We start from the raw sequence: 72089 nt of genomic DNA on the forward strand, positions 1-72089 counted from the left end.
CATTCCTCAACGACTCTACACATACGCCTCCCCAATACACTGGTTCCCCTCTGGTTCAGGTGCAACCCATCCGGCTTGAACAGGTCCCACCTGTTCCAGAAGGTCCTCCAATGCCCCATAAACCTAAACCCCTCTTTCCTACACCATCCTTTTAGCCACGCATTTAATTTCCTTATCTCAGCTAACTTAGCCTGACTTGCACGTGGCACGGGGAGTATTTCAGAGAATACCACCGTGGACGTTCTGCTTCTAAGCTTATTGGCGACTTCTATAAATTTATCCTGCAGAACAGCCCTTCTACCCTTGCCTATGTCGTTGGTGCCAACATGCACCACGACAACTGGATCCACCCCAGCTGGGGCCAAAAGCTTATCCACACGATCTGGAAGGTCTCCTACCTGGGCACCAGGCAGGCAAGACACCGTACGGGACCCTCTATCATGCGTGCACACATAACTGTCTACTCCCCTAATAATGGAATCCCCCACTACCACAACCTCCCTCTTCCTGGGGGGAGGGGGCTCCTCAGTGCCCAAGGGCCCACCTGCCTCCCCAGTCCGTTCCGGCTCTAAAGCTGGAAGAACCTGAAACCTGTTCGACACAGTCACCTCAGGTGATGCCGCCTCTGCAACGTGTGTACGCCCTTTCCTGCGTCTACGACCTACGGTCACCCAGCTCTCTCGACCTCTCTGCTCTTCATTCTCCCCCCTCCCGGCTAGTGGCGTACACACCTTCTCCCTAAAAGGCGTATTAACTTGCTCCTCTAACTCACTGTTGCATTGGATGAGAGCCAGTTGCTCCTCAAGGTCGCGAACCTTGACCATGAGCGAGTCCACTAGCTTACATCGCTCGCAGATGAAGTCCGACTGGACACTAACGTCCAGAAGGGCAAACATGTTGCAAACGCCACACTGAGCCGGCCCCATAATTAACTAACTCACTATGACCCCGTACTCCCAGCCCAGTAAATTTATATAGCGTATTTAACTTTAAAGATTAATTAGCGTACCGTTAAATGCAATAAAGTGCCGAGTACACTAAAATAAGTTACTTGGGTTGAAACGGAACTTAATTATTATTTTTATTTAAAATTTTAAATCCGATAAATTTACTACTACTTACCAAAAGAACTTCTGCCTGAACCAAGTATGAACTAAAAACAAAACGAAATCGAAATTGCTCTTTGGGAGGTCGAAAAACCACAAAAACCCCCTCACAGCAGGCTACTGCCGGAGCGGGGAAAAAAGTGGAAAATGTCCTCCCGGCCCCGACTGGCGACCGAGCAAAGCTCAGGAGCAACTGTCCTTTTCTGGCGCTGAGTAACGTTACCGACGTTAGATATTATTAGCTATTTCGCCCCGCCGGTGTTTTTTATGGAGTTAAACGCGAACAGAAAACGCAGCTCACTGCCCGTAACAATCGCGCTGTTAATAAACAGACAGGACAGACAAGCACTCACGCCGGCCAAAATAAGAACAATAAATAGAAATAACACAGCCACCCACTAAACAATTAAAGCACACAAACACTCAGAAAATACGTTCCAAACACCCCAAAAACAATCACAAACAATCCCAAAACAATCGCCGCAGCTCAACACCACTCTCTCGCAGTATCCCAGCAATCTCTTGCAGCAATCCCAGGATGCCTCCTGCAATCCCCTGCAATGAATAGTGATTTAAAGGTATTGCCCTGGCCATTGTTTGTGCTGCAGGTTCTTGGATTAGTGCGAGTCGGAGACATCGCCCTAAGAGAGGGGGGTCTCCTTGTTCTGATAAAGTAAAGGTTGGGTTGCCCTAAGGGAGGGGCCCATGTGTTTTAAGTTGTGGGGAAAAGTTCTGTTATGTCGTGATGCAAAGATATTGTTGAGTTGAAAAGGATTTGTGTTAAGCAAAGGTTATGTTGTGCTGCAAATAAAAATATTGGTCAAGTAATACAGATTTTAAAGGTCTGCTGGATCAAACTGGTTTTGTTATGTAGAAGTAAGGAAAATGGTCATGTATGCAATTTCATGTTGAACCTGAGGAAAAGCACATATATTCTTGACGGATAAGTTGAGTGTTAAGGTGCATAAAGCAGAAATAAGTACCCCAGAGGTAAAAATGCCTAGGAGACTAAAATTAAAAAGGGATCAATCTAGCAGAGGGACTGGATAGAGCATTTGTGCATTTCTATAGAAAGTCATTTATAGTAGTGGAAGTGCGGGTAGGTGACTTTAGAATTTTGACAAATCTTAAAATAATGGTTTTGAATAAAATGTGATTAGAAGATTCTATGGACTATAGAGACTAAGTTTAGAGATAAAGGGTATTAAAGCACATCTTAGTGAGAGAACAACAGGTCATAGACAAGAGGTTTTGCAAATTCCCCTGGAATTAGGGAGTTTAGCAGAGAAAGCGTGAGGAGGCTTGTGTGCACGGTGGACAGACAAACGTAAATCAGGCTGATCAAAAAGAGAGAAGAGAAGTTTTTGAGGATCTAGCAGAAGGGAAGCTTTGGTATATGTGTGCCCATAGATACTGTAATTGGGTGCAACGTTAGGAGTAAGTTGAAAATAATTTAGAGGCAATGACACTTCAAGCTGAAGTAGGTTCAGTCAGGGAGAGAATTCTTATTAAGAAAAAGAAAGGAAAAGAATAGAACACAAGTTGGCTGTGAGGAAATTTGTTAATTTTTATACCAGACAGGAAAACAGCCCAAGTGACAGTAGAGTGGAGGAAAGCAGTAAAATGCAGGCCCCAGTAAAGGCGGCAGAAACACCAGATCAGCAATTGGGGGGGGAGCACCCCCTGCTTAAAAGAAGGATAGAAAAGATGTCTAAAAAGTGGGAGAATAGAACATAGGCCCTGGTATCTAAGTGGCCTAAAGGGGGAACATGGGATGTGGCAGTGTGTGAGGAGATGGAGACTCTGATAAAGTATCATAAGGCTAATAAGAACACAGAAAGAAGTAAAAAGAAGAGGCATAAGGAACTGGAGGTTTTGAGGTTGTTTAAAGTAAACGGAGAGACCTGGAGAAGGGACCAGAAAGCAATGAGAAAGGCACTAAGTGAGAAAGAAGAGATGAGGCAGGAAGAAATATGTCCACCATCTTATCAAAGTCAGTACTCGTTAGTGGAAGCCCCACCTCCTTCATACAAGGGTCAGTTTCCAGTAATAGAGGGGAAGGTAGAATTCAAAGGTGAGGTGACACAGAAGGATGAAGCAGGAAGGCTGCAGAAAGGAACGGCAAGTTGTTTAGATGGATACAGGGAAGTGAGTGCATTGCTGCGGCAGGCCGTGGAGGAAGGACTGCGAGGGAGTGAACTAATAACAGAAGGCCAGGTATGTGGATCTGAGAAAATAGTGCTAAAAAGGTGGGGTACGGAGTAAGTGTTAATGATGCAGAAGGGCTGATGCACCTGCTGGACACCCCTAACCCTCCATCTAAAGGATGGAGTCAGTTTCAGGAGAAGGAGACAGAAATGGAAAGTGAGGAAGGAGTAGAGGAGGACAAGGTAGGTCATAGAATAGTGAGAAGCAGGAGGGCTGTAAGGCCCCCCATCAGGTACACTCCGATGGTTCCGTTGATGTGAAAGGAGCACAGACACAGTATGTGCTGTGGGCAGGACAGGATCTGGAGGGCCTGCTTCTCAGACTCCCAGTTCTGGCAGAAGGGGCCGGAAAGTGGATAAAAGCATTAAAGGAGGAAACTATGGGTTGGCTCCTGGCGATAGGGGACATAAAGGCAGTTATGGCTCGCGCTTTGGGGAGAGACGCAATGGAGAGACTGCGGCGAAGCAGTGGCCTGGCAGCGGCGACCGGGACTCCTGTGAATGATGCATGTCCCTTTGATGGTTACCATGCTAATCTCTGGCACCAGCTGTGATTAATGTTTCCTCCACGGCTGAGTGTGGTTGAAATGAAGGTGGAGCCCTTAAAGGAGGGGGAGAGCCCAGCTGCCTATCTGCAAGCCCAAGAAAAGCGGTGGCGCACTGAGACAGAGCAGGGCCTGCAGAATCCGGCATTCAGAGGTCTGTACCGGAGGGCACTGCAGGACGCGCTCCCTAAGCCAGTGAGAAGCAGACTAAGGCAAGTTGTGGGACTTACAGTATTACTATGCCTGAGGAGCAGTACCATGAGCAGCTGATTCACGCTATTGACTTGTACAGAGAGGAGAAGGACGCTGCTAAAGAGTGTGAAAGGGAGCTGACGAAGAAACTGAATCAGATGCAGCTGGAGGAGCTGACCGCTAAAAAGAATAAAGTCCAGGCACCAGTGGTCTCTCCGGACCCCAGCCCCCGGGAGCAGCCTGTGGATAGCCGACAGTCTCCTGTCGCTGGGGCCCCTCAGAACACTAATTCGGTCCCTGATTGGAATAGAGAGAATAGATATGATAGGTGGGGGGGGGGGGGTGACCAGAGAGCACCTGATTTCCCACAAATTAGGCGATCCCAGTCTTTGGGAAGACTGGGGAACAGGCCACTTCAGCTGGTGTGCTGGAACCGTAACCAGCCCAGACACACCTGTAGAGTCTGCCCAAATCCACCCTTTCAGGGGTGAGCCCGAGACGCCCGGTTAATCCAGGAGGCTCTGTAGGTCCAATGCCAAATAGAGGCAGGGGTGGCAATCCGCAGTTGCAGAATAACAGACCATGGAGTCCGATCAACCTGTGGGCCCAGGGACGTTTATTCTAGGGGTGCCCAGAGAATCCTAAAGGCAATATAAAGCCAATGTTGAGTAAGGGGTCTGAGGCTGAGTCGATGCTGCAGGTTCAAATAAATGGCAAAGTAATACCAATGATGATAGACACTGGAGCCACCTACACTTGTGTAGGACTAAAAGATGCCAGTCATATCCCCCGGTCCGCTGAGAAGGTCAGGACCATAGGATTCTCGGGACAAGTACAGTATATTCCTAAATCTGCTCCAGTGGAGATTAAGATAGGGGACAAAAATGTAAATATGCCCATACTAATATCAGAGCACACCTCAGTGAATTTGTTAGGCAGAGATGCTTTGTGTCAGCTGCAGATAGACATAAAATGTACAGAGGGGGTGTAGAGGTGCTCAGTGGACAGTACTGCCTTATGCGACGAAATTTGTTGTTCAATAGGGGGCAGTATAGATTATATGGGATTGAAGATGTTACTGGAAAAGTTTGGGAAATTCTAGAACAGTGGAGCCCATGTACAGTATACAGGAACATACAGCAATAGGTTAAACATATTACCAACATATTTGTTTGTTGCGATGGGGAAAATTCAGTGATCCTGAAGTAAAGGACGAATGGGATCAGCTGATAGAGTCTCTGCCTGGCCGGGAGTAAGAAAGGATGTGCATGATAACAGACGGGATAATATTAGGCCCTGAGGGAGTAGCCATTTCGATACGGAAAACAGTAATAGTGGGAGAATGGTACAACATACCAGACACAGAGCCGCACATAGCAGTGGCTTTTAATCAGTCCATGCTGGATCTGGGAGAAATGATGCAGCGAGCAAAGCAGGTGGTTTGGGTGCCAACGGTGTGTGAAGGCGTGCAGGCAGTGGCAGGAGAAAAGATGTTAAGGATTCAGTGGAGTGCAAAGGTTGTAGGTGATTTGAAGTTAGACAACAGAGATCGTGGCTGTGGAGCATGATAGGAGTACAGTGTGATGCAAAAGAAAGTACAGAGGAATGTTGGCAGGAAATGGAAAGAGAAGTGCCTGAGGAGGTGTGGACTGCTCATGATGTAGGCCTAGTAAACTGAGCTAGCCCAGTGGAAATTTATCTTAAACCAGGATGCACACCACCCTGGAAAAACCAGTACCCCTTGAAACCTGAGGCCGAGGAACATATGAGGGAAACGATAGAGGGATTACTGAATGCAGGGGTGTTGGTGCCTACCATTAGCTGCTGCAACACCCCCCTCTTCCCTGTGCCAAAGGCAGGAGGTGAAAAGTGGAGGCTGGTTCATGATTGGCGTGCAGTAAATGAGGTAGTGGAGGATCAGACAGCAGAAGTTCCCAATCCACACACTCTGTTGACAAATGTGCCCCCCATTCCAAAATGGTTTACAGTTGTGGATTTCTGTTCAGTGTTTTTCAGTGTGCCCCTTGCAGAACAGTCACAGTTTCTGTTTGCTTTCACCTACAGGGGTCAGCAGTATACCTACACGAGGACGCCACAGGGATACAAGCATTCGCCGCATATTTTTAATCAGGTGTTTAAGGCAGATTTAGATAGACTGAATTTAAAAAGTACAGTGATACAGTATGTGAATGATCTAATGCTGTCTGCGAAAGGCTGGCAGACTGCCACCAAGACTTAGTGCAGGTGCTGAAGGTCTTGGCGAAAGGGTGTCCAAAGCCAAGCTGCAGTACTGCCAAGAGCAGGTTACAACAACAACAACAACAAATTTATTTTTATATAGCACATTATCACAACATTACATTGTCTCAAAGCGCTTTACAGCATCCTCACCCAAAACCCCTAGTAGGTAAGCCATAGGCGACAGTGGCAAGGAAAAACTCCCAAGAAGGTAGAAACCTTGGGAGGGACCAGACTCAAAGGGGGAGCCCATCCTCCAGGGGCCGGCAGGGATAGTCAAATAGAGAGATGGTTTAGTGCCAGAGATGGGCCAAGTCACATTGTCCCAATCATAAGATTTGGGAAATAACTGGAGAGCAAGGAAGATGACAAGCCAATGCCGATACCGAGTCTTCTTCCAATCGGCAGGCAACCAGAGGTAAGGCAGCGGGTCATACATGGAAGATCAGAACGGCGAGCTGGACGCAGGGACGTCACTGGTGGTGGCGACGTCACATGTGGCCGGGTGTGCTGGATATCTTGATAGATTGAGGTCTCCAGGCATCACCCCCAGGAGGAGTAGGGAAATAAAATGTACAATTAGACAAGTAGAGGAGGCTATTGGCAGTGCTAAAAGCTAGGCGAGTGCAATATGAAGTGCAATGTGCAAGCTCCGGCAGATATGGCTATGGCAGCATCAGTAGGAGGGAGAGGCAAGTGGGAATGCAGGCATGGGGAGTCCCTGAAATGTCAGCACTCCAGTTCCACAAGAGATTGCGAAGCTATAGTGACAGCACTGACAGTCCAGTTTATCCAAAGTCAATGGCACCGATCCCCACCCGGCTCTACACCTCACACTACAGGTCTGACTGGGAGTGAAGAGTTAGCTAGGGCTAGAACTAGTGTCCCTATACGCTAAACTAAACAGGTGTGTTTTTAGTCTGGACTTGAATATTGAGAGTGAACCTGAAACCCACACATCCGGTGGAAGACCATTCCACAGCTGAGGAGCTCTGTAGGAGAAAGCTCTGCAGCCTGCCGTAGCTCTTTCTACCCTAGGCACTAACAGATATTCCATGGCTTGAGAGCGAAGCAAACGTGGAGGGTTGTATGTGGTCAGCAGATCACTAAGGTATTCTGGTGCAAGGCCATTTAGTGCTTTATAAGTTAACAGCAGTATTTTATAATCAATTCGAGACTTAACTGGCAGCCAATGAAGAGGATAAAACCGGTGTAATATGATCAAATTTTTTAGTGTTTGTTAGAACTCTGGCTGCAGCATTCTGTACCATCTGAAGTTTATGCAAGGATCCAGACGGGCAACCCGATAGGAGGGCATTACAGTAATCCAGTCTGGAACTTTCGAAGGCATGTATTAGTTTTTCTGCATCATTAAGTGAGAGCATCTTACGAAGCTTGGCTATGTTCCGTAGATGATAAAACGCAGTTCTAGTAATACTTCTTATGTGAGCATCAAAGCATAGATCTGAATCGACAAGAACGCCAAGATTTCTAACCACCATGTTAGGTTGTGTAGGAAGGCTACCAACGTTGAGGTGGTGAAACTTATTTCTAGCAGCCTTGGGACCAATTACGAGAACTTCTGTTTTTTCTGTGTGTAACATAATGAATTTTTTTGCCATCCAGCACCGGATATCTAATAGACCATCTTCTAACCGAGATAGCAGTGATATATCATCAGGATTAACAGATATGTACAACTGTGTATCATCTGCATAACAATGAAACCCAATACCATGATTTCTAATAATGTTACCAAGAGGTAGCATGTATAGGGTAAACAGTAGCGGGCCCAGGATCATTATCCTTTAAACCTTAGTTGACCTTAGTAATTTACCAGTTATTACCTATCCAGCATTGTCTATAGCTAATATATATATATAATTGAAGCAGATGTTTTGCAAAGCCTAGCTAAGCTCAAAATAAATAAATCACAGGGCCCTGATGGCATCTTACCTATAGTGTTAAAAGAGATGAGGGATATTATTTGCCGACCCTTAACTTTACTGTTTCAAAAATCCTTATCTGAAGGTGTGGTACCTTCTGATTGGAAGCACGCCTTCATAACGCCTATTTTCAAAAAAGGGGATAGAAGTAATTTGTCTAACTATAGGCCAATCAGTCTAACTTGTATAACTGGTAAAGTTATGGAGGCTTTAATCAAAGAGAAAATGATAGATTACCTGGACTCCAATAACATTTTGCGGGATAGCCAGCATGGATTTAGGAGAGGTAGATCCTGTTTAACAAATCTGTTGGAGTTTTTTGAGGAAGCTACTCAGGAAGTTGATGATAAGAAGGCCTATGATGTCATCTACTTAATTTCCAAAAGGCTTTTGATGTTGTCCCCCACAAGAGGCTCCTACTTAAACTCAAAGCGACTGGTATTTTAGGTACCGTAGCGACCTGGATTGATAACTGGTTAACAGATAGGAAACAGCGAGTAGTTATAAGAGGCACAATGTCACAGTGGGCTTGCGTTCATAGTGGGGTACCGCAGGGTTCGATTTTAGGACCACTATTGTTCCTAATTTACATAAATGATATGGATACCAATATATACAGTAAACTGGTGAAATTTGCAGATGACACCAAGGTGGGTGGTGTAGCAGATACTGAATTAGTGGCTCAGCAGCTACAGCGGGATCTTGATTTAATTAGTGACTGGGCCGATACCTGGCAGATGAAATTTAACGTCGATAAATGTAAGGTACTCCATCTAGGGAGCAGAAATATAAAGTACAGGTATTTCATGGGTGTCACTGAAATAAAGGTAGCTGATCAGGAGAAAGACCTTGGTGTGTATGTTGATGCTTCCATGTCCCATTCTCGCCAGTGTGGGGAAGCAATAAAAAAGGCCAATAGGATGTTGGGGTATATCTCCAGGTGTGTGGAGTTTAAGTCAAGGGAGGTAATGCTAAGATTATACAATTCCTTGGTGAGACCTCACCTAGAATATTGTGTGCAGGTTTGGTCACCATATCTTAAAAAGGACATTGTGGCCTTAGAAAAGGTGCAGCGTAGGGCCACAAAAATGATTCCTGGTCTTAGAGGAATGTCATACGAGGAACGGTTACTTGAGCTAAATCTGTTCAGTCTCAAGCAAAGGAGATTGAGGGGGGACATGATCCAGGTATATAAGATTCTAACAGGTTTGGATGCTGTTCAAGCAAATAGTTACTTCAGCATTAGTTTAAATACACGAACTCGTGGCCATAGGTGGAAATTAGCGGGAGAACATTTCAAGCTGGATTTAAGGAAGCACTTCTTTACGCAGCGTGTAGTCAGAGTATGGAATAGCCTTCCTGATAATGTAGTGCAAGCTGAATCCTTGGGTTCCTTTAAATCAGAGCTAGATAAGATTTTAACGACTCTGAGCTATTAGTTTAGTTCTCCCCAAGCGAGCTTGATGGGCCGAATGGCCTCCTCTCGTTTGTATAGTTCTCATGTTCTTATGTTCTTATGTTCTCCATATGAATGTTAAAATCACCCACAATAACGGCTTTGTCAGTACTGACCACCAGGTTTGTTAAAAAAAAAAAATCAGCAAATTCCTTAAGAAAATCACTGTACGGCCCAGGCGGTCTATACACAATAACAGTGGTGATTTGGGGTGACGAACTAGAAAGAGATGAGCCAGCAAAGCTAAGAACAAGAGTTTCAAATGTGCTGAAACTCACAATACATTTCTCAGACACTCCTAAGTTGGACTGAAAAATTGCAGCAACACCACCACCTTTGCGATTTGGTCGAGGGTTATGCTTATAACTGTATGCCGCTGGAGTAGATTCATTTAGTGCCATGAATTCATCCGGTTTAAGCCAGGTCTCAGTAAGGCACAGGGCACCAAGACTAAAATCAGTAATTATTTCATTTATTAATAGTGCTTTAGGAGCCAGTGATCTTATATTCAGAAGTCCAAGTTTAAGTTTAAATATTGCATCACAACTGTTTTCTAGTGATGGATTCATTGTGATTTTTATTAAGTTATTATGGCACACTCCACGGTGGAATAGTCCTCCACGATTAAAACATTTTGGTGCTTTTAAAATACACCGTGGCGCTTGTGCCGCCTACTAACACTACATGGCTGCGGCCGGACGGGTCCCCGCTGGACGTGTATCTTACATTCGTCCCGTTTGTTTTATTCGTTAAACGTAATTAAAAATACAATATGAATACATGTAATGTATTTTCATTCTATTAAAGTTTAAAGGCAAGGGGCCATACTTTATTACGTACGCACGAAAGGGGAAGGGGTCTAAAAATTTGACCGAATTTTGCGTACGTGTGCGTATGCTGGTGGGGGGGGGGGTGAATCAATTTGAGAAATTTCAAATTTAAGCGTTTCGTTCACGATACCTGACCTGCTGGATTGCATTCCATACGTGCATATAGCTCAAAATGCAACATGAGTTTTTTAAGACGATCGGACTGTTTAAACAATATCATAAATTATCTAAAAAAAAAACAGGTTGGCAATGCACCACGGACCTCCGAAATATCTGGTTTAAAAGGCGCTATAACATTATGGAAATGGCGACCCATTTCGTTTTATTTGAAAGTGATTTCATTACGGTAAATCTCATGACATCATTCTTTTGTTATCCCTAAAGTTAACAGGAACGTTTGTAGTTCCAAAAAGCAGTGCATAAGTCGACTGACGATCGCCCGTGCGTGCGTACGTACGCGCAGGGGGGGGGTTACAAAAATCGGTAAAATGTGCGTACGTACTAAAAGTATGGCCCCAACACTTATCACCCAAACCATATGCCCCCCTATCGGCAACACGTGTAATAGACTTTTGAAATATTCCTGACACCTACTCAAATTCAAATGAAATCACCTGTCTCTTCTTCGTTTTTAATGCTTTATTTACAAGAATTTACATATTTAAATAGTACTGATAGTCAAAGTTCTATGTTCTCATCCACTATTGGCGTATTCATCTTGCATCATCTCCTCCATTGCCTTGCCTTGTACTCCTCCTCCATTGCCTTTCTCTCCTCCTCCTCCCTTGCCTTGTACGCCTCCTCCATTGCCTTGTTCTCCTCCTCCATTGCCTTGTTCTCCTCCTCCATTGCCTTGTTCTCCTTCACCATTGCCTTGCACTCCTCCATTGCCTTGCTGTCCTCCTCCTCCCTTGCCTTGTACTCCTTCACCATTGCCTTGTACTCTTTCACTGTTGCCTTGTACTCCTCCTCCATTGCCTTGCACTCCTCCTCCATTGCCTTGCACTCCTCCTCCATTGCCTTGCACTCCTCCTCCTCCCTTGCTTTGTACTCCTTAACCATTGCCTTGTTCTCCTCCTCCACTGCCTTGCTCTCCTCCTCCACCACCACTGCTTGGCTGTCCACCACCACTGCCTGGCTCTCCTCCTCCACCACCACTGCCTGGCCCTCCACCACCACTGCCTGGCTATCCTCCTCCACCACTGCCTGGCTCTCCTCCTCCACCACCACTGCCTGGCTCTCCACCACCATTGCCTTTTTTCCTTTCCCTTTTTTTGAAAAAAAAACTTCTTTATCCAGGATATCTTTTTTTTCCTTCCATATTCCTTCCTTTCTTTAGCTTCCCCAGCGTCGTTTGGTACCGCTGGCAGCCTAAAGCAGTTCAGAGAAAAGCACTTCATTTTTAGATGCGTCACGTTCGATGTCTGATTTGTTTTGAAGTGGTATTAGTGCCTACAGCTCAGTTTATACCTTCAGAATGATGACATCAGAGTTGTCACAGTAACATTCTGTTCTAGAATTCTATTTGAAAAACAACTATAGGTGCCATATTTGTGGTTCATTTTTTTTTTATTATTTGCATTTTTAATATGCTTTATTCAGCTCATATTCTACAGCATATATTGTATGAATTTCCATATTTATCTTAATTAGGTTACGCGCAGATAATATTCTGTACTTGCAAACAATGCAGAAACCTACCAAACATTGCCGGGCCGTTCCTGTGCTCACAGAGCGTAGTGAACTTTACTTTACTCAGGAGGAGGACAGGCTCACATTTTCTGACCGTGGCCATGCTGTGCTGTATCGTGAAAGCTGCTGAACTTAGTGATGAGACAGTTAATACCCAGATTCTGATCCTCAAAGTGTGGCCCAGCGACTTCAAGCTGGGAATCAGGGCTTGCTAAGTTTATGCAATATCACGTGACCGATGACTTCCGATTCATCCTGAGGTGTAAGAGGCTTCGAATCCTGTTGGCTCTTCAAAACTTTTATTTGAGTGAGATGATTCTGATTAGCAATGGTAGTGGAGGCCAGTTTAACCAAGGAACCAGCCGTCAGGTGATGGGTCACAGCAAGGAGGGGTATGAAGTTGGGTATCAGTGTTTGGGTACATTTAATGGAGGTGAGATAAAACATTTGGTAAGGTTTAGCAGCGTCTGTAATGTCCCTGCATTGTAGACAGAGCTTTCTGGATAGATTCTGGACACACACACACCTGTATTGGACAAATGAATTCAGAAAATGGATGGATGGATGGATTGCAGTGTTTTTCATATGTTTTCATGAGTGGAAGTGAACTTTTACAGAACTGAGTATTTGAGTAAAATCCATTTTTGATTAATCTCATTGCCTGTATTTTTGCCCCTTATTTTGAGTTGTTTTAAATGCTGCAATGTTCAGTTGCAAATGGTAGGTCCCTCTGAATCCCATCTTCGCTTTTCTCCACCTCATGTCATTCACAGGTATCTGACTCTTGAATCTGGCTGAAATGATCCCAGTCGATTTTCCAATCTCAGCCTTTGCAGAATGGCAGAATGCACAGCCTGGATCCAAACTGCCTTCCTTCCCAGTTGGACTAACAGTTGGCTCCACCTGACACTTTATACCATTTAAACCCCAGCTGATCACAGAGCTTATTGCAGGATGTGCGTTTATTCCTCTCCATGTGTTGTGGGGCTGCCTTGCCTAACCCCTATAGTAAGGAGAAGGTCATAAACTTGTGGTCTTATGTTTTATTAATTCTGAAATGGGTAAGAAATGAGCAGCTGGATGATATAGAGCTAAAAGGTGCGATTTTTCTAGCACTACGATGTAATCCAAGGAGAAAGGCAGCACTGCCTTGCTGAATGTGATTTCTGTGGCAAAAAGATGGTGATATTGCTGGCAAGCGGTCTTTTTATGAAACTCAAATGTAACTCTGTCAAAGTACAATTTTACCAGGGTCCCTGAATTCGCTTGAGACGCTCTGTTAAATTAACCCCCCAGAAGACAGAATGAAGCTGTAATTCATACAGGTGGCAAAACTAAAATGTCTCTTGGTAATTTCATAAGGGCGGTAATGGAATTACAAATGTGCATGTTTTCGGCGAGTGATGGATGAGGTGATATGAAACATGCAGTTGTCTGTAATTGCTGCAGCTTCGGGGAAAAGACTAGCATCCCTTTAAAATTCATTACATTAGGATGGCAGGCAGAGGTCACTGCAGTTTGGACGTGCCAGGAACAGAGGAATAAAGCCAAGTAGAATGTATGGAACTTCCAGTCTGTAATATGTCACAGAGTAAGGCATAACTAAACGCACTGCTGAGCGTAGAGGATTACAGTAATATAATGCTAAGCCCTACTATATACACTCCATATACGATACACATTTTATATACATTTTATTATGTATACATATTTTATATACAGCTCTGGAAACAAGAGACCGCATGTTAGAAAGGCTCTTGTAGCTTTAAGGAACACCGGTAAGTGCAAAGGACTGTGGGCGCATGCGTGACGAGAGCGCGCGGGAGAGCCTGAAGGAATAGGCAGCACGTCGGCGAGCTGCAGTTTATGTGTAGTTAGTTTAGTTGTTCCTGGCAGTAAATACAGTCCCTGGTTTTTATGTATGCGACACTGACGAATGTAAGTACTAAGTTTATTGATTACAAGTCATAAGTGACGCTGTACTAATTTAGTTTACTTAATTGCGTGGCTAGGTTAACGTGACCTAGCTGGTGTACTGTTATAATTATCGCTGATGAGTGTTCCGTTGTATACATCGGAAAGATATTTGCGTTTATTTGCCGTCCAATCATTCCCTCTAATACAAATTGCTGCTAATGTAATGTATTGTTGTTGGTATAGCCCAACTGTTAAGGCGATATGGTACAATTATGCATTATGTTAGTGTATTATGGTAATAACCATTGTAAGCACTGTGATAATTTGGGCTAACCCTAACCCCCCCCCCCTGAATCTTGTCTATCCTGAATCGTGACTGATATCCCACAGCGAGTACTACCCTCCTGCAGCAACCCCTTACAGTTTCCCAGGGGAGTGTGGCCCCCCTTTCCCTCACCGCATCAAATTTTTCAGTTTCACTCATTTCTCAGTTTATGGATTATGGGTATGAGCCTGTGTAAAATACACATTTTTTTGCAAACTCCAGCCTGGCTCTTCCCTGCTTCTCATTGATGAAGGGCTTCTTCCTTGCTTAATGGGTCTTCACCGCTGCTTCTAGGAGCCTGTCCTACCAGTACACTTCACACTTAATGTTTTCTATTCCTTTTGAAGGTCACTTGAGGTCATCCTCCGATTTGTTAGACACTGACGGATAAGTTGATGGTCATCTCTGGCATTAGAAGGTTGCTTCTGCCCTCTACCTGGCTGGTTTTTGATTTTTCCCAGTGTCTCCTGCTTCTTCACCCTGTTCTTGTGTACTGTGGTCTTAGAAACTCACAAGCATGGAAGCAGCCTGCCTCACAGTGTAGCCTTCTGCCAGCAGAACCAGGATTAAACCAGAATTTAACAATGCAGATTTTTAAAAAGTATATAGAGTGGTCTCAATTTTTACAGAGCTCTGTATTGTTTATATGTATTTATTTAATGTTATGGCTGCATGTTTGAACCTGAGACCAGTTTTCAAATGGAGTCTATTTCAGAATACTGCATTCACACCCCCAAAGCCTTCATATCCCAAATACTGCATCATGAAAGGTGAAAATTGGTAGGTTTATTCTGGTGAAATAATGAAGATAGATGCTGCTGCTTTTAAATCATTCACAAGGTTGTTTATTGAAATGGTTTATTGAAAGGCATCTAACAATTTCAAACACGTATGGAGATATAATAGACATTCGCCTCAGAATTAAATTTCTGTTATGTAATTTTATCTTTAAAGTGACCTTATTACATTTGTTCCCCGAAGTAATAATTTCATCCCACACCCTGAGGGCTTTTGCACACTGGTTATATGTGCTGTTAGTGTGCTAACAGCATTTTCTACCCAGGGAGTCTGATCGAAGCCCAAAATCAAGCTGCTGCTGTGAGCTCCTGCTGAGCACCCTGCTCGGAGGCATGTAGACTCAACGGACGCTACGAAGTGTTCCAGTGACCGCCCACTAGTACATATCTGCTAGTCTCGACACTCGCCGTACCGTACACCAGACAAAGCAAAAAAGCATAACACAGTGAGGTGAACAGTGATTTCTATCATCTATATTCTTATCCTCAGTAGGCATTATGATGCTGATGTGTCACTGAACATGTCAGCCAATGTAGTCCATATCTGGTTTGATATCTTACTCCTGGGGATACCTGCATTTGTAGGGACACATTGAACTGCTTATAGACTTTTCACATTTCCCTTCGTCTTAATCAAATAGTTTCTCAATTGGATTTCTACAGAAGTTCAGAAGAGCAGGCCTTGATTTCTTTGGACAACCTGTGCTTAAAGCATGTGACTGGACATTATTATTCTTAGAGACGGAGAAATATGCATCTTCTCTGTTCATTCCCAGAATAAGGAGTGAAATACAGGCAATCTACAGCCCAAGAAAGGCAGACAACCGCCTCTATCTGATTACATGGTCGGTAAGATCAGTTTCCTGGGGAACTCGGTGACTGGAGATTGCAGGAGGAGGTGCGTCCAAGCAACTAGACAAGGCAGGACCAATCAGATGTCTTGGTCCTGCCTCTACTAGTTGCTTGGACCCACCCCCTCTACAATCAGATTGGTAATCTCTCTGAGCCAATCACATTTTGTTCTGCCCTCAGAGCAATTTTGTGTAAAATATAAGCATACCATGAGTATACTTTGCTTTTTTATTCCTTATTTGTTGTGTTTAGTTTGTTTTTATTTTATATGATTTGTGTGTCTAGACTGTGCCGACATCTTCCATGTATGAAAATATTGTACAGGACTTCTGCTGATTGCACTTTGTACATTTTCACAGCTGTGCAAATATTGGTTTGATTGGCCTGTTGGCGCATAAGCGTGCATGCTGTTGAGGTATATTTTACAGGACAGTTAAAGCATTTCTTTTGTACCCAGTTGTTAATTCTTCATTGTGCATCTGCAGTTTTGTAAATAAGTGTCAGTGTTTGACAATTTTACCTGTGCAATCAAAAACTACTGAGAAAGTCTTCTGAGAAAAACTTACTTTGGACTATTGTCTATATGGCTTAAAAGTACAAGGTCATGCATCTGTCTCATCAGTGCGAATTAGCAAAGGCACAGTGCGGGAAGTGTAACTCATTGCTGTCAGTGCTTTGAGCAGAAATTTATCAGGCTGGTTGAGGAATACAGCATTTTAATGTCTTTCACTGTTAACTTAAAGAGGTTCTATGCCATTTTGTTTTTCAGACACTATGTGAACTATATACAAGGTCTCACTTAGATGCAGTTCTCCTTGATGTAGCTAGGTTTGATTTGTGGCTGGTGTGTAGCTGGCCTCTGAGATGTCGCTCATGACCCTGTTTAGCGCAGGAAACATCCATCAGTGAGCAGGAAGGTGTTCCTTGCTGTGTCACGCAAGAAGGTGAGGCCGGGACATAAATACCCTATGTCATGTGGGGCCTCGGGACGCTCCAGTGGGCCAATCTAATTAAGAACTGAGTCCATGAGCCTCCATATTCCCGTCTCTTTAGCCCAACAGAACTTTTCTCAGCATGACACTGACATCAGGTATACGAGTTCAGCCCCCATATCTATGGCCCACGGGAAGCAGGGGGAGGGGCAATATTCCCTGCCCAGTTTGGTTCCTTCACTCTGAAAGTTTTCCCTTGATGCTTTCCGCCTCTTCTCTTTGAGCAGGTCTGTGATATATAATGTTATAGGTGGTTTATCGCATCAAGCCTTATTCCTACCCAGTGGTGCTGTAAATTCATTTGTGTGGAAATGGCGTAGTGTGAACCGGTGTATTTGTCCACTTGTGTTTGGATTTGCTTGCAAAATGTCTTTTTGTGTATTTGGTTTTGAACACAGTACTATATTGAACAGACTTTCCTGAAGCTTTAGTGAAATAGTGGGCTTATTTTGCATATGAACTTCAAAGCTGGAGATTTTAGGTCCAGAGAGTACAAATCCAGACCAAGATTTTATTTTAACCAACCAGTTGAGTGCTCTGTGAATGTGACTTCTTATACTACTGGTTGGTTGAAACAAAATCTTGGTCTGGATTTGTACCCTGTGGACTGGAAGTCTCCACCTCTGATGAACTTACAGTTTTGAGAGCAGTCTCAGCAGATTTGCTCTTATTGTCACTCTGGATAAGAAAGATTTCACCGTGTTTAAATGTTGGTGCCTTTAAATGAAACTACAAAATATTCAGTGTTTATTCTGTTATTTTCAAACTAGCAAAGAAGTGTTCATTTTGTAGAAAGGTTACATATTTGTTAAATCAATATTTGTCAGTGCCTATAAATTAAATACTTAATTTGCACAGCCCAATGGAATACTCAAAATTAAACATCAAACAAACTGTCACGGGAAACGTCGGACGTGCCGGACGGAAGATCGCTCGGGCAGCGCGAGCGCTCAAGAACAGGCAGGCAGACGGATAACGGGGCGAAACGAGGGTTTAATCGAGAAATCCGGGGCAGGGAACACAGGATGGCAACAGACATCAATGACAGACAAGGCAAACAGGTAAGACCAGGACTTAAATAAGACAGGACCAAGCAAAGTAAATGGACAAAGCTGGAGACGATCAGGGAAGCACACGTGGGTAATCAGGAGGCGTGGCACACACGAGGAGCGGACGGAGCGGGCGTCACAGAACCCTCCCCCCAAAGGCGCGCTACACCGGGCGCGCCCGGGAGGAGGCGAAGGACGGGACGAGACCGGGAAACCAGGACCTGAAAGACAAAAGCAAAACCAAATCAATGGGGAACAGGGAACAAGACAGACAGGCAAAACTGACAAAGAGGCAGGAGCCAGGACAGGACACCACAGAGGACAGGAAAGGCCGACAGACAGACCAGAAACGGGGATACGGAGGGAACAGGCGGGACAAAAGGACCGGGAGTGACGGGAGGGAACACCGGGAAACCAGGAGCGGAGCGGGGCAGAACAAAGGAACGAGGAACAGAGAAAGGAGGAAAGACGGGAGGAGGAGCAAACAAAGGAGGTACCAGGGCAGGAGAGCAGGGAGAGAAGGAGGGGGAACGAAGGGGAGCCCGAGGGAGACCCAGCGGGCGACGGGCGGCAGCCGGAGGGGCCGCAGACGGCCGGGAGGCCGGAGTCGGAGGGGACCGAGAAGGGGCCGAGGAGACAGGGCGAGGGACCCGCGGAGGGGCCAGGGAGGGAGCAGGAGGGAGCACCGGGGAAGGGGACGAGGGAGCTGAAAGGGGCCAGGGCGAAGGCAAGGCGAGGGGGGGAGCCGCCGCAGGCGGCGACGTCCTCCGACGGGCCGAAGGTGGGGGCCCCGCAGGCGACCGAGGAGCCGCCGTCGGGGAGCCCTCCCGGCGACCGACCAGACACAGGAGGGGGGAGTGAGGCAGGGCGACGAGGCACTGGAGGGGGACCCGCAGGCGACAGCCGACCCGGAGGGCCAGGACCCGCGGGCGCCAACTGAGCCCCAGCGCAGGCGAGGCAGGGCGAGCCAGGGGGCAGGGCGGGCGGGACCCCAGCTCTGCGTTTGTGCCCCCTCCCCTGCGTCTGTGCCCCCTCCCCTTGCAGGACACAGACATGCCGACCCCAGGTCGGGGTCGACGTCGCCGGGGTGAGGGACAAGGAGTCACAGGGGGAGAAGGGACTGGAGGCAGCTGTGGAGGGGGCGCCTCTGGAGCTGCTGCAGGCGGAGGGGGCGCCTCTGGAGCTGCTGCAGGCGGAGGGGGCGCCTCTGGAGCTGCTGCAGGCGGAGGGGGCGCCTCTGGAGCTGCTGCAGGCGGAGGGGGCGCCGGCCCGGGAGCTGCAGGCAGTGGGGGCGCCGGCCCGGGAGCTGCAGGCAGGGGGAGCTGCGCAGGCGGCCGCACGGGAGCGGGATCCGCGGGCAGCGGCGGCCGCACGGGAGCGGGATCCGCGGGCAGCGGCGGCCGCACGGGAGCGGGATCCGCGGGCAGCGGCGGCCGCACGGGAGCGGGATCCGCGGGCAGCGGCTGTTCCGACGGCGTAGCTGGGACCGGTGCTCTCCGGAAGGAGGGAGCAGCCCGTGCAGACAGTTTGATGGCGGCGGTGATCCCCGAACTGCCCGGAGAGTCCTCCTGATCACCGGCAGGGAGATAAGCAGGGACGAGGGTGCCCGCCCCCAAGACGATCGTGGAAGCGATCGCCGGCTTGCTCCTCCTTTTCTTCCGCCGGTTCCTGACGACGGCGGGAGGCTGCGCGCTGTCAGCAAAGGCGGACGGCGGGAGAATAGTCCCCGGCTCGCGCGGCTGGACGTACCGCTCCTTCCGGAGCCCGTCCAGCCGCTGAAAGTTCTCGCGCACCTCCTCCGCGGACATCCGGTCAAGGATATCCCAGCTCCAGTCGACGAGGTCCCATGCCGGGGGATCTTCCCGGATACCGGGCTGAGCAATCCAAAATAGCAGCTGTTCCACGTAACTGCAGTAGTCTTCTTCAGCTACGGAAGCTGCTTTTCCTTTAAGGTCTGTCATTCTGTCACGGGAAACGTCGGACGTGCCGGACGGAAGATCGCTCGGGCAGCACGAGCGCTCAAGAACAGGCAGGCAGACGGATAATGGGGCGAAACGAGGGTTTAATCGAGAAATCCGGGGCAGGGAACACAGGACGGCAACAGACATCAATGACAGACAAGGCAAACAGGTAAGACCAGGACTTAAATAAGACAGGACCAAGCAAAGTAAATGGACAAAGCTGGAGACGATTAGGGAAGCACATGTGGGTAATCAGGGGGCGTGGCACACACGAGGAGCGGACGGAGCGGGCGTCACACAAACCTATGTCAGAAATTTTTTCAATTTAGACTATTGATAAGCCAATGTTCATGATATATCAGGAGATTTTTTAAACTGCCATATTTGAAAGGTTACCTCATTGATGACATTTATCAGCACTGCTCTTACCTGAAAGATATCAGCAGAAATGCACTGTGGACAGGTATCTGCCCGCTGTGTTTACAGTGTCTTGAAGTCCTTAAATCAACAGTGTCAAGTTTGTTTTTTTTTCCTTTGCATGTTTTTCCTTCTTCTTCGGATATTATTTTTTTGCTAATTTTTTTCCCTTGGATGTACTCTTGAACCACCCGCAAAGTCCCCTTGTTAGTTACGTATACATCCATCCCACCATCCATTTTCCAAACCGCTTATCCTACTGGGTCGCGGGGGGTCCGGAGCCTATCCCGGAAGCACTGGGCACGGGGCACGGAACAACCCAGAATGGGGGGCCAGCCCATCGCAGGGCACACTCACGCACCATTCCTGATTATATTATTGCACTATATAAATAAAATGTAAACTTAATTCCAGTTGTGGTAATAAAGTGCACAGAGAGTAAGAGAGAGTAGGGCTTCACATAAACATGTAAACAAATAAACATTAGCGTTTAGTATTCTGATGGCTTGGGGGTAGAAGCTGTTATTAAATCTGGTTGATCTGCAATGCATACTGCGGTAACGTTTACCAGAGGGCAGAAGTTCAAACAGCTTATGGGTGCGTGGGATCTTTTACGATCTTAATGGATCGATTGTGGCAACGTGAGTAGTGAAGTTCTTGAACCGATGGGAGAGAGCCTGGAGAATGATTTTCTCTGTCATCCTCACCACTCTCTGAAGCGTCTTCTGTTCAGCTGTAGAAATTAACAAAGTGGCATTTGTATTAAATATAATTATGCATATGTAGAACTAGGGATATGATCCTATTAAGTATGACAGTTCTGTCTTATTAATGCAGGATCAACATCCACAGTAACTGTGTTTATCTATCCATCTGTGTGCGTGCGTGCGTGCGTGCGTGTGTGTGTGTGTGTGCGCGAGCGGGTATACCTGTCCTTATGGGGACACAATGTCCCCATAACGTGATAAATAGCCGTTTTTTTCCCTTATGGGGACTGGTTCCTGGTCCCCATAAGGGAAAACTCTATTTTATAAAAATCTGTGACTGCTATGGAAAAACTAGAAATGCAAAATCTCTTGTATTTTGCTTGGTTACTTATGGTTATGGCAGGGTGGGGGTTAAGCTTGTCATAGTTAGCGTTAGCATTTATCCCATAGAAGTGAATAAGCGGGCCCCATAAAGATAGGTATACCCTATGTGTGTGTGTGTGTGTGTGTCCCATATTGCCTGGGCTTCAGGATACCTCATAACCCGGAACTTCATCAGAAGTAGTTAGAAAATGGATGGATGGATGGACGGATGGAAAGATCAATAAAAGTACAGGACATCCATTTTACAAAGAACCGTCAACACTAAATGTGTGCACTGGTCATGCTCCTGGAAATTAAACTTCTTTTTTGAAAAGCAGCATGTTCATAAATTAGCTGCTGTTATACCTTGGGGAAACAAATGTAGATGAAACTGTAAAACAAACTGCAGTGGCAAAACAGTTCTGGCTGCCCGCCAGCCCTTCTGCCTGTGCTGCCCTGCCTGCCTACCCTCCTGCCCATGACATCCTGTCGGCGACATGCCACAAAGCAACCCTTCTTTGCCACAGGAAATGTCTGGTGCAATTTCTTTTTTAATTGTACATGTCAATTGCATAATACCTTAAACTAATTCTTTATTATTTCTATCATCATCATCATCATCCTAATAAGTATTTCATTAGTATTCCACGGTATTTTGATTTTTCAGGAATCATTGTGTGTACTGTATACTTTTAAATTTGTTTGCACTATATGTAGTGTCTCTGCACCTGTGCCCTACGTACTTGCTGCAGCTTGCACAACAACTTCTCTCAGGCATCAGTATAGTTTATCTAATGCAATATTTGTTGTTTGTTTATTAAGTGGTTTTAGGTATTTTGTGTGTTCCACTTAATTTAGTGTAATTAGTCCTAGTTGACTCAGGTTTAGTTTGATTTTTCCTTCTGTTTGTTCCTCTGCATCATGCTACTGTCATAACATGTCAGTGTCTTACCTAACTTAAGGGTTTTGTGCATTATGTTTTGGAGAGAAAAAAATCATGACTTTTTTTTTAGATTCTTCCACTGATTCTATCACCTCTGACACATCCCCCTCAATATTTGTTTGTTTGTTTGTTTGTTAATTCCACCCCCCAAGCAAATACATAAACAGAAATAACTGAATGAATCAGGGTAGTGAAAAACATTTATAAACTTATAATTTTGGTATTGGTATGATCCTGTTCTGGTTAGTTAGCCGAGGGAGTAAATCATCAGGAGTTTCATCTCTCAAACTCCTACTACACTCACTCAGCATCACAGTATGGACTCCCCAATGCAACTGATCTGCACGTACTCTGGGAGGAAACCTGGTTCGGGAACAGCACCATGCAGGACAGACGAGCTCTACAGAGGGTTGTGCGATCAGCTGAGCGCACCATCCGCACCGAGCTCCCTGACCTGCATTCAATCTACAGCAGGCGGTGCTGGACCAAGGCCAAGAAGATTGTGAAGGACCTCAGCCATCCCAATAATGTACTGTTCTCTCTGAGGTCAGGAAAGCGATTCCGCTCCCTGAAGGCCAACACAGAGAGACTGAGGAGGAGCTTCTTCCCGCAGGCAATACGGTCTCTTAATCACACCACCACACAGTACTGACCCACACATATGGTTTTTACACACACACTGGACATTCTGGACATTCGTTTACACTAGTGGCCACTGTACAATTACACTTCGTGGTCATCAAATCACTCTATGTCACTCTATGTCACCTATTACCCACTGTAATCCTTTGAATACCAACCTCTGTAGACTTCACAGCATCACTGCCAACAAACTAAGAGGGTTATATTTAAATTAGATAAAGGAATTTTATGTAAAATGTGCCAATCTGGGTTTTCAGCACCATGGACAACAACCTACTGTGACTTAAAGGGGCATTATTATTCTCAGTTTCAGTTTCAAATTTTATTTTTAGGCTCTACTAGAATAGAGTTTGCATGCTTCAGTGTTCCAAAAACACATATCTTTTCTCATTAATGCACATCTCTATTCACCCTCTGTCTAATCCCACCCCCAATGAGTCCAGTGTGGTTTGATTGGTTGGCTTACCCTTCATTCCCCTGTCTTGCAGACGTATCCTTGCAGGTAGGCAGCCAATAAGGATTGTGTTATGAAGAGACGTCATCATGTTGTGAAAGTAAGGGCTGGAATTCCAATGAGGTGTTTTAGGCAGATGAGAGGAGTGGTTTCTGTGGTGAGTTACTCCCTTTGCTATGTACTTTGCGTCTTAAGACTTTGCAGAGTGTTTACATGCACCTGAAGCCATATAACACACTAATAGAAAGGGAAAAGCATAATAGGTCCCATTCAGTGTGTATTATACCAGTTTACAAAATACATTATTTTATATGTAAATTTCTTTTGATGTAGGTATGTGATATCGTTCTCCCCTTACCCCTTATCAGATAAGTAAGAGCTGCTGTCAGCTGAGACAAGCTAGTGTGATTCATTTCAATTCAATTCAATATTATTTCTGTCGTGCATTTTCACAACATTATATTGTCTCAAAGCACTTTACCTTATCCCTGCCCAAAGCCCCCAGAGAGCAAGCCAGTGGCAAGGAAAAACTCCCTAGGAGGAAGAAACCTTGGGAGGAACCAGACTCAAAGGGGAAGCCCATCCTCCAAGTGCCGGAACAGGAAGTGATATGAGCAAAATGGCAAGGTCCCAATTCACACTGTCTGTATTTTAAGATTTGAGTCTCAAAGTGGGCAGGTGATGGCAGGCAGGTGCTGGTGCTGCTTCCGATGACAGGAGGAACTGTGGTACAGCAACAGGGCATACAGGAGAGACGTTACAGGCTGAGAAAAAAGTGAGCGATCCTGATTTCATGTCTTTCATCATACTACAAGATGGTCACTGATTGGTGGGCTCTGAGGGGGAGCTGTGATCTGAAAACCATAACCATTTACATTTAATTTTGAAATATTTGTATAATATTAATTCAATCGGAATATATATTAAATCAAAATAATGACAAATATACAATTTATAAGAATTAAGCAATGCAATAAGATTTTTACTTTCACTAATGAATAAACCAATTTTAATCTTTGACCAGCAGGTGGCAGCAAAGCCCAGGTGAAGAAGAGGCCATCAGCATTACAAACCACCGGCTGTACAGGTTCCCAGCAGACAATCCAAACCTCCTTGATTAACTGACTCTCACGGTATGACTAGACAGACTGAGCAGGGCTGCGTGAAAGAGGCCTCACTGCAGTTAGCATAACCATTTATTTTACAGCTCTTCTGTCTCACTCTACTTCATAAAGGTCACATCCCCCTTCCAGCTTCCTCTGACGCAAGGAGATTCATGCACAAATAAGTAGCTAGAGCTGTTTTTTTTTCTACTGATTAATCTATCAGTTATTTTAATGATTGGTCGATCAATCTAAGTGATTAATTTTCCTGCAGAAAATCACATCGAGCGTTTAATTTAAGTTTAATTTTGACAACAACAAGCTGTATGTCACTGCAGGGTTATAGAGAATAACTACTCCAATAATTACGTAGTGATATTGAAGAAAGACATGTCATGGACTACGTCGACTAATCATGGCAGCCTTATTGCATATATCAAGAAAATGGTGTGTATATACAAAATGGTATTTTAATATGTATTATATCTGTTTACGTGATAACAAAGACCTAAATATATAAGCTATTTGCTTTAAATATGTGACTCATGTTAAAGAAAATGTAAGTAAACCATGGGGACAGAAAAATCACTAAATAACAGGAATGACCGACATATAGTGCCAAACAGATAAGGTGCAAAGACAGAACTCATGGTACAAACAAAGTAAACGTAGTGCACTATGTAGGGTAGGTTGTACATTTGTCTGCACTTTGCAGTTTCGGGTGGGCCATCCTGATGTGTATAAATATATTTTATACACATATATAATGTGTATAATGACCCACAGGTCATTTACTCAAGCTGTTAACATCAGCATCTGAGATGAGGGGACACAGACTTTGGAAGGGCCTGACAATCAGTACAGATGCCTGAAACAGATGCCTGAAAGGAATCATGCTTTCATTTTACAGTCTGCAAGGGAATTAGCAAGATATCCATAGTAAAATCACAGACTTCAAAGCAATGTATTCAGTAAAAATAGCCCAACTGGTCAGGCCTGATCTGCAGCAGCATCAAATGTGTGTGTGTGTGTCTCTCCAGCAGACTTTGATGTTAAATATATCAAAGTCACATTTTAAATTGCTTTAAATTAAAACAAACACACACAAACCCTTATATATTTAATGCATCAGGAATAATATTTCACTTCTTGCAAGATTCATCATGGATGTTTATATATAATTCACATTTATCAGTGACCTATATATTCATTTTAAATGTCATTTATCCAAAGCACTGAGCACTGAACAATGGAGATGATCACTGGAATTCAACTGAAAGTCACTAATAAGGATAAATTACAATGATGCAAATATTTTTAATCCAACTATTTAGTTACAAATTACCTGTGAGTCATCGCCATTGCAATCAGGCAGGTCATTTACTCAAGCAGGGAACATCTCCATCTGAGATGAGGGGACACATTCCTGGGATAGTCTTGCCAGCCCAGGGCTATTGTTTCCTTAATGGCTGGTTTGCACCTCTGTGATGCACATGCAGGGCTATCCAAAGCACATTATTTTTTAATTATTTATATATATATGCAGGTCACATATGTCTTTCTACCAGACCTCTATCTTTTATGTTTTTAGTGATTTTTATTTTTTAGTGATTAATTGTCATACCACTTACCTCAGTGGTGCTCAAAATCACATTTAAAATTTAATTCCCTTATATGTGTGTGTTTGTCTGTGTGTGTGTGTCTCCACCAGACTTCTATCTTAAATATATTAAAGTCACATTTTTAATTTTTTTAAATTAAAACAAACACACACACAAACCCGCTCCTCCTGGGGACTCCCTTGTTCTGCTGGGGGACTTCAATGCTCACGTGGGCAGCGACAGTGAGACCTGGAGGGGCGTGATTGGGAGGAACGCCCCCCCCGATCTGAACCCGAGCGGTGTTTTGTTATTGGACTTCTGTGCTCGTCACGGACTGTCCATAATGAACACCATGTTCAAGCATAAGGGTGTCCATATGTGCACTTGGCACCAGGACACCCTAGGCCGCAGTTCGATGATCGACTTTGTAGTCGTGTCGTCGGACTTGCGGCCGCATGTTTTGGACACTCGGGTGAAGAGAGGGGCGGAGCTGTCAACCGATCACTACCTGGTGGTGGGTTGGCTCCGCTGGTGGGGGAGGAAGCCGGCCAGGCCTGGCAGGCCCAAGCGTATAGTGAGGGTCTGCTGGGAACGTCTGGCGGAATCCCCTGTCAGGGAGAGTTTCAACTCCTACCTCCGGCAGAACTTCTCCCATATCCCGGGGGAGGCGGGGGACATTGAGTCCGAATGGGCCATGTTCCGTGCCTCCATTGTGGAGGCGGCTGACCGGAGCTGCGGCCGCAAGGTGGTCGGTGCCTGTCGCGGCGGTAATCCCCGAACCCGCTGGTGGACACCGGTGGTAAGGGATGCCGTCAAGCTGAAGAAGGAGTCTTATCGGGCCTTTCTGGCCTGTGGGACTCCAGACGCAGCTGACGGCTACCGGCAGGCCAAGCGGAATGCGGCTTTGGCGGTCGCTGAGGCAAAAACTCGGGTGTGGGAGGAGTTTGGTGAGGCCATGGAGAACGACTTCCGGACGGCTTCGAGGAGATTCTGGTCCACCATCCGGCGGCTCCGGGCGGGAAAGCGGTGCAGCATCAACACTATTTATGGTGGGGATGGTGCGCTGCTGACCTCAGCTCGGGACGTTTTGGGTCGGTGGAGGGAGTACTTCGAAGACCTCCTCAATCCCACCGACACGCCTTCCGATATGGAAGCAGAGTGTGGGGACTTGGGGGTGGACTCGCCTATCTCGGGGGTGGAGGTCGCTGAGGTGGTCAAAAAGCTCCTCGGTGGCCAGGCCCCGGGGGTGGACGAGATTCGCCCAGAGTTCCTCAAGGCTCTGGATGCTGCGGGGCTGTCCTGGTTGACACGCATCTGCAGCATCGCGTGGACATCGGGGGCAGTACCTCTGGACTGGCAGACCGGGGTGGTGGTCCCCCTCTTTAAGAAGGGGGACCGGAGGGTGTGCTCCAACTACAGGGGGATCACACTCCTCAGCCTCCCTGGTAAGGTTTATTCGGGGGTCCTGGAAAGGAGGGTCCGCCGGATTGTCGAACCTCGGATTCAGGAGGAGCAGTGTGGTTTTCGCCCTGGCCGTGGAACAGTGGACCAGCTCTATACTCTCAGCAGGGTTCTGGAGGGTTCATGGGAGTTTGCCCGACCAGTCTACATGTGTTTTGTGGACTTGGAAAAGGCATTCGACCGTGTCTCTCGTGGGGTCCTGTGGGGAGTGCTCCGGGAGTATGGGGTACCGGGCTCCCTTTTAAGGGCGGTTCGGTCCCTGTATGACCGGTGCCAGAGTTTGGTTCGCATGGGCGGCAATAAGTCGGACTCGTTTCCGGTGAGGGTTGGACTCCGTCAGGGCTGCCCTTTGTCACCGATTCTGTTCATAGTTTTTATGGACAGAATTTCTAGGCGCAGCCAGGGCGTTGAGGGCGTCCGGTTCGGTGACCTCAGGATCAGGTCTCTGCTTTTTGCGGATGATGTGGTTCTGTTGGCCTCATCGAGCCGTGACCTTCAGCTCTCACTGGAGCAGTTCGCAGCCGAGTGCGAAGCGGCTGGGATGAGAATCAGCACCTCCAAATCCGAGACCATGGTTCTCAGCCGGAAAAGGGTAGAGTGCTCTCTCCGGGTTGGGGATGGGGTCCTCCCCCAAGTGGAGGAGTTTAAGTATCTCGGGATCTTGTTCACGAGTGGGGGAACGATGGAGCGGGAGATCGACAGGCGGATCGGTGCGGCGTCAGCAGTCATGCGGGTGCTGCATCGGTCTGTCATGGTGAAGAGAGAGCTGAGCCAAAAGGCGAAGCTCTCGATTTACCAGTCGATCTACGTTCCTACCCTCACCTATGGTCATGAGCTTTGGGTAGTGACCGAAAGAACGAGATCGCGGGTACAAGCGGCCGAAATGAGTTTCCTCCGCAGGGTGGCTGGGCTCTCCCTTAGAGATAGGGTGAGGAGCTCAGTCATTCGGGAGGGACTCAGAGTAGAGCCGCTGCTCCTCCGCATCGAGAGGAGCCAGATGAGGTGGCTCGGGCATCTGATCAGGATGCCTCCGGGACGCCTCCCTGGGGAGGTATTCCGGGCATGTCCCACTGGGAGGAGGCCCCGGGGAAGACCCAGGACACGCTGGAGAGACTATGTCTCTCGGCTGGCCTGGGAACGCCTCGGGGTCCCCCCAGAGGAGCTAGACGAAGTGGCTGGGGAGAGGGAAGTCTGGGTCTCCCTGCTGAGGCTGCTGCCCCCGCGACCCGACTCCGGATTAAGCGGGAGATGATGGATGATGGATGGATGGATGGACACACACAAACCCTTATATATTTAATGCATCAGGAATAATATTTCACTTCTTGCAAGATTCATCATGGATGTTGTTGGAGTCCGACTCCACCGAGTCCGTTGATGAGGGAAGGATGCAGTCTGAGGCGAAGGATGGTTGCAAGTCAGCTCTCTTTAATTTCAACACAGATTGCAATCAGGGAGCCACACTTAGATGCACAAACAGTACATACCGAAGGTAGCTCTCTCTCTATTGTCAGGGTCTGGTTTTTATAACCCAAACAGGGCGTCTGCCGTTCTTGTTGTTGCCTCTCCAGTTGGCGTAACATGCAACTATTATTTTGAAACTGCTAGTGTTAGTCCCCACACCTGTTCCTTTTTATCTTATCTTATTATGTTGCAATTAAGCAGCGTCAGCGACCCCCTCCCTTGTTATGTCCCCGCAGGTCAAGTGTAAGCTTAATGTCACCGCGACCCTGTCAATGTACCTTCTGCTTTTCTAAATTTACTTGCACTTCGAGGAGGGCCGGAGCCCCCCTTCTTGTCCTGCCTATGTTCCAGTTAGTTCCCCATTCTCTGTGTGACAAAGGTTAGCACGCGGCCTAGCCCCCCCTCAATGTTTATATATAATTCACATTTATCAGTGACCTATATATTCATTTTAAATGTCAATCCATCCAAAGCATTGAGCACTGTACAATGGAGATGATCACTGGAATTCAACTGAAAGTCACTAATAAGGACAAATTACAATGATGCAAATATTTTTAATCCAACTATTTAGTTACAAATTACCTGTGAGTCATCGCCATTGCAATCAGGCAGGTCATTTACTCAAGCAGGGAACATCTCCATCTGAGATGAGGGGACACATTCCTGGGATAGCCTTGCCAGCCCAGGGCTATTGTTTCCTTAATGGCTGTTTTGCACCTCTGTGATGCACATGTAGGGATAGCCATCCCTCAATAATAACACAACAATTGCGCTGAGATCACATATACGTAAAAAAAAGATTGAGTCAGATAAATGTATCAAATATTTTATTATAATTATTATTATTTTTTACAACCAGTAATGCCGATAGCCCCATTGCATGAAGAGCAATACACCAAAATATTAGGAACATTATACACTCAGCCTATCCTCCTGCTGATATGAGTAGTCACTTTATGTATTGCCTGTGTCAGAACAGTACGGATTAGAACAATCTGTATTACAATCTGTAATGCGATCCGGGCCCCTTAAGGCTGGCTCGCTGCGAAGAGACAGTGAGTCCGAGTGTGCGTTAGAGCGGGGTAGCGATTTCAGTCAGAAACTTCAGGGTAATAGCGGAGAAAAAAATGGATCATATTGCCAATGTTGCTCAGAATCGCAGTAGCCTTCCGATGGTATGCGGTGCGTTGCGGTAGATTACTGTGACAAGAAAGCAAACTTTCATTATTACCATTCTGTTTATATTAAATTACGATCTTCCATATTAATCAAGGGATTGTAAAACTGAGAATATTTCAGCTCCAGTAGTTTATATTAAAGTTGCCCGAGTCACAACATGGTCTTTAAATGCCAAAGACAGACATAAATCAAATGTATATGAACAGCAACATAAGGGATCTGTTGTTCTGGTAAATGATATTATAGTATACGGAAATGTGATGTGGTGGCGAAGTCGTGCAGAAGTTTTACAACTGCACTATCGATTTATCACTTTATTTAGAAATATAAATTCAGTTCTTATCATTTTTAAAAGTTACTTTCTTTCACATTTGAATTTCAAGGTGTCCCTCACAGTGACACTGAAGGTGGGGTGGGCGGGGCTACGGGGGGCGGAGGTGGGGGACGCGGTCAGAATGGTATATTAAGAGGAGACCTGCACATGTAAAGTCACTCTACCTCTGCTTCCAGCGAGACAAGAGCTCCAGATTCTGTTGAAGATTTCATCTTTTGTTGAACAACTTCTCAAGAATGGCTTCCAAGTTGTAAGTTATGGTCAATTTATTATTTCATTTGAATCTGTAGAAATTGTGGATAAACTTGTTCTACTTTACTGACACTGTGCAAAAATTCTCTGACCACTGACTACTATTGTTAAAACTTAAATTGCATCCATTACAAAACTAAAACAATATTTTGAAGCAACTTAAGTTTAATTTAATTAATTAAATTTTATTTTAATATAAATGTAAGTAATTAGTCAACATGTTTCAATAGCTGTGATTATATACTTTACTCAGTCTAGGAGCCATCAGGATATGCAAATGTTATTTATCCAAACCACTGTGAAACGAACAGTGTTGATGATGACTGGACTGTTTCTTTATTCAACTAAAAGTAATGAATCAAAACTAATCTTTATTTATGACTTTTTTTCATTTTATTTTTATCCCCAGTGCTTCCAGCAGGCATTTCCTGCTCTGCCCCGTGTGCAAGAAGACACAGCCAAGCCTCTCAGTGCATCTGGCTAGGGTGTGCATGAAGAGGTCTTCGAAAGAGGCCATCCAGGAAGTGATGGAGAAGGAAAAGCAGAATTCCCTTGAACTTCTGCAGTGGGCAGGGTCTTCAGCTACAGGCTGAACTTCAGCTACATTATGCCTGTCAAAGTCTGTCAGCTTAGCCATTTCAGAACCTCTGCTAAAATCATCCTAGTATTTGTAGCGACCATCCAGTGCAGCCATGTATTTTTTGACTTGGCCACTAGCACACCTCATACAGTACAGCTAGTCAATCTGTCACTGACTTTTTAAACCAGTATAATTAATTATTTAATTGAGCTGTTGGTGAAATTTAACAAAATCATGGAACGGCTGAGGTGCCCCTGGGGAGAAGTTTGGGAACTGAAGCGGTGTTCATCTAGCCATCCAACTAGATATCAGTAACGCTTTAGAAAACAGAAGAAGTTATTACTAGTTTTTATTGTGTTACTCTTAATTTGCACATGTTCTAATGTTAAATTGTGTCATTTATTCTAAGTCAAAGTACACTTGCTACCCAGATAAACAGCTTTAAACATTTCTTTGGACTGCCTAAGACTTTCACACAGTACTGTATGTCTTAGAACATAAGAAATTTACAAATGAGAGGAGGCCTTTCGGCCCATTAAACTCATTTGGGAAGAACTTAACTAATAGCTCAGAGTTGTTAAAATCTTATCTAGCTCTGATTTAATCATCTCTCGCAATATAATATTGGGATAATTTATTCTCTTCGGAGGCCTCCATAGAATAATGCATCCATCCCCTCACTTATGTTCAGACAGTCAGAATAACAACAGCATCATCAATTTCACAGCAAGATTTAAAAATTGCTTTAACATAGAGTGATTACAGAAAAAAAGGTAAACAAATATTTACAAGATTATTAAAACGTAATAGACATATTCGTCATTCAGACATATTGTGCTTTTTTAAGAGCAGAAGGGATACATTAAATCACGATTATATTTTGTCCATAATATATATATATATATATATATATATACATATATATATATATATATGGTGGTGCAGTGGTTAGCACTGTTGCCTCATACCTCTGGGACCCGGGGTCGAGTCTCCACCAGGATTACATGTGTGTGGAGTTTGCATGTTCTCCCCATGTTGTCGTGGGGTTTCCTCCGGGTACTCCAGTTTACCCCCACGGTCAAAAACATGCTGAGGCTAATTGGAGTTACTAAATTGCCCATAGGTGTGCATGTGAGAGTGAATGGTATGTGAGTGTGCCCTGCGATGGGCTGGCCCCCCATCCTGGGTTGTTCCCTGCCTCGTGCCCATTGGGAACTGGGATAGGCTCAGGAACCCCCGCGACCCAGTAGGATAAGCGGTTTGGAAAATGGATGGATGGATGGATAAATGAGAACTATAAGTGATTGCTAATTACTGTTAACTAATTTCCTGTATGATCTTTCTCCCCTTCATTGTTAAAAAATAATTATATGTCAGGGGGTCAATCAGTGGAGGCACACGGACACGTTGGCCGGTTATCCTATTTGTTCAACGCCAGCCCAACAAGTAGAGAATTCAGCACCACAGACAGTGACCTGTGTTACTGTGACATCTGGTTCCTTCATTGGCTCTATTTATTTTTCTAGAAATAACTAATTGGCTCTTTTGTAGAAACTTCCAGCCATAGACTTGGTTCCTATATGACGAGAAGATTTTATTTTTACTCAGACTAAGAAACTATAGATACTCAGCTCTGCATACGATCTCCCCTTTACTGCTCGAGCAGGGCTCACGCACATCAACAAATGTCAAGGCAGCAAGTGCATACAAACTTCTCAGGACAGTTATAGGGCCTTCAGGAGGAGTCAAACTGCTGCATCATTCAGAGATACCTTTGTCTAAGACTTGCACTAAAGCATTCTAAGCACTTGGGCATATTTAGTGTCAGAATCCATCCCTGCCTTGTCCTGTTCTCTCTTGTTTGTTCCCATTTGGCAAGCACATGTCACTGGCCATCCTATTCTCTCCTCTGTCTTGTAGTTCCTTAGCCCGTAGTGTGTTTGCCTGCTCCTCGGGCCGCCATGTGGCTTAGTTTGACATGTGATCAAAATTTAGAGTAAACTAATACATGATAGCTTGCCTTAAAAAGAGATCAATGGCAGAACAGGGGCTCTGAACGCAGTCTGCTTTAAAAAGGAATTAACCATCTCTCTCAATATAAAATTGGGATGATTATTCTCTTCAGAGGCATCCATAGAATAGTGTGTCCACCCCTCACTCATGTGTATAGAGGCATATCCTAAGGCTCTGGCAACATTTTTCAGATAAACAAAAGCATCAACAATTTCACAGATAGTTTTAAAATTTGGTTTAATATACAGTGATTGCAGAAAATGATAAATACATTAGGTAATATTAATTAAATTACTGAAATGTGCAGATTAATAGTGAGAAAGGGTTTTTTAATTTAACATCATGATAAATGAGAACTATATGTGATTGCTAATTACTGTTACCTAATTTCCGGTCTGAACTTTCTCCCCCTCATTGGTAAAAGTCATTGTATGTCAGGGTGCCAGTCAATGGAAGCACAGAGACACGTTGGCCAGCTGGCCTATTCATTCAGCACCAGCCCATCAGGTAGAGAATTCAGCACCACGGACAGTGACCTGTGTTACTATGACATCAGGTCCCTTTATTGGCTCTATATATTTTTCTAGAAATAACTAATTGGCTCTTTTGTAGAAACTTCCAGCCTATATGAAGAGAATATTTTATTTTTATTTAGACTAAGAAACTACAGAAAATCAGCTCTGCATGTGATCTCCCCTTTACTGCTCAAGGAGGGCACACGCACATCAACAAATATCAATGCAACAATTACAGATGAACAATTTCTCACAGCTTCAAAAGTTCTGTGTAATTCAGAAATTGTCTAAGACCTCTGCTAGAACATTTTCTGCACTTCAAAATAAATGACAACTGGGTCCATTAAAAGAAGGTGATGCTGCCTGAACCACCAGCCAAGGCGGGGAGGAAAGGGAGGAACACTAGTAAAATGAAGGAAGAAAAGCAGCCCACCCTATCTCATGGTCACGGATACAAAAGTCAGGGAGTGTTATGAAGAAGACACCACACTTAAGACCATTGGTTTTATGCAGTGAATTACACCAGAGGGAGTTTTTGCATTTTAGCTGTGTTATGTAACATTCCTCAGCCTTCATTTGTTTCCACATAATGCAGGACATAATTTAGGGTGCCAAACAAAACAGCGGAACTGCAGTGTAGCCAATTATTTGTTTCAGTAGTTTTAAGATAAATAGAACATAAAATGGTTGTTTTACTTAGGTAAAAATCCAGTTGAAACAGACTTTATTTTAAAAAAGTTACATTGGCTTTAAGTGATGGCACATGTCGCTTTTGTTAATACTGCTTTGATTTTGAGGATGAAGTCTGAAGTGTAGGTGACATGCAGAAGCATGCAATTTGACGTTTGGGGATTGTAGTTTTTAATGGGACAATTTGAATAAGGAATACTGGTGATATGCTTTTTAAGGGGACAGCACACGAAAATTATAATACAGAGTATTAAAAGAACCGCTCTTTAAAGGAACTGAATTATCTTAGTGTATTTTACATCACAAGCACTCTCGGTCCGTTGGGGAGTCCGTCCCACTGTACTTGGAGAATGCTGCCATGCATTAATCATAAATTTCATTCAGTTGTGCGACAGAAGTTCCCTTCTAATGTTTTCTTCAACAAAACAAAGTCCCACGGTAACAAAAGCGCTGAGGCCAGGATCGTTAATTGCAATGTGGGGAATGCAGACCAGCTGGGGTGGGGGATCGTGCTCAGTCACAGTAAAAGGCAAACGGGTAAATTGTGAAAACGCTCTTAATCTAACTACAGCTTCTTGAATTGTGGGAGGCGTGTGTAACATAACGTTGTTCCACATACCAATATCACTACGTATCGGTATCGCAAAACAAAGTTTTAAATGTTAAGATTCTGTCATTCTGAAAATCTGAGTATTTAAGACATTATGTTACATAGCGATTTGTGGAGATAATTGCCCTCGGACAGTAGCGTTCATTTCATATTAAGTCTCTTTAAGTCATTGTTTTATGTTATGCAGGATGAATGTGCGAATTTTAATTAATCATCCTTTAAGGGTTATATGCTTACGGTGTTGTATACTATTCTCGGTGTACAAGTTAACTTATAAAAGTCTGTTCCTCTAATTATAGAATATCCATCCATCCATCCATTTTCCAAACCGCTTATCCTATTGGGTCGCGGGGAGTCTGGAGCCTATCCCGGAAGCAATGGGCACGAGGCTGGGAACAACCCAGGATGGGGGGCCAGCCCATCGCAGGGCACACTCACACACCATTCACTCTCACATGCATTCCTATGGGCAATTTAGCAAGTCCAATTAGCCTCAGCATGTTTTTGGACTGTGGGGGGAAACCGGAGTACCCGGAGGAAACCCCACGACGACATGGGGAGAACATGCAAACTCCACATACATGTGACCCAGGCGGAGATTCGAACCTGGGTCCCAGAGGTGTGAGGCAACAGTGCTAACCACTGCACCACCATGCCGCCCCCATTATAGAATATTATATAGAATAATTATACAAGAGCTATAATTATTATGATGTTATTATTTAATTGTGTGGGCCGTGTTGCTTGATTACATTTGACTCTTCGGCACGTGGGACGCTGCCGGTTTGAAAGACGCGGCTTCACTTGTTTTCTGCACCAAGATGACGAGGTACGTTGCTTTTCTGCTCCCATTTTATCGGATAATTTTTCTTATTTAGTATCTGTCAAATTTGCATGTATATTAAAATATGTTTGGTGAGTAAAGTCAGTATATTGCTTTTAAATAAAGTGATTTTGTTCCGGGGTACAATGTTAATTATATTTAAATTTTATGCGCAAAGTGTAGTTGATATTTCGCTTTTCCGCGTGCGCTTTACTGCGCTTAAGTAAATAATTGCGCTTGCTTGTGAGTAAATTAGTTCATTGCTTTTAAATAAAGTGAATATTGTTGCGGGCTACTGTGTTGGTTATATTTAAATTTTATGTGCAAGTCGGCTAGTTTCCTGTGCCGCAAAGTCTAGATAATATTTCACTTTTGCACGTGCGCTTTCCCGCGCTTTCATGTTGCATTCGGAAGAGGATGCGGGTGGTTGCGCTCGGTGCTGCCTACAGCAATGATATTCCAGCAGACCAGGAGAGGGCAGATGTATTGCAACAAACACAGATAAAAGTAGTGAAGCAAGACCTGAAAAGTTTGTTTGGTGACTAAAATCAGTATATTGCCATTTAGTAAAATTTAAAATTGTTCCAGGCTTCTGTCTTGATTATATGTAAATTGTATGTGAAAGTTAACTAGTTTCCTATGCTATAATGCAGTTGTTCATTGCGAAGGTGTCAGTGCAGAACTGAATTCCATGTGCCAGGAGTGACTGACAGCTCTATTGTATTGCCTGTGTGTTTTTCCTCATTCAGAAACAAACGAATTGCAAAAGCTGTCAGCTGGAGCAACGATCGATACTGGGCAACTTGGGACAAGTGGATGGAAGTGATTGACTGGGAAGATGAGGAAGAGCTGTGCTCCCCAGCAGAATCACCCTCTGACCAGGCTGACCGTTCCATGGTGTCACACACCCGAAAGCCAATTGCCAAGGCAGTTAGCTGGACGGATGATGTGTATTGGGCAGCCTGGGACAAGTGGGATGAGATCATCTGCTGGGGTGAAGAAGGAGAGTGCTCCCCAGCAACTCCACCCATCAACCAGCCTGGGAGGGATAAGGGGTTAGACATGCATGGGTTAGAGGTTTTTCTGTTAAATGAAAGGACAGTCTCCATAAAGCCTGCAGATGACCACCAAGACAGGCTGAAAATAGGAGCCGTAGTGGTCGACCTCTGCCAGTTTGAGCTAGATGGTGTAAATGATAAATTTGAAATTGTCGAAATACAAATTGGAGAGGTCAAATTGGAGGAGACTGCAGAGAGGGGTTTTAATTCAGAATTTGAATTGGAAATTATGGATGTGGAGATAGAGGTTGTAGACAGTGAATTCCAGCTGAATGCTCTTAATTGGGAAATTGCTGGAACTAAAGTGGACAAATTATTAGTGGAACACCTGAACATAAATAATCTAGAAGCAGGCAGTGTGAAGGTGTCCACATTAAATGGGAATGTGGTATATGTCAATGGTATGTGAGTGTGTTTGGTAATGATGGGTGTGAATGGTGTGTGTAAGTGGTGTGTGTGTGTGTGTGTGTATGAGAATGGTGATTGAATGGTGTGTGTGAGGTAATGGCGTGTGAGTGAATGGTGTGTGTGAGTGACAGGTGTGTGAATGGTGTGTGTGAGGTAATGGCATGTGTGAGTGAGTGTGAGTGGTAATGGCGTGTGTGTGAGTATATGGTGTATGTGAATGGTGTATGTGTGTGAAAATGGGGAGTGAATGGTGTGTGAGTGAATGCTGTGTGAATGGTGTTTATGAATGGTGTGTATGTGAGTGAATGGTGTGATTGTGTGTGTGAGTGACTTGTGTGTGTGTCTGTGTGTGTGAGAGGGTATACCTATCCTTATGAGGACACAATAACGTGATAAATATTCATTTCTTCAGGAAACCAGTCCCCCTAAGGGAAAACTCTATTTTATAAAAATCAGTGACTGCTATGAAAAAACTAAAAATGCAAAATACTCTTGCATTTTACTTGGTTAGTTATGGTTATGGTTAGGGTGGGGGTTAAGGTTGCAATAGTTAGCATTACCATTTTTCCCATAGAAGTGAATGGGCGGGCCCCATAAAGATAGGTATACCCTACGTGTGTGTGTGTGTGTATGATCTGTGTGTGTGGTGTGTGAGCCTGCCCTGTGATGGGTTGGTGCCCCATCCTGGGTTGTTCCCTGCCTTGTGCTGTAGCCTCTGGGATCCATCTGACCGCCTGTTCCAAAAGGCAAATTGATCCCCACAACCCTGAACAGGAGAAGTGGTTTCAGAAAATGGATGAATGTTCCCAGAGGTGTGAGGCAACAGTGCTAACCACTGTACCATGCATATGTATAGGATATGTAGAATAAAACTGCAACAGGTAATCTGGTGTGTGTGTTTTTCACTCTCCCTGCCGGCCCCTGGAGGTTTGGGCTTCCCCTTTGAGTCTGGTGCCTCCCAAGGTTTCTTCCTTTTAGGGAGTTTTTCCTTGCCACTGTCGCCTATGGCTTACTCACTGGGGGCTTTGGGTGGGGATGCTCTAAAGCGCTTTCAGACAATGTAATGTTGTGATAACGTGCTATACTTTATGTAATTTTCTAGTTACTCATGCAAATAAATAATTGTTTGATAACAAAAAACACTTGTTTCATTCTTTTTCCTGCGAGCATATCAGTCACTTCCCTTGTGCTCCTGAATTCAAAAATGAAAGTTTGTCCTGCCCTGCACTTTATTGCCGTGGGTTCCATGGGAATGCGGACCTCTACTTTGGTGGAATCCTGCTGTTGTTGTAGATGGTCTGCTCAAACGCTTTCACGTTGTGTACAAGCATATTTGTTTTTGTATCTCTGTAGAGAAGCATTCTTTTCTTCTACCTGGCAAATCCACAAATATAATAGCAATCCACCAAGGTGCAAGTGCACCTAGCTCTTAAAGAAAATGTTAGAAAAAAATAGTTTATAGCATGTTTACAGCATAAACACAGCAGTGACTGAGTACATCCCGTGTGGACCAGGCGCCTGGCTTTGACTATTTTTCTGCCATTAAACTAGCAAAGGTGGCTTGGCCATGACGTAAAATAACTTGTGCCTTTAAATTGTTAAAGTCCTGTGTCTTGTAAAGTGAGGTATGAAACAGATACCAGGCCATTTCAGTAAGGGTCAGTGTAAGTTTTCTATATGTGATTTTGTGGTTTCAAATATTTCATTGGAATCAATAGTATTTATTGCCAATTCCAGTTGCCAGGTATCTTCAATAATGTGAATAGAATACAAGAACATTTTTGACTAGATTACAGTTAATTGTTATTTTTTCTGTTTAAAAAAGACAATTGCTGTAATTTACATATGACAAAACCTGTAAAAAACATTTTGTAATTCTTTTCTAAATGAAATGAAGATACTTTGTTACTTCCCTTGTGGAAATTCTCTTTTCACCTACCCCATTTTGCCCTACTTGACACACGGGCAGCAAAGGGCAGCCACCTGTAGGGACACCCATGGAGCTGGGGGTTTTACAGCGATTAACAGCAATTTTGCAATACTTTTCTGGCAGCTTTTTTTTGCTAGGAATTTACAGTAAATTCCACAGTCAATTCTACACTAAAACAGACGTCATTCCTAAGCGCAGCATGGACTGCTTCCGGACACAGTATCAAATGCGACTTCCAGAGTCACTTGAGTAAGCTGGAGATGATTCATCCCCGGGTAAGAGAGCCTGCAGTAGGCAGCCTACCAAAAGAGGGCCTTTCCTGTTCCCTTGGTGAATTAGAAAACCAGTGGAGAGAGCTCTCCTGTTGCAGTTTCATAGAGATGAACAACATGGAGAACTTTGGATTGAGGCTTTGCAGTATGAGGGTGCTGAATGAAAAAGGAGTTTCAAAGACGTTGGTCTGCCTGTACTGCCGATTTTGTCTCTGCCCATTTCAGATGTTCATGTAAAGCGTGAATTTACTAATGTGACATTCCTTAAATATAACCACCGAAACAGAACGGTTTGATGAACAGCATCAAACTGTTTTCCTTTTTACAGACAAGAAATAGAGAGAAAATGTATCAGAGCACAAACAGTTTATGAAAATCAACAAGAGATGGATGATTTTTAAACATTTAAAACCCACAAAAAGGGAGGCAGTGAGGTTATGGAGAGTCAGGATGTGAGTGTGTAGTTGTGTAAAGTGCCACAGACACAGAGTACTCAGCTGGTTGGTTGACACTAAATCTTGGTCTGGATTTTTACTTTCTGGACCTGAACTATCCACTGCTGCACTGACCCCCACCTTCTTCTTTTTTTCCCTTTGTCCTGCCTAGCAGCTTTAGCAGAATCATGGTCTGAATGCACTGCTGTGCCAAACATGTTTGCTTTACCATGAGGGGCTCTATAAACTCTGTATAGACTCCTCATGGTTATCGATTTATTTATTTTATTTTTAACACATATAAAATATTGCAGTGGGTGAGCTGGCTGAAGAGGAGGGACAGATTAGGAGGGAAAAAAGAAGGAAAAAGAAAAAAGGAGTGAGAAACATGTCGAGTGGATAAATTCAGAAATGTGAATTTATCCAGAAATGGATGAATTCAGGAACAAACAAAATTAAAGAGTGAAGAAAGTAACACAACTATACAAGCATATAAAATCTTAGTGTGTGCTTGGATGGATGCGTGCAAGTATACGTGCATGTGTGCTCAATTGTGTAGGCGAGATGCAGGCTAGTGTGCGTGTGTTGTGTGCGTGTGTTGTGTGCGTGTGTTGTGTGCGTGCGTTTTCAACATGGAATGTACTAAATAGCAAGGGTGGGAGGCCACAACCACACCCCACAAGAGCCAGAGGTCGGCGAAGACAGGCTCGGGAGGACCAGGGCGTCCGCAGCCCCCAAAGAGCACGGAAGAGCCGGGTCCCCACGTCCCAATAACAGCCGCGCCTCCACTCCAGCCGGGGGAGGAGGGAGGTCCCAGACGCAGCCCCCGCAGCTGTGTAAGAAATTTCTCGAAGTCCGATGTTTAAGTGTTTGACAGAACTTTATTATTCGATGAGCTCAAAGGGAACAGACACTCAGTAATCATGAGTCTCGTGTTATGCTCCCCGAGCAACAAATGCATACATCTTTTACGGCCTAAAATTAGACAGTCATCTGACAAATCAAGGACAAGTCAGATATCTGGACATTCCAGTTACTTCTGCCTTTCAAGGTCCAGGCAGTTCAAAGAAAGTTTGGCCATCTGAAGATACCAGTTTCTTCTACTTTTTCAAGGTCGACCTATCAGCTTAAAACAAGTCTATCTATTTGGGACTTTTCCTTTTGCTATATTATTCTAGGAGTCGTTGTTCTCTTTTTCTACATTTTATATTATCCAATACCATGCATTCATTTTATAATATTTTCTGCAACAGCTTACTTCTCAGGTCGTGCCTTTGCTTTGACCTGGGCCTCTTGCTGAACAAGCAATATATGGCAAACATGTTAATTCCTCTATAGAAAATAGAATTTTCTTACTTAAGCAGATTTGCATTATTGTTTGATACATTCAATTAATGACAAGTAAATTACATTGTTTCAACCACTATGTGTACATCAACAACACTATTATAAACTTAATTGTTAATTACTGATTAGGTAATGCATTTTGCATAATCATCTATATTCCATTATTGATTACTGATTAGCATAATCAAGAATTTTCTATCACACCCCCCCCCTTTGATACAATATGTCAAATTTTGTATCACACCATTGTTTCACCATCAGTATCTTCCTCAGGGAGGAATAATTCTTTGAAACCTATGTAGTCGCCATCATCAGTGGAGATTGTTGTCTCCTCTGAGCACTGCACACAGTCAGCCCTGGGAGGGAGTGCCGGTGGAGCGGCACCAATAGTATCAGTCCATTTTCCTTTGTCGTCCTCATTTCTCCAGCGGCGGTGCAGTGCGTCGACAGTGAGACAGGTGAGCCCACGCAGTCACTCCTTCAACTTTCACAGCGTGCGGGGTGGCCAGCAGGACTTGGAATGGTCCTCTCCAGCGGGGCTGGTTCCAGTGCTTGCGTCTCAGGTCCTTGATCAGCACCCACTCCCCGGGTCGGACGAGCAATGTGTTCGGTCCCTCTGCTGGCTCAGTAGCGGCTATGACCTGCTAATGGAGCTCCTTCAGAGTCTCCTGTAAGCTAGACAGATAGGTTAACAGGTCACCATCTACAGTTTCTAAGTTCACCCGTCCCCCTGGATATGGGACTGGCATTGGTCGTCCTGTCAACATTTCATGTGGTGCCAATCCTGTCTGCTGGTGTGGGCGGCCTCTCATTGCCCCCAACACAATCGGAGGGCTGTCACCCAATCTAGTCCAGTGTCACTACACAGTTTTGCCAATTTTAATTTCAGAGTCTGATTTGCTCTTTCAACAATCCCTCCACTCTGCGTGTGATAAGTGCAGTAGTGTCGAAGGTCGATTTGGAACCACTCAGAGAGCTTGTGGACCACCTGATTAGAGAAATGTGTACCATTATCAGTGGTAATGCGTGTTGGAACACCCCATCATGGGATTATCTCTTAACAGATTTTTTGCAACTATCTGGCCCGTTGCTTGCTTGGCCGGGAAGGCTTCCACCCATCTGGAAAAGAGATCAACAACCACCAGACAATAGCGATAACCTCTACAGGGTGTTAGTTCTATGAAATCCATCTGCAAATGTTGGAAAGGACCCTCAGCTGGAGGAGTTGTTGCAGTTGGTGGCTTCAATGCACGACCCATGTTGTGAGTCATACATGTGGAACACCTGGAAACAGGCAGACTTTGGGAGGAAAGGAAGGTTAGTTGTTTGTTCCCTCCAGACCCCATCACTCCCCAACACTCCAGCTTTTTGTTTCCAGTTTGCTTTTTCCTCTGGCGTTGCCCCTGTCTGCAGGAGAGAAAGGTCAGCAGGATTAGTAGTAATGCACATCATCAGCTTCACTGGGGCCTCTGGGTCCGTGGCGGCTTTCTTTGCCCACCAATCAGCCCAGTTGTTCCCCACACTCACCTCGTCCTTTTGCTTAGTGTGTGCCCTACATTTCACAATGGCCAATCGTTTTGGCAGCTGAATGGATTGGAGAAGGTCCTGCACAAGTGAGTGGTGTTGAATAGGTTTGCCTAAACTTGTGAGAAATCCTCTCTGTTTCCACAGTGCCCCATGGTCATGACAGACTCCGAACGCATACCTTGAGTCAGTAAAAAGTCACTTTTTGGTTTCTCATTTTATTACAAGCCTGAGTTAGGGCATACAGCTCTGCTGCCTGCGCGGACCATGTCCTTGGTAACTTCCCTCCTTCTATTAGTTCCCCATTCGGCCGGACAACTGCATATGATGTGGAGGGCTCCCCATTCTCCAGCCGGAGTGAACACCCATCCACAAAAACCAGGTCTCCCTCTGTTAGGGGGTCCTCTTCCAAGTCATCCCTAGGCTTTGCCAATGCCTGGGTCGCCTCAATGAAATCATGCTCGTCACCTTCAACCTCAGTGGGAACTAGTGTAGCAGGATTGACTGCCCCACATCGCTCTATCGTCACGTTTGCTAAAGTTAGCAAAACGTTCTGATAATGGATCAGCCTAGCAGCAGTTAGGTGAGAGGTTTTCGCCTGAGTCAGAAGGGCATGTACTGCATGAGAGGTGCGGACCTGGAGAGGATGCATTTGCACTAAATCAGATGACATTAACACAGCTTCAGCAGTGGCTGCCACAGCCCGAAGACACGCAGGGAGGGAGCACGCCACAGAGTCCAACTTCCTAGAATAGTAAGCAATAGGTCGGAATCGGCCCCTGTGCTCCTGTCCCAGAACAGCAGTCATGAAACCACCTCTTTCATCCACACACAATTGAAACGGGCGTTTGTAATTTGGGACCCCCAATGCCGGGGTCTCACAAAGTGCCTGCTTTAGATCAGTGAATGCCCGCTCGTTATTATCTGTCCATTCAAACACATCCTGGGGTCCCAGTCCCTTACCATGCATTAGGTCTTGCAGGGGCTGGGCCCTTGTGGCAAAATCTTGAATCCATGGACGGCAATGCATCGAACATGATAAAGGCTATGGAGGTGAATGGCTGGACGCACCTTCAGTGCTTCGGACACAGGCTACACCTGGCAATAGGTACGTTATGTTTATTTTTAATAACTTTGAGACAGAGAGAGAGAGGTCTGTCTGTGTGAGTGAGTGAGTGAGTGAGAGAGAGAGAACAATCTGCATTATTATGCGGTTATTTAGCTGTTGTAATATAATCATGAATTATTTTTGTACATCTATTTTTCCAAGAAAACGCAGTGAAAGGTGACAGCCGGATCAGCCGTGCAACAGGTGTCTGCAAAAAGTTGGTGTGCCACTTCTCACATAGCTGGAAACAGAGAGTGGCACTTGAGCAAGCCCAGAAGCGCCTCAACCTTCCAGTCCACGAACTCATCACTGAGTGTCAAACTAGATGGGGGTCTAGGGTGCTCATGATTAGCAGGATTCTGGAGCAGCAGAAAGCACTCCACGAGGTCCTCTCAGAGGACAGAAACACCCGGCACCTAATTCTTGGATATCAAGATCTGGATGTGCTGCACAGCAAGGCACTGGGACCACTGCATGAATTCACGGATGCTCTGTCAGGGGAGGATTACATTAGTGTTTCACACATCAAACCAGTACTCAGCCTGCTTAACACAACCATCTTGGCACCAGAGGAGGGTGATACAGACATGACCAAGTCCTTAAAAAAGAAAATTTTGGAGTACTTGAACAGCAAGTATGAAGAGAGAGTTACACAAGAGCTCTTGGATGTGGCATCCTTCTTAGATCCAAGATACAAGACACAATACATCAGTGTCAACGACGTCCCCATCATCAAGGCCAGACTGGTGTCAGAGATGAAGATGATGGAACACAAGGTAAAAATAATGGTTAGAATGGAGTAAATGAGAAGAATTCCTTCCATTTAAATGCATTATCTTACATTTTAGTAAATATTTAAGTTTAAATTTAGCTGAATTGTGTTGTTCATACAGTAATGATCATTCATATATAAAACTAATTAAATTCTTTTTTCTTGTTTGTTCTTTTGTTTTTACTATTTTCTAGCATTCTGTTGAGTGCAGAGAGACCAGAGTGGAAGAAGTTTCAACCCCACCCACCAAAAAGGCTAAGAAGTCCTTGGGAAGTTTCTTCAAAAGATCCACCGCAAGTGCAACAGTACCAATCGATCCCACTGCTGCCATAGAAGCTGAGCTGAGTGCCTACATCCAGTCCCCCACAATTGACAATGACGAGGACCCCCATCTGTGGTGGAGATTAACTCACAAAGTCAACTTTCCCCAGCTCAGCAACATGGCAAGAAAATATTTGTGCATGCAGGCCACCAGCTCTCCCTCAGAGAGAATTTTTAGTGCATCAGGCAACATTGTGAGTTGTCAGAGGTCCTGTCTGAAGCCAGACATGGTTAACAAGCTAGTGTTCCTGGCAAAGAATCTGTATAAGTTGTGCTGCCTGTAACTACCTCTCTGTTAGTAGCAAATGCATTTTCTGCATACAGTTATGTGATCTTTTGAAGAATATAAATGTTGCACTTCAATGCACTTTCAATGTTCCACCAGCTGCTGCATTTGTTATTTATTGTTAAAGCAGAGCTGCAGTAAAATGTTTGATTTGTAATTTATTTTTTGGGTAATTTATGTTAATGTTGATGACTGGCAGTGAGTTCTTAAAAATAAAACTACACTTTCCAAATTTTTTTGTATTATGATGTTTTTATTTTTCTGAGAAATACTTGGTTTTCGCCGAACCCGTAGTCATATCGTATCGTATCGATATCGAGATATCAGGCATGAAAATCGAGATATGAAATTTTGTCCATATCGTTCAGCCCTATCGGTGACTCAGTATAGTCCTGTGGCATGACTGTCCAGGTGTACCTTTTCCTTTTAAAGGTGTGTGCAAACCAGTACTGAGAGACTGGGTGAACGGGAACAGAGAAGAAAGCAATTGCCAGATCAATAACTGAAAACCATTTAGACTCTGGGGGTATGGATGATAGAATGGTGATTGGGTTAGGGACTATGGGTGTTCGCGGATACACTGAGTCATTTACCCCGCTTAGGTCCTGCACAAATCTCCAGGACCCATCTGCTTTCTTTACTGGCAGGATGGGGGAGTTCACTGGAGAATAGCTTATCTCAACTATGGCCCCGCGAGCCAGCAAATCGCCATGCACTTTTTCAATTCCCTCTTCTGCTTCTCTGGAGAGGGGGTACTGCGCGCACTGTGGTCTGTACTGAGACTTAGGCATTACCCGTAGAGGTTCAGCCGTCACAATTTGTCCAAAATCGTTTTTCCCTTTTGCCCAAAGGTGTTCTGGGATCTCATCCAGCCATGCTGGTGAATCCTCACTCTCTACAGATTTCCCTTTTGTTCTATCATCGCAATGAATTTCCCGTTTTACCTCAACAATTAAAACCTCGTCATACCTTTGTACAGTCCCGTCCTTAGTTACCCATCTACCTTTCTCCACATTCACCCAATCATCTCGCTCCTTACACTCTTTTACCCATAATCTTACTATTTTTTCCAGTTTTTACCTTCTACCTTTCCCAAGGAGACATGTGGAACGCCTTCATCTCCAGCGCAGAACCAACGAAGCTGTTGTTCATGGAGTGTCACAGAAGCAGCAGTGGCTTGATGTCCCACATAAATACAGTCAATTTGAATCATTTCTGTAGGAAATCCGTTCCCCATGAAGTCTTGCATATCATCCACATCGTGTTGTGTGGGGTTTTCCACACAAGTGGCTGTGCAGTGGAGTCGTGGTGCTGGTAGACGTCGTCCAGGTTCATCACCTCCTGCCAGAAGCGGTGTCCTCCCACCTCTCGTGGATCTGGGAGGGAGTTGACCACCTCTCTCAGCTCAGCCAAGTCCCAGTTGCGCTGGACGTACACCATCCTTGGTGCTCCATCAGGAGCAGGGCCCCTTGGGTCAGGCATCTCCACCAAGGGGTACAACTGCGATGGCTGTGAGGCTGAGTCTCCCCCCCTTTGCAGCAGTCTCTGGCTCTGTCTCAGCGGCAGGGCTCCTGCTTCCCCCACTGCGTCATCTTCTTCCTTCTTCACTGAGGGAGGGGCAGTGGCCTCCACAGACGCCGGTGCTGCTGCAGCTGCTCCTAGCTGAGGATGACAAGCAGGGGGTACAGAGGTATCTCTTCCTTTTTCTTCTTAGTATTCTGTAACACCATGCTGAGGGATTGGGCCTGAGCCTCATTTTTAGCCCTTTCAGCGTTTAACTCCGCTGTCTCCCTGGCCAATTTGTCCCACAGTCCCTTACTATTTGCCTTTTCCTTCTCTAACTCTTTCAATTTAGCCACATATATCCACTTTTCAAACTTATCAATATCCCCATATTTTCCACAACATCCCTTTTTGCTTTGTATTACACGCTTTGCATGCTGCATTACTGTTGGGTGGAACCACGGGCCACGGGCCAGCGCCCACTTGTAATTTTATTACATTTGGCACATTCTTTGCTAAAACTCCCTCCCATCTGCCTCGACCACATCGCGACACGTACGTTTCTCGCCTGGCTTTCAACAACTGTGTTTTCTCATTTGTTTTTCAAATTTTGTCATACCCTCTGGGTTGTATGCAGGATCTGGAGCCCATTTGTTTTCTTTGCTATTTGAACTGCCCATGACTTTTCCTATCTGTTCACCAGTTACCCTCAACAAGGCACTTCAGGAAATTAAGCAGTTTACTTCGTTGCGAAAGCAGAAGCAAGTTTCTTCGTTGCAACAGAATTTGCGAGAAAGCAAAAGCAAATTCCTTCCTTGCGATAGAGCAAGCTATTTATTATGAACACAAACGAATACTTTGATTTAGCAGATTGGTGAATAATATAATTAATATTTTATTATGCACACCAGACACACATTCCAGCAATATAAATTTTGACTTGTGTCAGAGAGAGGAAGGATACCGCTTTCGTCAAATTGACAGGTCGGGTCAAAGGTCACGTTCAAAAGTTCAGTGGGCGGAGCTTATGTTGTAGTGGGTTGAGCTTGGTTGTGTAACTGACGCAATAGCATATGGATTTAATTATTTATTTAAATATTTTTTTTTTGTCTTCTTCCCCGGGGGTTGGTTGTGTAACTGCTGCAATGGTATTTGTATTTAATTATTTATTTATTATTTTAAATGATTGTGGCTTAGGGGGCATGGGTTGGTTGTGTTAGTGCTGCAATGGTATTTGGATTTAATTATTTATTATTTTAAATGCTTATTTTAAATGTTTATTATTTTAAAATGATATTGAGGAGAGTGCTTATGAGTGTGTATTATTTTAAAAATGATATTGATGAGAGTGCTTATGAGCGTGTGTTATTTGAATAAGTTATTATTATTATTATTTTGTGGTGCGCGGGCGGGAGTGAGCGTGGCTGGGTTACCTGATGGAGCGCGAGCGTACGGTGTGCGGTAGCGTGGTAAGGTCCCCGGGCTTCGGAGAATCAGCAAAGGACTTATTCACATACTGGTGCGGTAGCGCGGAAAGGTCCGCACGGCTTTGGATAATCCTCGGAGAGAGCGATGCGGGAGAGCTGAGAGGCGTGCTGCTGCACGAGTCTGAGAGAAACTGTGAGAGACTGTGGGATAAAATGGTAAAGTTGGAGCAAAGAATGAGAGGAGGAGGTGCAGGGTCTATCGTCCAATAAAAACGCTCGGCGCTAGTTTTGACCGTGTGTTTTTTCCTCACGCGAGCGTTTGTATCACATCGGCGTATGGCGCCAATTTGTAAAGGTCATAAGTCGAGACATACATCGAGTTTGTCAATTTGTCCGGCAGTAAATTCTGCAGGGCCGTGCCACCTGGCCATCGAGGCGCCCCCCTACCCGGCCACGCGGGTCATACATCGAGTCTGACACTTTTGCCCTCCAGTAAATTCTGTTTAAAGTTTTGTTTTCACATACGTCCCAAATTACAGATAATTTTCTTACACAGGCACGAGTAGCATCATCAAGGCCGTACCACCTGGTCATACATCAAGTCTGACAATTTCCCCGCCAGTAAATTCTGTTTATAGTTTTGTTTGTCATACATGACCGTGCAGATATGGGGTGACAGAGACAATTAAATTGTATTACGTCGAGCGGGGGGCCTTTTCCTCCTCCTAGAGGCACAACGCCTTACCAAAGTTTGTACCAGCCAAAGAACCACAAGTTTCATCGAGACCTTACCCGGTAAGTATATTATTTCTTTTATTCCTGTTATAAAAATGCTATTCAATTAAAAAATAACATTCTAATAATAGGTATTCTCTCTTTTTTTTTCTATGTACGAGAGAGAGAGACTACGCCGACCGGTCAAGAGAAAATCTGCGAGAGAATCAACAGGTATGGACGGAGCAACACCCCCAGCGGCTATACCCGAAGCCTTATTAAATGAAATAGCCATTATCAACAATGCTAATAATGAAAATGATGCGGATTACTCTGCTCAACACGACTCGCCACCAGCGGCGTCTGCTGAAACACTGGCCCAGGACCCCTGTTTTCTCCCATCCTTAGAGACATTAACAAGCATGTTAAATGAAAGGGGTTCTGAAGCAGAAGCGGGGCTACCCCCCACCGACGAGGTCGCATACGGAGCAACACCCCCAGCGGCTATACCCGAAGCCTTATTAAATGAAATAGCCATTATCAACAATGCTAATAATGAAAATGATGAGGATTACTCTGCTCAACACGACTCGCCACCCGCGGCGGCCGATGAAACACTGGCCCAGGACCTCTGTTTTCTCCCATCCTTAGAGACATTAACAAGCATGTTAAATGAAAGGGGTTCTGAAGCAGAAGCGGGGCTACCCCCCACCGACGAGGTCGCATGGTCCCCCGCGGATTCTGAATTGTGGGAGGCCTTGTCAGACGTGGAATTTCTTCTCGATGCTGAGGAGATTGAAAATGAATTTGGGCTGGGACAATTTGAAAATGTTCAACAGGAAGGTGGCGGTCCCGTCGCTGACGTGGATCCCCAGCCTGACGGGGTCATTCAGCGGCGCAGATTCAATAACGTACAGATTAGACGGATTCTAAATATCCCCCATCCTAGAAACGAAGGCAATTTCCGCGAGTACTATGAAAATGTAATCGAGGGGTTTCAAAATATTGTGAATGAGGCGATTCCTTACGCCGTATGGGGAGCCTATATACAGGTCACCCTGCGCGCTGACTTTTTAAACGACGAGCTGTCGCAAATTGTACGGTATGGGGAGGGGGAGCTGACAGACTTGCAGCAACTGCTGGATCGCCTGGTGCAGTCTAATCAAGAGATTTTAAACGATTCCAACCTAGAAGTAATCGTAGACGTAATAAATATCCCACGCGGCGGTGCGAACAAACGTAAACTACAGACCATGTTAGCTTCAGAAATAATTTCTAAAAAAGCCAGACACATGTTTATCATTAATAACAACACCAACGCGTGTTTCGCCATAAACTTGGCGCATCTGCTGCACGAAAACTTGGCTGACGCCGAGGCTGAAAAGCTCGGCCTGGAGTTACAGGAGAAAGCGGGATTCAGCCCCGACCACACAGTCGCTTTGAATGACATTATCAATTTCGAGAAAATCATTGATTGCAAAGCAGTGGTGTATTATCAACAACCTTATTCAAACAATCTCCAAATTTACCAGACACCCACGCCTACCGACGGTAGACGGCTGGTGTATTTCTTTTTACACAATCAGCATTTTTACGGCATTAAAAGCGTAAAGGGGTTCTTAGGGGTGGGGTACGTTTGCACGAGCTGTTTCAAAGGGTTCGACTCGCCTCACAGTCATCGGTGCGAAAAGTTCTGCAACGTCTGTCAGACTAATTGCAAAGAAGGTGAAAGCACACCAATGATACTGTGTGAGCGCTGTAATTTCAGATGCTTAAATGACACGTGCTTTGAGCGTCACCGTACGCCGAGGGTCTGCCCAGTTAGGGGGGAGCTCGCTAGCCCCTGTGACAAGTTCAGAAAATGCAAAGCCTGCGGGCTCAGATACTACCAAAGTCCCGAGAACCCAAAACCGCACTCGTGTAAAGCAGTAAAATGTAATATCTGCGACGCTAAACTCCACACGGCCGTGTCAGACATATCCACCCCACATCTCTGCTATCTAAATCCTCCCGAGAAGCCTAACATAGGGGAACGGGCCGAAAGGGGTGAGGGGCGTAAAAAGCCCCCCGAATATGTGTTTTTTGACTTTGAAACATCTCAGAGGTCGGGTACCCATATCCCGGTTTACGTGTGCGCCATCTCCGATCAGAACGAGACAATGACCGCCGAGGGGCCCAACTGCGCGCTACAGTTTCTCAGACATTTCAGGGCGCCCTGTTATAGAGGCGTCTGTTTCATTAGTCACTACGGTAAGGCATTCGATAATTACATCATACTGAACGCGATGGTGAAGGAAGGCGTGGAACCGCGTGTGGTATCGCAGGGGAATAAAATCATCCTCATCCTGGACAGCGTGTTTGAGCAAAGGTACATCGACAGTCACTCCTTTCTAAGCATGCCGTTGAGAAAAATCCCCGATGCGATGGGATGCTCGACTCAGATGCGAAAAGGCTATTTTCCGCATCATTTCACAGACGTGGAAAACTTTAATTACTTGGGGCCCTACCCCCCTCCCGATCAATTTGGGCCCGATCAAATGTCCGGCAAAGAACGCGACAAGTTTTATCAATGGTACGACAGTGTAAAGCACCAGACCTTTAATTTTCACAAAGAGATGATCGCTTACTGTAAGAACGATGTGGAGATTCTGAGAGAGGGCTGCTTGCGCTTCCTGCGGGAGTTTAAAACGCTCACGGGTTGCGATCCCTTCTCCGCGGCCACCATCGCTTCGGCCGCGTTGCTAGTTTACAGGACAAATTTCCTGCCCAGAGATACGATCGCGATCCCGGATGTATGGGATTACAGGAGGCAATACAAAAGTTATTCGAGCGTGTCCATCCAGTGGCTGGAATTCATCGGGCGCGCGCGCGGCATCGAAATTCGACACGCGCTGCGCGGGGGTGAAGTGAGTGTGGGGCGCTTTCACCTAGACGGATACGCCGAGATTGAGGGGGAGAAATGGGCTTTCGAGTTTCTAGGCTGTCAGTTTCACGGCTGTCCTACCTGCAACAACGAACACGATATCTGCCCCCTGACCCGCGAGAGCTTCGGTGCCCTGTACGTTAAAACAAGGGAAAAACTCGAGTCGTTGCGGCAAGAGTTTAATATGAACGTGGAATCCATCTGGGAACACGAATGGGCTCACGCTAAAACTCACGACCCACAGGTACAGCGTTTCCTGTCAGACTTTGAGCCCCCTGAGCCCCTAAGGCCGCGAGAAGCGCTGTTTGGGGGTCGGACGTCGGCGATTCGCCTGCGTTACGACGTCACGGGGCAAGAGCGCGTCCGCTACGTGGATTTCACGTCGCTGTACCCGTACACTCTGGCTAAATGTGAATTCCCCGTGGGGCACCCGGAAATCATTCATTCGAATTTTAAGCCTTTGAATGAATACTTTGGCCTGATCAAAGCCACGGTCAACACCCCGCGCGAGCTGTTTTTCCCCGTCCTACCCAGCAGACTGCCAAATGGGAAACTAGTGTTTACCCTCTGCAGGACATGCGCGATCGAGAACAGACAGGAGGGGACCTGCGGGCATTCCGACGCAGAGCGGGAGCTAACAGGTGTCTGGGTCTCAGCGGAGGTAAATCTGGCTTTAGAGAGGGGCTATTCGGTCGTGAAGGTGCACGAAGTGTGGCATTTTCCCCAGACCAGCGGCGACCTGTTTAGAGATTACATTAAAACCTTTCTCAAAGTGAAGCAGCAGGCTTCGGGCTACCCCGACGACGCGACCGATGACGTGGGTCGCAGGGAGTACATAAAAAACTATCTCGAGCGTGAGGGGATCGAATTGGAGCCCGATCAGATAGTGTCTAATGAAGGGAAGCGGCAAGTGTCCAAACTTCTGCTTAACTCTCTGTGGGGTAAACTGGCGCAGAGGAGCAACATGCTCCAGACATGTATAGTGTCTGACCCGGGGGAATTTTTTAATTTTTTCTGCTCGGACCTGTACGAGATTTCCAGCTTCGCGTTTGTCAACGACGAGGTCGCCCTCATCCGCTGGCGTTTCAAGTCTTCCTACAAAGTGCCGCCGGGAAAGACTAACATATTCATAGCGTGTCAAACTACCGCGTGGGGTCGGTTGACGCTTTACAAAGAACTGGAAAGATTGGGGCGGAGGGTGCTGTATCACGACACCGACAGCATCGTGTACATAAGCAGGCCTGGTGAATATGACCCGACCTTAGGCAATTACCTGGGCGAGCTGACGTCCGAATTAGCCCCCGACGAATACATTGCTTCGTGGGGTGCGCTGGGACCAAAAAGTTACTGTTACCGACTCAACAACGGGAAAACACAAATGAAATGTAAGGGTATAACTCTAAATTACGAAACCTGTCAAAAGGTAAACTTTGACAGTATGATCGGATTGATTGAAAACTACATCGGAGGTTGTAGGAATAACCCCGCTATAATGACGCAGTACAACAAAATCGAACGCGACATGAAAAGCTTTCGCCTGTTTAATAGGCCTCTAGATAAAAAGGTCAGGGTCGTCTACGACAAACGCAGATTGCTGGCTAGCGGGGAAACTCTGCCTTTCGGTTACTGAAATGTAAAACTAGCAGCATCGCAAAAGGGCTTTTAAAGTTTTTTCTAAAAATCAAAGATGTTCATTTGTTTTAAAATGAAAAGTTTTTTCCAAAGATGTTTTTAAAATCAAAGATGTTTTTAAAATGTTCCTAGTAAGATGTTTTTTATTTTCAAACTTGTGTACTGAAATGTTTTGTACATTTATCACAAGAGTTTTTATTAAAAACTTACCCATGCCCTCTGTGTCTGTGAAAGCTGACACCCCTCCAGCAGTGGTTTGCACGTGTGTGTGTGTGTGTGTGTGTGTGTGTGTGTGTGTGTGTGTGTGTGTGTGTGTGTGTGTGTGTGTGTGTGTGTGTGTGTGTGTGTGTCCTCGGAAAGATTTAAAAGATTAGGGCAGTATTTACCGTTTCGTCAGTGTGTTTTTTTTTTTTTGCAAAATGATGGGTAGCGGCGTGAGAGAGGTCGACTTTGATCACCGTTTAGAACTCCCGTTTACGGCTATAATCGCAGGGGCAAGTTCTTCGGGGAAAACCTATTTCACTAAAGAAATGCTTTTAAATCAGAGTAACTGTTTCATAGGGGGCCCCGTTAAAAAAATTGTGTGGTGTTTCGCTTCCCATCAGCCGCTTTATGATGAACTACGCGATCGGATCAGCGAAATTGAATTTATACAAGGGCTTCCCAAAAGCTGGGAGGATGAGGAGCGCTTCCCCTCAGGCTCCTTGATAATCATCGATGATTTGATGGACAGCGCGTCCGAAAACAAACTCGTGGCAGAAGCTTTCACGAGGTTCAGACATCACCGTCAAATCTCGGTCATCTACCTGGTGCAGAACGTATTTCACCAGGGCAAGTACAGCAGGACTATAGCCCTAAATACGACTTATTATTGTCTGTTTAAGAATGTGCGAGACAGAATGCAAATCAAAGTTTTAGCTCAGCAAATGTTTCCTTGGCAGAAAAAGTTTTTTCTAGATGCCTACCATGAGGCCACAGGGCCCGCGCACGGCTATTTATTGGTCGATTTGAGAGCCACGTGCCCAGAAGAGTTCCGACTCAGGACCGGATTATTACCGGGGTCGTTACCCATCGTCTTTCTACCGGCGAGCCATTGATTTATCACTACTAAGCTATGTCCGAACATCTCAGGAAACACCTGCCGACCCTTAAAGTTTTACAGAGGACGAGGGGGGTGAAACGTAAAAAGATTCTTACGGCTGACCCATCTAACGACATAATTTTGGCTCTCTCCGAAATCTGTCTCAATCTCATAAGAGGTCGCATACCTTTAACCGTAGCTCAATTTACCAAACTCAAGAAACAGAAAAGATTGATTAAACTTTTCGCATGTAAGAAAAACAGCGTCGCTAGGAAACGCGTGGCAATTCTTCAAAAAGGAGGATTCTTATTACCGCTCTTATCAGTGGCTCTGCCATTCGTTACAAGCCTGTTTGCCGGTAAGACGGCTAACTAGCCTTTTCCAGCAACATGAGCCAAGTCAAGAAAATGTTTATGCTCAGCCCCCAGCAACTGCGTACGCTGACCCAGAGGGCGACCCCGCATACCATCGGGGAATCGGCCCTGGGTGAACTCGAACACCAGATGCAGGGTTTAATAAATCAGCCGGCTATGCATCTGGATGAAAAAGTGAAGAGATACAACCAATTGCTACAGAGGTATCTGAATCTAGCCCGAAAAGAGGAAAATCAGGGGCGAGAAATTGTCCTTACAGAGCGGAAAGAAAAAACGGACGAGGAGGAGGAGGGGAGACAGCCTGACGGCGGCGGCGCGACTGGGGACAAATCTGTACAGGAAGTTATCCAGCAAGTGGCGCCTAGGGCTAGAAAGAACGTGGGGTACATCTTGCATAAACTGCTCGATTCCGACGGGGCGGTACGTTGGACCCAGTCGGGTGAACTCATCATCAGAGATAGACCCATTAAAGGTTCCCATATTTTAGATTTGATGAAAACTTTATCGCAGCCTAAATCCCACGCCGGCGGATATCCTAAAGGCTGGGAACCCTTTTTAAACGTGATATCAGAATTAAACATCCCCCTCACGAGCGTGGGTAACATCCAAGCCAGGAAAGCCCTAAGTCATCTTAAAGATTACGGCGGAAGGGATCCCTCGCCTCCCTCCTCCCCTCCTGTGAAACAGAACCTCGGGAGACGTAGAAAACGTATTGTTGACGACTCACCACCACCGCTTGAGGGAACCCCTCACACACCGCGCGATTCCTCCCCAGAATATCGTTTATGGCCTTTAAAGGGTACTCCTTATGCTCCGTGGATAGATTACAACGATTAAGTGTTTTATATACGTGTGTGAAAAAGAATTAAAACGCGTCGGTTAATAAAATGTAAAATTTATTGAATAAAGGGTGTCACGTTTTTATTTTTTCCCCAACATGAATCTAACAAGCATAACAATCTTTAAATAGTTTTAACGAACATACATTTTGCGGCTTTGAAAGTTTATCGGCATTAACACGGCTAATACACTTGTGATATTTCTTGATAAACTCGGATACTAGAGCGTCGTTTTTCCTCAAGTCGTCAGAGTACAACATCATAGTCTCTTGAAATGAAAGTCCCATGAAGCGCCGGTAGAGGAAAAAGGCGACGTGGGCCCCGCACGTGGAAGAAAAGTCATGTTGAACTTGACGCGTATTATACCTTATTTCGGTAGCGTGCCTCCCCAAGAAGCTCATAAAACTCTTTGGGTAGTAAGGGGAATCGGGGGGATAACCGTAAGAATCAAAGAAGGAGGCTTTGCCCTCTTGGGGCTCCAAAATTATCCCGATCCAGTGTTCACCCTCTCTATTCTGGTCATGCGTGTTTGCGACCAGAAAAGCGGGCCTGGTCTCTATGCGGGTGGGTAATAAATCGCTAGGCCACACGCCTCCAAAAGCATCCCCCAGCAGGGGCCGTAAAACGCATTCCAGCTGGTGAGTGTTCATGATGATGATGATTAAAAGTCCACCAGAACCTGTCTCTTGGCGTTTATTTCAATCACGCTGTCGAAGCAGGCGTAGACGATGAGACTCATGGTTCGAGGTAGTGGGGCTCTGAACCTTAAATCCAGACGGCACGTGCCGCTGATGGCGGGTGACAGGGCACCGCCGTCCAGCTCGTCGTCTCGGGAGAGATTGAGAGCAAATAGCGAGTATCCGTTTTCAAAATCCTCGCGGTTGATGCATAAGGGCGAATCCTTTAAATGCCTGTTTGTAGCCAGGAAAAGGTTGTAAAACTCTCTGACCGACTGCCTCGCTCTAAAATCGGGCTGGAACGGTTTGCTGGGTATGTGTCGCCCGTTGACTGAGAGGCTCAGAAATTCCAGGTCACAATGCTGAAACCTGAACGGGTTTCTGTTTCGCGTGCCCACGAACGCGGCGTGGTCCACGATCCCCAAAACGATGTAGCGCGGTAAGTTGCCCAGGAAGAGGTTGTCCTGCGGGCAAACCCGCGATTGTGCGGGCAGCGTATAATTTTTAACGACTACCCTGCTTATAGGGTACAGGGCATTTGCTTTCATGAGAGCGGCCGAGTGACCCAGTGACACCGCCGGGGAGACCTCCACTTTTTTCACAAACAGGCTGGCCCTCAGTATTTTCAGCTCGTAATCGGTGTCATTTCTACACATGAGACTAAAGTCGCTTTTAGCCTTTACAAACTTTAAGCGTATATCCACGTTGTTTAACAGCATTCGTTCGCTGAAAAAAATATCGGCGTGTATAGGACCCATCAGAGAAAACTCCTGAGAGTTTCTACAGAAGGCGGCTCGCTTCTGTAACCCCACGTTGGGGCCCTGCGCTGAGACGTCCACGCTATCCAAGTCGCCCCCGACGTCTTTGTACGAGAGCCCTGCCGAAAACTGACTCTCTAGCGTATCCGTAGAAAAATTGAGCAGGGTCTCTATGACTGACCTATAGGGGTGCGTGGCCGACGAAGAACTGATCAGGACGTCGTTCAGACTCACATCCAGCTGGGAGAATATGCCGTTTAGCGGGTACTGTATAATACCGCAGGGGTCGGCGTCAAGCAGGGGGGCTCCATCGGCCCTAACGATCTTGAGCCTTAGATATAGCAGTGTAGAGTTGAGGTCCACATAGAAATTGCCCGACCCCGGTATTAGGAAATCCAAAACATCCTGATCGGTAATGGAATTTAATGGGTTGATTTCTACATAATTGGTCTGATCTATGGATAATTGCGTCATAGGGGCCGCAAACAGGTCCAATTCAGATTTGGTACATTCAGCCGAGAGCCGGTGAGCTAGAGCCATTCTTGTTTACGCTGCGTTTTCTCTCTCTTAAAATATGTCCCCGGGGGGTTTCCTGTTTCTCTTGGCGGATGGAGACTTGGGAATCCTGACGCCTCTGCCAGATTTATTTTTCTTTTTTTTTTTATGACCTTGCAGCAGGGCTAGAGGTGCTTGGGCTCTCGTTCTACTCCCCCTCCTCCTCCGAGAGAGGAATAGCAGACCCGACCCTTCCTGCTTGGGGTCACCTGTGTTTGTAAAACGGCCGCTGACTACAGAGCTGACTAGATCCGATCCTATTCCTTTGACCGCCGATTTCAAATGAGGTTTCGCTATATCGACCCCACGCTTAAGAAAGGGTAAAACGAATCTAAAAGCCCTACTGAGCATGGACCCCAACCCGCGCCCGTACATCACGGGGCTCCCCGCAAAACCGGGGAGCCCATGTCCCGCCTGACTGGTGTAATACGTAATAAATCTCTGTGGATTGTGGTAAGCCATTGTTTTCTTTTTTTTTAAACGGGGCGAAAGTGCAGTTTGACGATCGTTTTTCCGTAGGAGAAATTAATCAGAGTATTCTGATCATTCTTTATCTCGATATGCAAATTCTGTAGGCTCTGCTTGTTCACCGGTACGTACTGCAGCTTGTGGAACGGCAAAGTGACTACGTCGCCGAACGCACCGTCTATTTTAACGGTTCTGAGGAGCGGGACTACAAATTCCCCCACGTGCTGCGGTTCCACGATGTTACAGTAGACGTACATATTGTAGAATCCCGCGTGAATGTCGCCCGGGTAGGGTGAGGTCGACCCGCTACCTCCTCCTAGGTTATACCACTGACCCGGCTCAAAGCCCAGCATGTAGGCTAGAGTAGGTTTAAATTGGATCTTGTATTTATGGTTTCCCGTCATATTAACCCTTCGTGTAATCTCGCTGTATGAGAAGGAAACTTCGGTACCTAATTTTTTTAACGTAGCGTTGATTTCTGTCACAATCTGTTTCAGAGATTCATAATAGCCCACTTTAATTTTCCGAGGAAAAAGGTAAGGTAGGTCCACTAAAGGATCGGCCGCTCTCTTTGCCTCCGCCTCCGTATCCCGCAATTCAAAAGTATTATCCGGGTGTGTAACATTTCGCCACGTGTAACAATACATGATTTCAGCCAGAGCTACTTCGTAAGGCCCCCGTAGCTCTATAGGTCGCGAGAGCATCACGGTGTAATCCGAACTCTGGTTATCGGGGAAGATGGAGAGACAAGAGTTTGACGGTAGCGTGAGGTAAAAAGAGGGGCGGGCGTCCATTTTCTTTTTTTTTCTTTTTTTTCTCTTTTTTAAAAAATTAAACCTGTATCAAGTCCGACCGCGGTATCCACGAATCGAACCTCGAGGGCCAACCCTGCCAATGTACTAAAATCCACTTTTTCCCCTTTCTGTCGGTCTTTGAGCCTATAACCTTCTGGACCTTGAACGCGCGTCTCGGAGATATTTTGACTTTCTGCAGCTCCGCTTCATAGAATGTTCCCTCGAGTATTTCACCGCTCACGTCCCTCAATTTATATACCGGTGGGGATCTGGGTACACGTTCGCATATGACAAAGTACTCGTCCGTAAATGTCTGCTCGTACTTTTTGTCAAATATCTGACTGTGCTTGGAGACTCTCACAGTGTCCCCTATGTTAAACTTAAAACGTGGCCGTGTGCTTTTTTTCTTCAGGGGACCGTATAGATTATCAAATACTAGATGAGCATTATCGGGCCTGACCTCGGCAGGTTTCATTTTAATAGCGCTGTGAAATGACTGGTTGTACCCCTTTATTAGATCGTCCAACACGTCCACATATCGCCGGGTGTTTTTAGCCGTAAAGTACCTGTACATCCTCTCTTTTAACGTTCGATTAAATCTCTCTACGATGGAAGCTTTAAGTTCACTAGCCGTAGTGAAATGGGTGATTTTATGAGTTTTTAAAAGTTTCTGAAAAGTCCCATTTAAAAACTCCTTACCGGCATCCGTCTGTAGCTTGAGGGGGACGCCCCCCTCGGTTAAAATAGAATCAAAGGCCTGGGTTACAGCCGCCCCAGTCTTGTTTCTTAACGCGCGAGCATAGGCTTTTTTAGAAAAAACATCAATCACCGTAAGGAGGTATTTTAACCCGTCGTTGTACGTGGCCAGCCCTTGCATGTCGCATAAATCGGCCTGCCACTGATACATGGCTCTCGGAACAAACACTCTGTTCCTGGGGAAATTCTTTTTAACCGGTTTATGTAAAGTATAACTGTCTTGCATAGACAGCCAGTCTCTGATGTCATCAGCAGCCACTTTTTTCCCCGTATCTTGCTGCACGGCTCTCTGCAGTCTGGAGACACCTCCGTATGACCCCGGTTGGCTGGGGTCATAGTACGAACTGCTCAAGACGCGAGCTGTAGTCTTGGCAACAGACATGCTTTTCACACACTGAGTGGGGGAGAGCGGGGTGCGGCGTTTTATAGCTGACTGTGGATGGGGGGTTGTTAGGAGACTGAGTGAACATCAGTGAAATTTTTGTGTGTTTTTTCTACATTTAACCCATATTGTGTAGTTTGTTTTTTAATTATTATTATTTTACAAAAGAGTTTAGCTGGGGTGGGGATCGAACCCACGCGGACATACGTCCATTGGATCTTAAGTCCAACGCCTTAACCACTCGGCCACCCTGCTCAGCATTTTTTACCTGTTATTTACAAAGACTATTACAACGGTATTCAAGTTTTAATTTTTTTTATTTTTGCAATTAGTGAAAGATATATATATATATATTTTTAAAAAGCTGGTATACAATTTGTGAAGGTTACATTTTCAAAATGCAGGTATACATTTAGTTACAGCCGTGACAGTTGTTGAGGTAGATTAGCGATGTCACATGCAGTAAAGTGGATATAGTGGCTTTTTCAACGATACATGTATGTAGAGTAGAAAGCATCTGATTAACATCGATAGGCTGCTTATCATGAAATTTAGAGGTGACTACATCTACTATTAAAGCGTAAAATACAAAAATGTGATTACAGTCAAATTCATTGTCAGGAATACAAGATAGACAAGCGCGTATGAGACTTTCGGGGGAATGTCTTTCTCCCTCTGACATCAGTTGAGTAAGTAAATCCATCCCCCGCTGATAATTTTCTCCGACTTGAGAAATCTCAAATAACACTCTATGAAAGCAGCAACAAGCATAATCATCCCGACAATCGCTTTTATCAATAGCACGCAACAATAGTGGACTAACTTTTTCTAAAAAAACATTTAACATAAACCGCCGTAAGGGTCTGCTGATACCGTTCCCCATCACAAGATGCTTTTTGTTTTAGTCTCGGGCCTCCCAACGAGTCAGAAATTCTTCTTCCAGGATCTGCTTAAACGCTGGGTTCTGCTCAAACAGATCTTGTTCCAGTCGAGTGATTTCCACCATGCCGTTGCGGGCCTCACGCAGATCGTACAGGATAGCTTCCACTGCCCCCTCCAACCTGCCGGCGGCCGCTCGGATGCCCAGGGTCGATAGAACGTGGGTCAAGGCGGGTGTCAGCCGATCGGTCCAGAGGTCACGCAACACAGAGTCAAAGTGTATGTAAAAGTAATTTCTACCTGGGGGAAACAAACAAGGGTGTTGTCTCTGACTGGGGTGATCCACTTCACAACCGTAGCAGTTTCTCTCTTGATGCTTCCTGATGACTGAGGTTAAAAGGCCCACTATCATAGCCTTAATACAAGTCAGCATCCCACGGCAGAGAGCCGGTCTGGAGAGAAGCGTGCAGATCTCAGGCGTCGGAGGGTCCTCTCCAGGATCAGAGGCCGGTGATGATGGGGGGGTTGGAAGGAGCTCCCCGGGATCAGAGGTCAGGGTTGCTGCTGGAGCCTCATTGTCCCCGCTTTCACCGTCGCTATAATTTGCTGCTGCTGCTGCTGCTGCCATGATGTTTGTGAAAAGGGGTTGTAACAGAGTCCACTTTATATAGCGACGGCGGGTGAGGGGGTGAGGGGGGTCCTTACGGCGTAGGGTTTGTCATCTCTTGCATCTGCTTACGCCCCCGACTCTCCTTAAACATCGCTTGGTAGTAACCAGACTTTTCTTGAATCATCTGCATCCAAATCACAAACGGTATTCTCAGGCCAAAACAGTCGCATTTAGGCCACTGCCATATATTCACCATTCTCTTGTCCAGCTCCCCGGTCGCGTCCCACTTCATAATGGTGGTACGCTGTTTACGAGCATCTCTATAGTGCATCTCCATTCTTCCAGTCTCGACCTCAAGGTCGGGGTCGGTGCTCTCCTCCATCATCGGGGTAACGACAGTCTTCAAGTTTCCCCATTCCGTTTCGGAAAAAGTCACCAGATACGGGTCGTCTTTCGGGGGGTCTGGGCCGTCTCCGGTGACCTGAAAGACGCGCAGTTCCTCCGCAACGTTGTCAAAGAGGCAGACCAGTTTATTCCCGTTGGGCAGCTCCCAGATAGCCCTCGGGTCTTCCGACGGTCGCATCATAGGTACCCGTCTACGTGCCGTATGAATCTTCCTGGGAGCCCCCGGAGGCTGCATAATGGCCTCCTGCTCCTGTTGAGTCTTAGAAGGTGAGGTTGAATCTTTCATTTCGGAAGTCCCAGACATGTCTGTATTTTTTGAAAAGATAGAGTTGGCCCTGCAGCGCGAAGCTCCCTATATTCTACACGGCCTGCTCGTGGGGGCGTGGTACGGATGAAGATGATGCCTCTAGGAGGAGGAAAAGGCCCCCCGCTCGACGTAATACAATTTAATTGTCTCTGTCACCCCATATCTGCACGGTCATGTATGACAAACAAAACTATAAACAGAATTTACTGGCGGGGAAATTGTCAGACTTGATGTATGACCAGGTGGTACGGCCTTGATGATGCTACTCGTGCCTGTGTAAGAAAATTATCTGTAATTTGGGACGTATGTGAAAACAAAACTTTAAACAGAATTTACTGGAGGGCAAAAGTGTCAGACTCGATGTATGACCCGCGTGGCCGGGTAGGGGGGCGCCTCGATGGCCAGGTGGCACGGCCCTGCAGAATTTACTGCCGGACAAATTGACAGACTCGATGTATGTCTCGACTTATGACCTTTACAAATTGGCGCCATACGCCGATGTGATACAAACGCTCGCGTGAGGAAAAAACACACGGTCAAAACTAGCGCCGAGCGTTTTTATTGGACGATAGACCCTGCACCTCCTCCTCTCATTCTTTGCTCCAACTTTACCATTTTATCCCACAGTCTCTCACAGTTTCTCTCAGACTCGCGCAGCAGCACGCCTCTCAGCTCTCCCGCATCGCTCTCTCCGAGGATTATCCAAAGCCGTGCGGACCTTTCCGCGCTACCGCACCAGTATGTGAATAAGTCCTTTGCTGATTCTCCGAAGCCCGGGGACCTTACCACGCTACCGCACACCGTACGCTCGCGCTCCATCAGGTAACCCAGCCACGCTCACTCCCGCCCGCGCACCACAAAATAATAATAATAATAACTTATTCAAATAACACACGCTCATAAGCACTCTCATCAATATCATTTTTAAAATAATACACACTCATAAGCACTCTCCTCAATATCATTTTAAAATAATAAACATTTAAAATAAGCATTTAAAATAATAAATAATTAAATCCAAATACCATTGCAGCACTAACACAACCAACCCATGCCCCCTAAGCCACAATCATTTAAAATAATAAATAAATAATTAAATACAAATACCATTGCAGCAGTTACACAACCAACCCCCGGGGAAGAAGACAAAAAAAAAATATTTAAATAAATAATTAAATCCATATGCTATTGCGTCAGTTACACAACCAAGCTCAACCCACTACAACATAAGCTCCGCCCACTGAACTTTTGAACGTGACCTTTGACCCGACCTGTCAATTTGACGAAAGCGGTATCCTTCCTCTCTCTTGTGTCTCTGTCCTCATAAACGAGACAAATTTAGTTTGGGCCCGGCCGCTTGGCCTCCGGCGCTTTTTATACCGGTATCTCTGTCTAATTTTCTGGACACTTATTAATTCGTTTACCTGATATTTTGCACTAGACAACACAACACATTCACATTCACATTCATCACAACTAGGGTATTTACACGCTTCACACATTCACACAATTTCCTCCGGCAGGACACGAATCACTGTGCGGCAGCTACTATTCATTCACTTCCCTGGCAGGACTCAGTCCGCTACCAGGCTGCCCCCGGCAGAGCTGTCTTAGCTGCCCGACGGGACAGTTTCCACACACAACCTTATTTATACCCCGGTGGGGCAAATGCCAACCAACCCGCTTGTTTTCACTCCCTCGTGAAAACCCTTTCACTTTCCTGTGAAAGACCTGTGTCTCTGCAGACACCTGTATTTGCTTCCTTGCAAATACCTGTATTCACCTTCTTGTGAATACGAGGATCCTCCCGTGGATCGCAATCCACTAGCGCTTTTCCCAAAGTTTGTCAAACAACACATATAGATACTATACAAACTTAAACATCGACTTGTGATTTAATAAATCAATTTACAATTTTTTTTTCCCCTTCAATTTTGGTCCATTGATCGGATTGGGATGTCCAAGCGTTCGTCCGACGAGGATGGGATGCTGAGCCGGATCGAGTAACTTTTTTCCTCGCTCCTTGGCTGGCAGTGACATCTCACCGTTCCCTTCTAACAGGACACCTCATTCCTCGCCGTCCGAAATTTCTCGAAGTCCGACGTTTAAGTGTTTGACAGAACTTTATTATACGATGAACTCAAAGGGAAAAGACACTCAGCAATCATGCGTCTGAAATCGAGGACGACAAGTCGGATATCTGGACGTTCCAGTTACTTCTGCCTTTCAAGGTCCAGGGAGCAAAAGGAAAGATTACTGATTAGCATAATCAAGAGTTTTCTATCACACTATCCTTATATAAGGGACTTTGGCTTGGATTTAATTTATCAGGACACTGCTGATTTAAGGACTTCAAGACACTGTAAACACAGCGGGCAGATACCTGTCCACAGTGTGTTTCTGCTGATATCTTTCAGGTAAGAGCAGTGCTGATAAATGTCATCAATGAGGTAATCTTTCAAATATGGCAGTTTAAAAAAATTCCTGATATATCATAAATATTGGCTTATCAATAATCTAAATTGAAATAATTTCTGACATAGGTTTGTTTGATGTTTAATTTTGAGTATTCCATTGGGCTGTGCAAATTAAGTATTTAATTTATAGGCACTGACAAATATTGATTTAACAAATATGTAACCTTTCCACAAAATGAACACTTGTTTGCTAGTTTGAAAATAACAGAATAAACACTGAATATTTTGTAGTTTCATTTAAAGGCACCAACATTTAAACACGGTGAAATCTCTCTTATCCAGAGTTACAATAAAAGCAAATCTGCTGAGACTGCGACTCTGTTCTCAAAACTGTGAGTTCATCAGAGGTGGAGACTTCCAGTCCACAGGGTACAAATCCAGACCAAGATTTTGTTTCAACCAACCAGTAGTATAAGAAGTCACATTCACAGAGCACTCAACTGGTTGGTTAAAACAAAATCTTGGTCTGGATTTGTACTCTCTGGACCTAAAATCTCCACCTCTGAAGTTCATATGCAAAATAAGCTATTTCACTAAAGCTTCAGGAAAGTCTGTTCAATATAGTACTTTCAATATAGTGTTCAAAACCAAATATACAAAAAGACATTTTACAAGCAAATCCAAACACAAGTGGACACATACACCGGTTCACCCTACGCCATTTCCACACTAATGAATTTACAGCACCACTGGGTAGAAATAAGGCTTGATGCGATAAACCACCTATAACATTATATAACACAGACCTGCTCAAAGAGAAGAGGCGGAAAGCATCAAGGGAAAGCTTTCAGAGTGAAGGAACCAAACTGGGCAGGGAATATTGCCCCTCCCCCTGCTTCCCGTGGGCCAAAGATATGGAGGCTGAACTCATATACCTCATGTCAGTGTCATGCTGAGAAAAGTTCTGTTGGGCTAAAGAGACGGGAATATGGAGGCTCATGGACTCAGTTCGTAATTAGATTGGCTCACTGGAGCGTCCCGAGGCCCCACGTGACACAGGGTATTTATGTCCCGGCCTCACCTTCTTGCGTGACGCAGCAAGGAACACCTTCCTGCTCACTGATGGATGTTTCCTGCGCTGAACAGGGTCATGAGCGACATCTCAGAGGCCAGCTACACACCAGCCACAAATCAAACCCAGCTACATCAAGGAGAACTGCATCTAAGTGAGACCTTGTCTATAGTTCACATAGTGTCTGAAAAACAAAATGGCATGGAACCTCTGTAAGTTAACAGTGAAGGACATTAAAATGCTGTATTCCTCAACCAGCCTGATAAATTTCTGCTCAAAGCACTGACAGCAATGAGTTACACTTCCCGCACTGTGCCTTTGCTAATTCGCACTGATGAGATAGATGCATGACCTTGTACTTTTAAGCCATATAGACAATAGTCCAAAGTAAGTTTCTCAGAAGACTTTCTCAGTAGTTCTTGATTGCACAGGTAAAATTGTCAAACACTGACATTTATTTACAAAACTGCAGATGCACAATGAAGAATTAACAACTGGGTACAAAAGAAATGCTTTAACTGTCCTGTAAAATATACCTCAACAGCATGCACGCTTATGCGCCAACAGGCCAATCAAACCAATATTTGCACAGCTGTGAAAATGTACAAATGTGCAATCAGCAGAAGTCCTGTACAATATTTTCATACATGGAAGATGTTGGCACAGTCTAGACACACAAATCATATAACATAAAAACAAACTAAACACAACAAATAAGGAATAAAAAAGCAAAGTATACTCATGGTATGCTTATATTTTACACAAAATTGCTCTGAGGGCAGAACAAAACGCGATTTGCTCAGAGAGATTACCAATCAGATTGTAGAGGGCGTGGGTCCAAGTAACTAGTAGAGGCAGGACCAAGACCTGGTCCTGCCTTGTCTAGTTGCTTGGACGCACCTCCTCCTGCAATCTCCAGTCACCTCAGGAAACTGATCTTACCGACCATGTAATAAGAACATAAGAACATAAGAACTATACAAACGAGAGGAGGCCATTCGGCCCATCAAGCTCGCTTGGGGAGAACTAAACTAATAGCTCAGAGTCGTTAAAATCTTATCTAGCTCTGATTTAAAGGAACCCAAGGATTCAGCTTGCACTACATTATCAGGAAGGCTATTCCATACTCTGACTACACGCTGCGTAAAGAAGTGCTTCCTTAAATCCAGCTTGCAATGTTCTCCCGCTAATTTCCACCTATGGCCACGAGTTCGTGTATTTAAACTAATGCTGAAGTAACTATTTGGTTGAACAGCATCCAAACCTGTTAGAATCTTATATACCTGGATCATGTCCCCCCTCAATCTCCTTTGCTTGAGACTGAACAGATTTAGCTCAAGTAACCGTTCCTCGTATGACATTCCTCTAAGACCAGGAATCATTTTTGTGGCCCTACGCTGCACCTTTTCTAAGGCCACAATGTCCTTTTTAAGATATGGTGACCAAACCTGCACACAATATTCTAGGTGAGGTCTCACCAAGGAATTGTATAATCTTAGCATTACCTCCCTTGACTTAAACTCCACACACCTGGAGATATACCCCAACATCCTATTGGCCTTTTTTATTGCTTCCCCACACTGGCGAGAATGGGACATGGAAGCATCAACATACACACCAAGGTCTTTCTCATGATCAGCTACCTTTATTTCAGTGACACCCATGAAATACCTGTACTTTATATTTCTGCTCCCTAGATGGAGTACCTTACATTTATCGACGTTAAATTTCATCTGCCAGGTATCGGCCCAGTCACTAATTAAATCAAGATCCCGCTGTAGCTGCTGAGCCACTAATTCAGTATCTGCTACACCACCCACCTTGGTGTCATCTGCAAATTTCACCAGTTTACTGTATATATTGGTATCCATATCATTTATGTAAATTAGGAACAATAGTGGTCCTAAAATCGAACCCTGCGGTACCCCACTATGAACGCAAGCCCACTGTGACATTGTGCCTCTTATAACTACTCGCTGTTTCCTATCTGTTAACCAGTTATCAATCCAGGTCGCTACGGTACCTAAAATACCAGTCGCTTTGAGTTTAAGTAGGAGCCTCTTGTGGGGGACAACATCAAAAGCCTTTTGGAAATCTAAGTAGATGACATCATAGGCCTTCTTATCATCAACTTCCTGAGTAGCTTCCTCAAAAAACTCCAACAGATTTGTTAAACAGGATCTACCTCTTCTAAATCCATGCTGGCTATCCCGCAAAATGTTATTGGAGTCCAGGTAATCTATCATTTTTCTCTTTGATTATAGCCTCCATAACTTTACCAGTTATACAAGTTAGACTGATTGGCCTATAGTTAGACAAATTACTTCTATCCCCTTTTTTGAAAATAGGCGTTATGAAGGCGTGCTTCCAATCAGAAGGTACCACACCTTCAGATAAGGATTTTTGAACCAAAAATCAGATAGTAATCAGATAGAGGCGGTTGTCTGCCTTTCTTGGGCTGTAGATTGCCTGTATTTCACTCCTTATTCTGGGAATGAACAGAGAAGACGCATATTTCTCCGTCTCTAAGAATAATAATGTCCAGTCACATGCTTTAAGCACAGGTTGTCCAAAGAAATCAAGGCCTGCTCTTCTGAACTTCTGTAGAAATCCAATTGAGAAACTATTTGATTAAGACGAAGGGAAATGTGAAAAGTCTATAAGCAGTTCACAGAAATCACTGTTCACCTCACTGTGTGAAACAGAAAAACTGAAAAATTTGATGCGGTGTGGGAAAGGGGGGCCACACTCCCCTGGGAAACTGTAAGGGGTTGCTGCAGGAGGGTAGTACTCGCTGTGGGATATCAGTCACGATTCAGGATAGACAAGATTCGGGGGGGGGGGGGGGGGGCTGCTGACCGCATTTCACCAGATACACCTTCTCAATCAGGAGGGGGGAGCAATTAGTTGTACTCTGGCTTATCTTACTCGAGGTCAGTTGGATGCACACTCAGACGAAGTGGGTTGGTAAGTAAGTAAGTTTGTATTTATGTATGGGTCTATAACAAATAAACAGGAAAAACAAATTACCATAGTGCTTACAATGGTTATTACCATAATACACTAACATAATGCATAATTGTACCATATCGCCTTAACATTGATAAGTTCGGCTATACCCACAACAATACATTACATTAGCAGCAATTCGTATTAGAGGGAATGATTGGACGGCAAATAAACGCAAATATCTTTCCGATGTATACAACGGAACACTCATCAGCGATAATTATAACAGTACACCAGCTAGGTCACGTTAACCTAGCCACGCAATTAAGTAAACTAAATTAGTACAGCGTCACTTATGACTTGTAATCAATAAACTTAGTACTTACATTCGTCAGTGTCGCATACATAAAAACCAGGGACTGTATTTACTGCCAGGAACAACTAAACTAACTACACATAAACTGCAGCTTGCCGACGTGCTGCCTATTCCTTCAGGCTCTCCCGCGCGCTCTCGTCTTGCATGCACCCACAGTTCTTTGCACGCATCGGTGTTCCTTAAAGCTACAAGAGTCTTTCGAACATGCGAAGATGGGATTCAGAGGGACCTACCATTTGCAACTGAACAGTGCAGCATTTAAAACATCTCAAAATAAGGGGCAAAAATACAGGCAATAAGATTAATCACAAATGGATTTTTCTCATACTTACTCAAATACTCAGTTCTGTAAAAGTTCACTTCCACTCATGAAAACACATGAAAAACACTGCATTCCATCCATCCATTTTCTGAATCCATTTGTCCAATACAAGGGTGTGTGTGTCCAGAATCTATCCAGAAAGCTCTGCCTAAAATGCAAGGACATTACAGACGCTGCTAAACCTTACCAAATGTTTTATCTCACCTCCATTAAATGTACCAAAACACTGATACCCAACCCCATACCCCTCCTTGCTGTGACCCATCACCTGGCAGCTGGTTCTTTGGTTAAACTGGCCTCCACTACCATTGCTAATTAGAATCATCTCACTTATATAAAAGTTTTGAAGAGCCAACAGGATTCGAAGCCTCTTACACCTCAGGATGAATCGGAAGTCATCGGTCACGTGATATTGCATAAACTTAGTCCCGATTCCCAGCTTCAAGTCGCTGGGCCACACTTTGAGGATCAGAATCTGGGTATTAACTGTCTCATCACTAAGTTCAGCAGCTTTCACGATACAGCACAGCATGGCCATGGTCAGAAAATGTGAGCCTGTCCTCCTCCTGAGTAAAGTAAAGCTCACCACGCTCTGTGAGCACAGGAACGGCCCGGCAATGTTTGGTAGGTTTCTGCATTGTTTGCAAGTACAGAATATTATCAGCGCGTAAACTAATTAAGGTAAATATGGAAATTCATACAATATATGCTGCAGAATATGAGCTGAATAAAGCATATTAAAAATGTAAAGAATTAAAAAAAAATTGAACCACTGACCAAATATGGCACCTACAGTTTTTAAAATAGAATTCTAGAACAGAATGTTACCGTGACAACTCTGATGTCATCATTCTGAAGGTATAAACTGAGCTGTAGGCACTAATACGACTTCAAAACAAATCAGACACTGAACAAGACGCATCTCCATACGAACTGGTGTTTTCTGAACTGCATTAGGCCGCCAGCGGTACCAAATAACGCTGGGGAAGGTACAGAAACAAAGGAGGAAAGAAAAAGGAAGGACAAAAAAGGGAAGAAAAAGCAATGCTGGCTAAGGAAGCTTTTTGCTAAAAAAGGGAAAAAGGCAATGAAGGAGGAGAGCCAGGCAGTGGTGGTGGTGGAAGAGGAGGAGAGCCAGGCAGTGGTGGTGGTGGAAGAGGAGGACAGCCAGGCAGTAGTGGTGGTGGAGGAGGAGAGCCAGGCAGTAGTGGTGGTGGAGGAGGAGAGCCAGGCAGTGGTGGTGGTGGAGGAGGAGAGCCAGGCAGTGGTGGTGGAGGAGGAGGAGAGCCAGGCAGTGGTGGTGGAGGAGGAGGAGAGCCAGGCAGTGGTGGTGATGGAGGAGGAGAGCCAGGCAGTGGTGGTGGTGGAGGAGGAGAGCCAGGCAGTGGTGGTGGTGGAGGAGGAGGAGAGCCAGGCAGTAATGGTGGTGGAGGAGGAGGAGAGCCAGGCAGTAATGGTGGTGGAGGAGGAGGAGAGCCAGGCAGTGGTGATGGAGGAGTGCAAGGCAATGGAGATGGAGGAGTGCAAGGCAATGGTGGAGGAGTGCAAGGCAATGGTGGAGGAGTGCAAGGCAATGGAGGAGGAGTGCAAGGCAATGGAGGAGGAGTGCAAGGCAATGGAGCAGGAGTGCAAGGCAATAGAGCAGGAGTGCAAGGCAATAGAGCAGGAGTGCAAGGCAATGGAGGAGTGCAAGTGCAAGGGGTTGGAGGAGGAGTGCAAGTGCAAGGGATTGGTGGAGGAGTGCAATGCAACGGTGGAGAAGTGCAAAGTAACGGTGGAGTACAACAAAGCAACAGTGGAGGAGTACAACGAAAAGGTGGAGGAGAGCAAGGCAATGGTGGAGAAGTACATGGCAATGGTGGAGGTGTACAAGGCAATGGTGGAGGAGTACAACGCAAGGCAGATGATGCAAGAAGAGGCAGCCAGTAGTGGATGAGACTGTACATATTGACTAGCAGTACTAAATTTGTAAATATTTGTAAATAAAGCATTAAAAACGAAGAAGAGACGGGTGTTTTCAATTGAATGCGAGTAGGTGATGTTAAATATCAGGAATATTCCAAATGATTATTACATGTGTTGCCGATAGGGGGCCATATGGTTTGGGTGGTAAGGGTTGCCTTTAAACTTTAATAGAATGAAAATACATT

The 72089-nt window shown here is 45.2% G+C and overlaps 1 protein-coding gene, 1 long non-coding RNA gene and 1 other non-coding gene across 5 annotated transcripts; 2 read left to right on the forward strand and 1 right to left on the reverse strand.

Moving 5' to 3' along the window:
• Nucleotides 1-23038: 23038 nt before the first annotated feature.
• LOC125748371 (uncharacterized) lies at nucleotides 23039-25158 on the forward strand. Its single transcript, XR_007399530.1, has 3 exons — nucleotides 23039-23788; nucleotides 24130-24406; nucleotides 24659-25158. It is a non-coding gene; the product is annotated as an uncharacterized LOC125748371 (long non-coding RNA).
• A 10646-nt stretch (nucleotides 25159-35804) lies between these two features.
• On the forward strand, nucleotides 35805-38249 carry LOC125748344 (uncharacterized). 3 transcript variants are annotated; one of them, XR_007399512.1, is made up of 3 exons: nucleotides 35805-36265; nucleotides 37009-37818; nucleotides 37851-38249. XR_007399512.1 is itself a non-coding variant. In XM_049024377.1 (2 exons), exons 1-2 carry the CDS (start codon nucleotides 36258-36260, stop codon nucleotides 37724-37726), a joined length of 726 nt encoding a protein of 241 aa, XP_048880334.1. In that variant the 5' UTR covers nucleotides 35805-36257; the 3' UTR covers nucleotides 37727-38249. The 3 variants fall into 3 exon arrangements, 1 of the variants encoding a protein (XP_048880334.1); XR_007399513.1 differs by having other exon boundaries at nucleotides 37879-38249; XM_049024377.1 differs by having other exon boundaries at nucleotides 37009-38249.
• Nucleotides 38250-60774: 22525 nt separating this feature from the next.
• Nucleotides 60775-60857, reverse strand: trnal-uaa (transfer RNA leucine (anticodon UAA)). Its single transcript has one exon. It is a non-coding gene; the product is annotated as a tRNA-Leu (tRNA).
• Nucleotides 60858-72089: the final 11232 nt, after the last annotated feature.

The sequence above is a fragment of the Brienomyrus brachyistius genome, chromosome 9 (genome assembly GCF_023856365.1).
Source record: "Brienomyrus brachyistius isolate T26 chromosome 9, BBRACH_0.4, whole genome shotgun sequence".
Taxonomy (NCBI): Eukaryota; Metazoa; Chordata; class Actinopteri; order Osteoglossiformes; family Mormyridae; genus Brienomyrus; species Brienomyrus brachyistius.